Here is a 72,089-nt window from a genome sequence, read left to right as displayed (position 1 = left end):
TTCCATTAATACTGTTATATTATCATATAAAAACATTTTTATTCTATATTATTACAATTACATTTTCATTATTCATATTATTATAAATTACATTTTTATTTTTATTATATAAAAAATATTCCTTTTACATTTTTTTAAAAAAATAAATAAATCATAAAATAACCAATTATATAAAAAGAAAATGTTCGTTTAAAATTGAATTTAACTTAATATCAAAAAATATATCAATTATCAAAATAAATTGATTTTAAAGTTAAGAAACAAACATAAATTGCAATGATAAAATAAAACGTTAAATAAACTAAAAATAATTTCGCCGAAAGGTGTAAAATAAAATAAAATTTTAAATCAACTTTATCAACTTATTTAACAACTACATTATCCTCAAATTTTTTCCTTATAATTTAGCTGGTATCATTTCTAACACCGGACATTTATATCTTTCAAATTTTCTTTCTTCCAACTGATTACTATCCAAATACTTTCTGGTATCATTATTTTCTTCGTATCCTCTCACACTCCAAATTTGATTCCTTATAACTTTTCCAGCCCCGAATCCTCTAGAGTTATCTTATTGCCTATTTCCCTTTTCCGAAATATTATCAACTTCTAGCTCAATAATTTTCTCAATTTCTTGACTATGTATCATATCCATGTGATATTTATTACCCAAAATATCAGGCTCTTCCTGACACATTTTACCATCCCCAATTAAATTTCACTGAATTTCCTTAACATTCTTTACCATATTTTCAACCTTAATATTCTCTGAAACCATATTTCTCCCCAATTCACTTTTCATGTTTTTATAACACCTCCTCTACGAGCTTTTTACGTATTCCAATATTTTCATTAACTTTTTTCATTTTAAACATATTCCAAAAATTATTTACCAATCCAAATTTTGATATCCTAGCCCATCCCATAATCGCACCAATTTCTTCTTTTAGTATCCAAATATCCAAAAAATGCCCTGCCTCTTTTATTAATACTAGTAAATTTACCCTACCCAAAACCATAATTTCGCTCCATTTAATTGTTTACTATCAATTTATCATTTATTCTTTCCTTATTCGGCATAAAATTCCTCATACCCTATGACCGATATAGTAGCTCCTGTATCAAATAACATTGTAATTTATTTATTTCCCACATTAATTTTCACACGTGGACACTCATCATAATTAATATTATTCTTCCCCACTAAAATTGGTATATTACAAATTTGTATGTTCGACGGCGCGGCTATCTGGGCGAATCCCTCTACAACTCGGTGATAGTAATTCACCATTCCTAAAAAAGCCTGCACTTCTATATTATTATTAGACCTCAACATATTCGTAATTCCTGTCATATTCTTGTCCAATGGTCTCATCTCCTTTCCCGTAATTCTATGCCTCAATTCCGTCACTCCTAACACACTTTTTTCGGCATTTACTCACAACCCCTTTTCGTTAATTCTTCTGAACACCTCTTCCAATCTTTGTTCATGTTGTTCTGGAGTTCTACCCATCACCAATACATCCATATAATAGAATACCCCTTTCATTCCCTGAAAGATCGTCACCAGTTCACTGAAAGATGGGAGCTGATACACTCAGTCAATGGCAATCTACAAAATGCAAACAACCCCATAATAATTTCCTTACCTCTGGTTTTACACGCAACTGTAGGTATGCATATGAGAAATCAACCTTTGAAAAATATATACTCCCTTTTAAATTGACCAATATTTCATCAATTATTGGCAACGGATATTGACCTCCACAACCCGTGGGTTTAAAGTGACCCGAAAATCTGTGCACAAACGGAGTCTACTATTGGCTTTCTTCACAAACATCAGCGAAGTCGCCCATTCACTATATTCCACGGCACATACGGTGTCCTTTTGTACCCATTGATTAAATTCAATTTCTACTTCTTTTCTCCATTCAAACGGTACTCGCTGCAAATCACAAACTTTTGGTACACATCCCTCCTTTATTTAATATCCACTTCATGATCTTTTAGACAACCAAATCTTCATTGAAGATTTCTTGATACACATCCACTAATTTCCGAACTCCCTCTTGCAGATTATTTCACAGTCTACTTCATTATTTTAAAATTCCATTTCTTCGCACTAATTCTCCTTTTCCATTTCTCTTCCCACTATATTCTCATTAAAACATTACAACTCTATTTCACCTTTTTCAGTTTCATTATATATCATAGCTCGATTCATTGTATCTTGGATATCCTCCCATTTCTTATCTTCATCCTTATCTCAATAATCATAACCAACAGCCCTTAATTCGCCCCTGAAACTCATTCCCTATGATTAGCCCTTATTTCTTCCCTAGAATTATTCGTTCCTATTTCCCTCCTAGAATTATTTGCCTATATTTTCCCCCTAGAATTATACGCTCATATTTCCCCCCTAAAATTATTCGCCCCTATTCCTCCCTTAAAATTATTCGCTCCTATTACTCTCATGGAATTATATCTTCCAATTCCTTCACTCCAATTTTACCAACTATCTCTACTCTCATTATTACTTCCCATCTCTCATCCCTAAACAATAACCCCCTAACTCGAGCGTTTCCCCTAATTTCCCCGCTTTGCTCCTCGCCTCTTGCCAACTCCCGATGGAAGATATTCTCAATTCTATTCCCACATTATCATATGCCCCACTCTCATATATATCCTCACTAGTTATTGGCACAAGCACTCCCCCTCCCCCACCCCCACATGAAAATACTCCCCAAAATCTATACCATGGACCAATTCGTGTCTCCAGTCGAACTCCAGTACCGCTTCTACTCTCCCTAATATCTCTACTCCTCATTCCCTCATTGCCTCTATTTCAACTCTCCCATTACTGCAACTTGTGATCCATCGAACTGCCGTATTCTCAAACCCTCATTTGCTATCATTTCATCGGAGCTGGTACTCCTATATTTAGCGTAACTCATCATCGAAATAGCCGCCCCCGTATGAAATATCATAGATATACCATACTCCCATTAATCTATCATAACTCTCCGATAAGGTCGTGCACTTCCTCCTCTTGTATCATATTTACACCTCCAATTAAATTTATTTTGACCCGTGAATATCATTTGCCCCTAATAATCGACTCGCCTTGACCAGTGTTGCTTTTTTTTAGCATCATATAGTCACAAATTACCACAATCTCTTACATGCCACTGTTATTTGACATCAAAACACTCCGCGGTTTGCTCTCCAATGCTCTGCTTTCCAATGCCCTGCTATTTAGGTGCCACTACCCCATCAATTCACTTTCAATAGTACGCACATTTGTCATACTTTGTCCCATTCATCTTTGGGGGAAACCCTCTATCCGTACTACATTCCTCCTGATTATGACCAAATCTTTCACAGCTTGCACATCGTAATTTCTCTTGTTGGCCCGGACAATAAGGGGTATGACCAAATTTTCCACATGCGAAACATTTTGCCTTCCGACAATCCCTGACCATATGTCCTTGTCTTCCACAATTATAACAATTCACCCCCCCCCCTCACTCTAGAATCACAGCTTGGTCTTACTTCCTCTCTTCTTCCCTGAGAAATCTCTATTGGTCCCCTATACGGCCCCAACCTTTGATCGGTATTCAGGCCTATTAATTTGTCTACATCATTATTTATCTATATATTGATTAATTCCTGAACCGGCCACGTTACCTTTTCCATAACACTTCTCCATTATGCTCCTCTATTGTCAAAGTCTCTGCCCCTTTATCCTTACGCTGAAACATTTCTTAACTCTTCTTCCCCAAATCAAACTATACATCTATACTAGTAGAAAGCCCGTCAAAAATGACGGGGAATGAGATTTTTATTCATTTTTTACGATAGATGTCATGCCAGGTCACAATATTAGGAAGCATCCAAGATCTTATTATTTATGTATATAATTCAATAACAACAGGTTAGATATTTTAGCTCTTAAATTTCTGGCTATCCCTGCTTCGTCGGCTAGCAATGAAAGGGCGTTTTCAGCTGCTGGTAGGGCCTTTGAGGAGAGAAGGACTCGTTTAAAGCCAGATAAACTGGACGCCTCTTTATTTATATATCATAATTATTCACTTTGTGATAATTTTGATAATGATATTGATGAGGTCAATATAATATAATATGTTCATTATATTTTTTATATATTTATTAACTTTTATATCATATCTATATTCGCATAAATGATGCTTATTGTATTATATAATCGTTATAATTTTTAAATTCGCTTGTATATTAATCGTTTTATAATATTTTTTACAAATTTAATAAAATGCAACTTAATATATATCTTGAATAGATTATGGCCGTCAAATAAACTTTTATTTAAGGTGGCTGAACTGAATAAATACACATAAATTTTTTTTGGTTATTATAATATTAAAACTTAAATTGCAAAATTTTATTCGGGTCGGGCTCGGGTCGGGTCGGGTTGGACTAAAAAATGTGTGCTCGGGCTCGGGTCGGGCTCGGACAAAAAAAATTTAAATTCGGGCTCGGGTCGGGCTCGGGTTGCAAAAAAATTACTTTGCAGTTCTCTAGTGGTAGTGGTGATAGAAATATCATTTGGAGAAATGGGTGAAAATAAAATAAACATAGATATGAAACATAAGATTAAAAAAAAATCAGATGAGTTCATTTCAAGCGTAGTTCTTTATTATTTTGTGTACCAGTAACTCTAGAACTGGTAAGGCGTTTGTTTAATCGTCATTATTTTCTTTACTTATCTTTAATAATAGATTCATCATGTTTTGTAGCAATGTGAGGGATTAGGGTTAGCCTAGACAAATAAAGAAATTAGGCAAAAATTTAAATAAAATATAGTTGATTAAAATAATGTTAAACCGGTAGATGGGTCAATATTATATGCATATTTCTAGTAGTTGGAGGGCTATCATCAAAAAATTTTTTTTGGGGACTTATCAAGCCTATTATGATATTCTAAAAGTTAAAAAATAACATGATGAATGTAATGTTATTAAGATTAAGGTTAATTAATTGTAAGGTAATAAAAAAATAAGATTAAAAAGGGGGGGGGGAAAGAAGGTATAAATTAATATATAAATAAAAATTAAAATAAAGGAATTGATAAGGTTTTGAGAAATAGTGGTTAATAGATAATAGAGATAGAAAGAAAAGAATGAGATAATAAAATTTAGTGATAAATAAAAATGTTTATATTTGTTAAAAAATATGCGGAGGTGGCATAGGTATCGTGGTAGTGGTGATAGAAATATCATTTGGAGAACTGGGTGAAAATAAAATAAATATAGATATAAAACATAAGATAAAAAAAACAAAATAAACCTCCAGATGAGTTCATTTCAAGCGTAGTTATTTATTATTTTGTCTACCAGTAACTCTAGAACGAGTAAGGCGTTTATTTAATCGTCATTATTTTCTTTGCTTATCTTTAATAATAGATTCATCATGTTTTGTAGCAATGTGAGGAATTAGGGTTAGCCTAGACAAATAAAGAAATCAGGCAAAAATATAAATAAACTATTGTTGAAATTAAACAAACATAATGGCTGATATATCAATATTTGAACAATTATAAAGAGGAAATAAGATGGAAATAGTTTTCTATAGTAAAAAAAAAATTCAATTTTATAAGGTAGGATTAAAATAAAATACCATTCGGAGAGACCAATTGGCAAACTTAAAAAAAAATAGGATCCTTGTGAATAGGTATAGAATAATTTAAATAATATATAAATACCGTAATATGTATTTTTTTTGGAATAAATATAAAATCCTAAAAATAGAAAACTCCGTTTAGTATTTTTTACTGAAAGAATAAAAAAGAGTATTGTTAAAAAAGATAGGGTCCTTAAGAATAAATATATAATTTAATTGAATAAAAATAAATATTTTAATATATATTGATTTTTTGGAATAGATAAAAAATCCTATATAAAATTATTTATAATAAAATTATAATGCATTATGTATATTTTTTTGAGCATTACACAAAATATTCAGCAGGGATAATAGAGCAATGATGGATCCGACAAAATGGTAAGCTTTTAAAAAAGTAGGATCTTTAATGTATTAATTTAGTTAAATATTAAAAATGTACTTTGTATATTTTTCAGTTAGTTAGACAAAATATTCATAAGAGATAAAAGGGCATATTGTGCAGCCTGAATTATTAATAATAGATCCATAAAATTACTAAATAATATAATATATCAAATATCATTTTTTATAAAGTGAGTAATTTTTATTTATTAATCTTAATAAAAGTAAAATATAATTTTAAAACTATTGATAAAATTAAATCATAAATTAAAAAAATATTAAAGCACAATACAAGCAGTGGAATATTATATGTCGTAGATTTACAGTATATCTAATTATCAAATGACAATCAAGTAATTTTTACCAATATAGCGAATAATCTATTTTACAGATAACTATAAAATATTGATAAGGACATCAGAAAATATCTTTTAAAGACATTGTGGGAATATGAAGATTAAATTTAAATATCATTTTTCTTAAAATAAATAGATGGCGTTAAATAATTGAATGCAAATTGTTGTTATAATTAATATCAAGAGCATTGATTAGTAAAATTTGTTAAATTATTAACTGTAATATATTCTCTAACTGTCAAATATGTCTGTAAAAGTGGAATTTTACCTAGTATTTTATAACTAATTCTATATAATAGAGTAAAATCAACTATATGTCTACTTTTTATAAATAAATTACTTATAATTGTTTGGAATAAATTATTACCATGCTTTTATATTAAGGTATATACAATACAAGTAATTTATTATATTTTTATTTTATATAAACTAATAAAAATATATTTTATATAAATAAACTAATAAAAATATATTTTATATAAACTAATAAAAAAATATTTCATATAAACTAATAAAAATATATTTCCATCCTGATTTGATTGTAATGTATCAAATTTATTTATATTGAGGCCCGAAATCTTCCTCACATTGGAATTTTCAAATACAGATTTTTGTAATGGGAAACCCATTCGAAAATTCTGTTCTTTAACAATACAAGTTTCGGCTTTATGGCCCTTGTAACCACACCGGTTACATACAATTTCAACAGCAGTTTTATCCAAACCTAATTGGTTTTTTATCACACTAAATACTCATATTTATCAATTTAGATATATCACTATATATACCTTTGATTGATTCTTTTATTTCCTTTAATTCCTGGAGGACCACCACTGATCTCTCCACACATTCTTGAATATTAAGAGAGAATTATCTGACACCACAGTTGCTTTCTTCAAATTAATGTATATCTTTGTCACTACAAAGGTATATTTCTTTAGTAAAAATTTTGCTATAATAAATAACCCATATATTAGGACCCATAATAATATTGTCACTAACGAATTATTTATATCAAATTTATCAATATTTTTATACAACATTTGATAACTAATATCCTTATAATCGGAAAATTAAATATTGGGCTAGGCTCACTATCAAAATTAAGTAAAAGCTCATTTCATTATATAAAAATTTATCTTACTTTAAATTTGCCGTATTACAAAAAAGATATTTATAAATTAAAAAAAATTTTTTGTTTTTTACTTTATACAACCAAATTAATCTAAAAATTTTATCTCACAAAATTTTAAATTACTTTACAAATTAATTCCAAAAGTTGTGTACACATTAAATTAAATATAAGACAAATTTTTTTTTTACCTTTATAACCTAATTAGAATAATATTATAGGACTCTTTCTTATAGGTTAGTCTTTTAAATATTTAACTTAACCAGAAATCAGATCCTGGTCTTCACGGTCAACAATATAAAAGATATATATATTCATAAAAATTCTCCCAAAAATTTTCATATTTTATTTAATATTAAAAAATAAACAAAAAACATATATTAATTTTTACAAAAATATCTGATATCTTTTTCATAAAACAAATTCAAATTATCATAAAATTACATTATAAAAAAACGGTAATAATATTTCCAGTCAAAAGTCAATATGTAAAAAAATTCAAAATTTTATATTTTAAATCATTATTTTTTTATATTACTTTTTTAACCAATCAACAATAATTGTTGATTGGCATTTTTTTTAAATTTAATAATTAAATAAGTAGTAATTATAAATTATACAATCATTAATAATAAATTGTACAAAACTAGGACAATTATATAAAATACTGGTAGATAGCCCGTCAAAAATGACGGGGAATGAGAATTTTCTTCTTACTTTTATGCTTGTTGTTACCTGTTATTTGAAAATAATATCCAATTTTTATTCTTTTTGCCCCCTTCCCCCTTCAGGTCCAGGTTCAATCAAGTAAAACTAAGTGTAAATACTATGGTTTGAGTAAAAATAAATTTAAAGTTTTTACTTGATAATACTAATATTATTTGTTAAATATTACTGATCAGTGATCACTTGTACCTAATATTAAATATTAAAAAAAATTCCCAGGCAAAGTAAAAAGCCATAATAATTTTGAAAAATTCTTCCAAGCCCAATGAAAGATCATAATATGGTAATTGAGAACTGAAATAAAATATTTAAATAATCATAATGAATTTAAAAATACAATGAAAATCTGATTTTCATGGGCCTTGGTTTTTTGATCAGGCCGAGCCCAGGCCTGCAAAATAACTTGTTTTAGGCCAATGTCTGATACATAGTTAATAATAAAAAAATTATCAAGCGTCCAAGCTCATAATAATTTTGAAAAATTTTCCCCAAGCCCAATATAATTTATAAAAATATTTTAAAAATTTTCTCAACCTGGCCAACCCATAGTAATTTTAAAATTATTTCTCAAACCTGGAGATAGGTAAATCTCTAAAAACCATATCTATTTTTTATTCTATCTTAATCCAGTTCACACCAAGCCCAACCAGTTTAGACTAAGAGTTAATACTTTTTTTTTTGAATAAAAATATATTTAAATTAGCTTTTACCTGAGGGCCATATAAATATTCTGTGTTAAATATTACAACTATGCCTAATATTAAAAAAATTCCCAAGCCAGGTGCAAGGACTTAAGAAAATTTTCTCAAATCCGCAAAAGACCAAAATAAAATATATAAAAAGTCACAATGCATTTAAAAATACAATCAGAATATGAAAGTTGCATTGGCCTTGGTTTTTGATCAGGCCTGGCCATGTATTTAAAAGAAATTTTCAGGCCAATTAAAAAATTTCAGAAATCTAAGACTATATTAATTTTGAAAAATCGTTTTATATAATTGGCAAAATTTTTCAAAATTATCATCAAATGAAGGGGGAATATATGATTTACCTATCATTCTATTGGTTACCTCCTGGTATTTATATGAAATTCATGAATACATATTAAAATACCATGCTGAAAATATGATCATCCTAATTTAATTTAAATTTTAAACAAACCACCGCCTTTTCAAATGATTTATTACTTATTTATAAATTATAAAATTAAATTTAAGACATCAATAGAAAAAATAAAAAGATATTCTAAGTTAACAAATAATAGTAGGTTAACTTCATTCATAGTCAAATTATATATAAGTTAAACAAAAAGGTTATACATTTAATCAAAAATGTTATAATAAGTTATGAATAACATACATTCTACAATTATGAAGTTAAGAGAAAATATACAACACTATGGAATATTCATGTAGAAAGGCCAAATTTTCAGAAAAGATAAGAGAGATGCAAATATTTACTTATGCATAAAAATTATTTAATTAAAAGATATATAGTTGTATAAAATATTGCTATTAACTAAACCAAGCAATTGATTTAAAAGATCTAATGCTTACCATCTAATGAGCCAAGGCAGTTTGGAAATCCATGTTTCCCAAAATATTCTTGTGCAATCTAGATTTTTTAACACTAAAATAATTAAAATTTTTTATTAATATTAAAAATTTACTTTGATATAAACTACTATTTCTAAAAGTGCCATCATCACATCTATATTTTTAAATTTGTAATTGCTATCAGCTAATAATTGGAAAAATGAGTTGCATTTGAAGAAATTCGCCATATTACAAATCACATCGGGATTACTATTGGCTTAAAATTGCTATGATGATTATCATTGGACAAATATTTTTTAAAAGAACACTATTGGTTAAATTTGATTGACGTTTTTTGAGGATTATTATATAAAATATATGTATAATTATTTTAAAATAATTATAATAATAGTAACAGGCAAATTTATGATAAGGTAAGAAATTTCCCCCTTCCCATCCCTTAATTACGCTTAGTGTTGTTAAAAAGTCAAGTTCACCTGACTATGACTCAGAGTCTGAATCATTAGTCGAATTAGTCGACTCACTGAAGTTGTGAACTCGAGTCGAGAACTCAAGTCGTGAACTCAAGTTGTGAACTCAAGTCGACTCGAATCGTGAACTCCAATCAACTCGAGCCATGAACTCAAGTCGACTTGAGTCGAGAACATGAGTTTTCCACTTGAGTCGTGAACTTAAGTCGACTAGAGGACAAATATTTCAAATAGGTATTGTATAATATTATTTTTGTTACAATTAATTTGTGGTTTTCATGCAAAAATTTTAAGCAAAATTTGAAATGATAAGAATTTAAAATCTTCTTTTTTAATTAATTTTATTGTGAATTATTAATCTTTTAGTTGAAATCTTTTATGGGTTTATTTTTATCATTTTTGTAAAATTATCTATTTTTTTTTAGTTTATTAAAAGAACTAGTTTAAATAACTTATAAATATTTATATTAAATTTTTATGTTATTTTACATGATCGTCTTATAATATTTTAATGTGACAATTGTCATGATATTTTTTAACATTTTTGAAATTTTTGGTACAAAAGGGTAAAAATATAATTATATTATAAATATGTTAAATTATAAATTCAATGATGATGTTCCTTTGTAAAAATGACAAATATCATAATCTGTATTTTAAAACATATTAGTTTATTTTTGACGATAATGGGTAAAAATATAAATTGTAAATATGTTAAATAAAAATTTCGGTGAAGATTTCCCCTAAATAAGTGGCAATTGTCATATTCGTTATTTCTAAAGTTTTCAAATTTTTTGACGCAAATAAGTAAAAATATAGGCTGTAAATATGTTTAATTAAAAATTCAGTGAAGATGTACCATTGTGACAATTGTCATAATCGTTATTTTTAAAGTTTTTTGAATTTTTTTAAAGCAAATGGTTAAAAATATATATTGTAAATATGTTAAATTAAAATTTCAGTGAAGATGTACCATAGAAAGTGACAATTGTCATAATCGTTATTTTTGAATTTTTTTAAAGTAAATCGGTAAAAATATATATTGTAAAAATGTCAAATTAAAATTTCAGTGAAGATATACCATAGAAAAGTGACAATTGTCACAATCGTTATTGAACTATTTTGAATTTTTTTAAAGTAAATCGTTAAAAATATATATTGTAAATATGTAAAATTAAAATTTCAGTGTAGATATACCATAGAAAAGTGATAATTGTCATAATCGTTATTTTTGAACTTTTTTGATTTTTTTTAAAGTAAATAGGTAAAAATATATATTGTAAAAATGTTAAATTAAAATTTCAGTGAAGATATACCATAGAAAATGACAATTGTCATAATCGTTATTTTTAAACTTTTTTGAATTTTTTTAAAGTAAATCGGTAAAAATATATATTGTAAAAATGTTAAATTAAAATTTCAGTGAAGATGTACCATAGAAAGTGACAATTGTCATAATCGTTATTTTTGAATTTTTTTAAAGTAAATCGGTAAAAATATATATTGTAAAAATGTTAAATTAAAATTTCAGTGAAGATATACCATAGAAAAGTGACAATTGTCACAATCGTTATTGAACTATTTTGAATTTTTTTAAAGTAAATCGTTAAAAATATATATTGTAAATATGTAAAATTAAAATTTCAGTGTAGATATACCATAGAAAAGTGATAATTGTCATAATCGTTATTTTTGAACTTTTTTGATTTTTTTTAAAGTAAATAGGTAAAAATATATATTGTAAAAATGTTAAATTAAAATTTCAGTGAAGATATACCATAGAAAATGACAATTGTCATAATCGTTATTTTTAAACTTTTTTGAATTTTTTTAAAGTAAATCGGTAAAAATATATATTGTAAAAATGTTAAATTAAAATTTCAGTGAAGATATACCATAGAAAAGTGACAATTGTCATAATCGTTATTTTTGAACTTTTTTGAATTTTTTAAAAGAAAACTGGTATATATATTGTAAACATGTTAAATTAAAATTTAGTGAAGAAACCACAGAAAAGTGACAGTTGTCATAATCGTTATTTTTGAACTTTTTTGTTAAAACGAGGTGACTTTTAGCCTACGCCCGTTTATCTTATTAGGCGAGGAGGAGAGCACACTTTTTAATTACATAACCATTTAAATTTGAAAGTAAGGAGATTGATTTGTAAATCTACACATATAAATAAATTTCTTGATTTGAAAACTATTTAAATAAAAAAAAAGATTAAGTTTTGTTAATTGGTTAGTTGTGTAACCCCCAGACCCGTGGTTTGGGTCTAAAAATTGACTAAACCAGCTCTGATCACGAACCTCTATAAAAGACCCGGAGTTCACACACTTAATCACCACGCCTAAAAAATGCGAACATGTATTTTCTTTAAAAAATATTACAAAACGATACTGAATTTGTTATTATTTATATAAAGTATTTAAGAATAAATGGGGGGGGGGGGGGGTGGGATTAACTAAACCTTTCTTCGCAAAATCGATTTTCATAATTCTTCCTTAAAAAAATTTTTTCTCGCAATTGATCAGACGTACCTTGTTTTCTTTAAAAGTCAAAACAAATCTTTTCCTCTTTTAATAATTTTTTTCAAAAAGGCAAAAACATAGCCATTCATGGCACATTTCCCCTATAATGTCGATATTATTTTTAATTTCATATAATAAAATATCAAATCACGGAAAAAACCCCCTAAAAAACCTCCTGTTAGGACCTAATAATATCGGTATATTTTTTTTTGGATTTAATAAAGTATGGGCAAATTAGTATTTTAGAAAAAATTATTATAGAAATATAATTTAATAATAAATTTTTTTAGGCCCCAATTCATTACTTAAAGATTACTCATATACCCTCCATAAAAAATGCAGATGTTCAAATTGGTACTGGGACATAATATACCCCAGTAAAATAACCCATGTATTACTAATTTTCGTAAAAATTATTTGCTATAGTAATAAATACAATATCCATCCTTAATTACTATATTAAGTAGACTAAATTTGACAAAATTTGCAATAAGATCTGTTTATTTAATTGAAAAATCATTATATTTATACAAATTTAATAATTTAGATAATAATTATATCGGTTGACATCAAATAAAGGGGAAAATCGCCCTCATAAAATCTAATCTGGAAGGCTTTGCACCCTATCACGGTATTCCTCGCAAAGTTTCTTTAACCGAATCTGGGTATTATAACTCTGCGATTTTGTTTTGGTTTCCAACTACCTATACGCCATCGTTCAAGTTTGGTTTCATCGGCAGCAACCTCGCATTTCATTTTATTAATCAATACCCAAATTGATGGGCGTTTATTCCCAAATATGAAAAATGATGATCCCAACCTTCGCATTGATTATTTGTGGGTTCTTCATCAGATAGGGTGCTCTCATTCACGTTCCAAGTTTCTGGAGGAAATCGATGCCCAATTCGACGTGTCTGGGATTGAGAATTGCTTCTTGTGACCTCCATTGACGTAATTTTTATCGAAATATTCAAGAATATCTTTACCATTGGTCGGAGTAACTGATCTCAGGAATGCCATTGCATTGCCCATATCACATAAAGGAACAAATGCTAAGCCGTCCCTCATGCCAGAAAAGAAGCTTAGGGCTTCATCGGTTCTGTATTGGCTTTCCAGACCTAGCTTTTGTAGTTTTCTATGGGTACTTTGACACAAATGGTAAATCATCCTCTGATTATAATATGATCCCCTAATTGAAAAAACAAATATAAATAATTTAACATGATAATATTATTTCGAATATTTTTTCGTAAGATTTTGTGTTTGGGGGGGGGGGGGGGGGTACTGATATATAATTGCAGAAAATTTTTTGGGGACATAAAATTTCCACCCATATTAATATAATATGCCATGAGCACTCACTAATAAATTTATTTATCAAAATTAATTATTGCTAGGTTATACTAAAAAAATTAAATGAAAATTGAGAAGAAAAAAATTGAGAAAAGATCCGAAAAATAAAGATTAAAATAGAAATGACCAATCCCTCCCCCGTCTCTCTCTCCCATTGCTATTTAAAATTTATAACAATAGCAAGATTTTTTGGTTCTTTAAATTATTTCAATTTAAAATGTATTATTTATACACTTATTCTTAAATTTCAATGATTATAGCGCCTCGATGGCACCAACCAGTAAGTTTTTTTAAATTTTTTTTTAAAAAAAAATTCTCATTTTAATAAATGGTTGTCTCTCAACGCTACACCCTTACTAAAAATTTCATAATTTAGTAAGCATAAAAAAATATTCGATTTAAATTATGATCAAAATATTTATGATAATATAAAAATTTTTTTTTATTATTTACTCATATTATTTGTTACTATCATGCAAAATGAATCCAATTTTTTTGTGTTCAAAAGCGTTCCTATTTTTTTTAAAATACAATTTTAAAAAAATTTAAAATAACAATATTTATTTATTTTTAAATGTTTTTTTTTATATGTATTACATGATTTTTAAATAAAAGAATTAAGATAATATATAATTTTTACGTTGATAAATCTCATTTTGAACCTTTGCGCAAATAAACAAGAATATCTTTTAGTTCAATCCCCACTAAAAGTTCTCATACAAAGTGGCGTAGCTAGGATTTTATCATGGGGGGAGGACTTCGCCCCCCAAACCTCCCATTTTTTTGAACACCTAATTGCTTATATTTTTGGATTTGTTAAAATTGTTTTATATTTTCATATAACAAAATTTTAGGGTATTTTATTATATATTTTACATTCCTTTATTTAATCATGTATATATTTTTATTAATTAAAATATTTTCAAAGATATTTTATATAATACAGATTTTAATATTAAAAATTATAATGTATAAAGACTCTATTTTAAAAAAAGTAATTTTTTACAATTATATAAAATATGTGTAATTCTTATGCAAATAATGGTATTTAAAAAAATATGATTATATTATTTTATAAATAATACTTTTTTTACAAAAAAAAATTGATTATATATTAAACTAATAAAATTTTATTGCTATTTTTTGATTTGAATTTAAAAAGAGAGATCTACTTTTCTCTTAGATTTTGATTATTCATCTAGAATTAAATTTTTATCTAAAATAATCTCCTTATAAATATTCAATAGGGCTAATCTATTTAAACGTTTTCCACCGATTGTGTTTCTTAAATAGGTTTTTAACCTTTTTAAAGTTGAAAAAGACCTTTCATTAGTGCAGATACTATTTGGCAAGGTAGCTAAAATAATTAATCATGTTTTGATATTAGACAGGGAATCTAAAATGCAATTACATATGGAAAGGACCTGCAGAGCATTTTTTGGTCTCAAAGAATACCCTATTCTGTCAAGATTTTTATACCAAAATTCGACATCACAAAGTAACTTATCATATGAACCTATTAAATCATCAGCATAAAACTCTGAGATTTTTTAATATCCTCTCGTGTTTCAAGTGTAATCAACAGTTTAGACTCGACCGGCAAAAGAAAATAAAAGCTTTTTAAAAAATAATTATGACTAATAAATCTTTCTTTTAATTGAAATAAAAATGTATCAATAAGGGGAATAAAAATGTTTATTTTATAAAAATCCTCAATCGTAGATGCATCAATATTTGATCGATTGGATTGTCTAGAGACTACTCTAGGTCTAAAAATTTCAATTCCAAACATATTAGCAATCTTCTTTACTTTTTCATATATTTCATAAAAATTTTCATCCACATTCTCTCTGATCTCTGATTATTTGTTAATATTTCAACAATATCCTTTGCTCTATTCATAATCTCCCTTAAATCCAAATCAATTTTTTGTAGCTTGCTAAAATCATATGTATAATTAAATAAAAAATAAACACATTGAATTGAAATTAAAAACTGTGGCTTAATAATAGCCAGCAAAAGATTTTCGGCATCTGCTGAATCTTTTTCCTTGCTTGATATATAAAATTCTTGTGCTGCAAAGACAACATATATTTCAATAAAGAGTTTCACCGACTCTTTCGATGAATCTCGTCGGACAAATCTTTTTAGTTTTTTTTTTGATTTTTTGAGTCAATATCATGATACGTTTGAATAAATAACTCCCTTTTTTTGGGTGGTGTGAAATAGCTGCAAACCAAAAATAAATATAAAAATAATCAAATGGGTATATCTATTATTATTTATAATAAATTTAAAACATAAAGCGTTTATTAAGAATTTATTAATTTTATTTTTTCATTTTTCATGAAGGGGGGGGGGGGGTTAGTCCCCCACCACCATGCTTACGCCACTGCTCATACAACTAACATTAAAAACGATCCTAATTTTTCTTCGTATATATTATTTCTCAGCCTATTTTTTAAAATTTACTAAATGGTCTCTCACAATTAACTTGAGTAAATGATAATGAAATGTATTCATATGTGAAAAATAAATTAGTGTATGCAATTGTGTGCATATTGTATCTTTTAAGAATTTCATACAGGCATATTAATCAATTGTTACATTTATTATCACAATTCACATTCTGAGTTATTATCTTATTCTACTTTTTCATTAGACTCCTCACCTGCTCATACGATATCATCGTCCGTTTCATTTAATTCTGCTATTAAATCTTTGAATTCCAAATGAACACAATTCGTTACGTTATTTAACATTCAATATATTTGTTGTGTCACTTTTTCCAAGGCCTTTTCAGAAATACCTTTACTATTATTTTTATCAAAATGCCTAGGATAATATTGAACATTCAAAATAAACTCTCTTTTTGCAGAAAACCGTTCTGATGTTTATAATTTGATCAATTATAGGACGAAATACTTCGACCCTATAATTTTAAATCAAATCCAACAAGTTTTTTTTTATCTCATTAATTTTTCCGACGATAACATCCACAACAGTTATCGATAATCTGGTATTAAAAAAAAGTTATGAAGAATATATTTTTTAATGTTTACCTAATAAATTTTAAATAACAAATAAAAGTTGTTTATTAGCCTGCCCATTGTTAAAATTTTTTAAAGGTCCGTTAGCACTCTTTAAATTATTTAGCTAGCCAGCCCAATTTGATAGAAGGGCCGTGGGCTAAAAACCAGATCATTTGGGCAAAAAAATTCAAAAATATTTTAAATAACGATTAACTGAAATTTTAATTTAACATGTTTACAATATATATTTTTACCGATTTACTTTAAAAAAATTCAAAATAGTTCAAAAATAACGATTGTGACAATTGTCACTTTTCTATGGTATATCTTCACTGAAATTTTAATTTAACATTTTCACAATATATATTTTTACCGATTTACTTTAAAAAATTCAAAAATAACGATTATGACAATTGTCACTTTCTATGGTACATCTTCACTGTAATTTTATTTTAACATCTTTACAATATATATTTTTACCTATTTACTTTAAAAAAATTCATAAAGTTCAAAAATAACGATTATGACAATTGTCACTTTTCTATGGTACATCTTCACTGAAATTTTAATTTTTTACAATATATATTTTTACCCATTTGCTTCAAAAAAGTTCAAAAATAACGATTATGACAAAAATTTTAATTTAACATGTTTACAATATATATTTTTACCCATTTGCTTCAAAAAAATTCAAAAACGTTAAAAAATAACGTTTATGACAATTGTCACTAGAGATCCTAATTCTATTTAAAATAATCGGGTTCGGGCTGGGTTAAATTATTTAAAAAAATTTCGGGTCGGGTCTGACCTTGGATATTTTTTTAAATATATCTAAATTTATCAATTTTATATTGAATTTTTATGTCAAATAAAAATATTTGATTTTATTTAATGAAACTAAATTACATATAACATATGTCTTTTATTTTGAGTAATTATAAAGATAACGATTAATTCCTATATTTATTTAAATAAATTCGGGCCGGGCTGGGTCGGTAAATTTTTTTAAAAAAAATTTCGGGCCGGGCTTGAAAAATTAGGCTCGATGCAGATCACTTATTGTCACTCTTCTATGGTACATCTTCACTGAATTTATTTTAACATCTTTACAATATATATTTTTACCTATTTACTTTTCAAAAAAGTTAAAAAATAAAGATTATGACAATTGTCACATATCTATTACGTCAAAAAATTTCAAAAAACTTTAGAAATAACGATTATGACAATTGTCACTTATCTATGATACATCTTCATCGAATTTTTAATTAAACGTATTTACAATCTAAATTTTTACCTATATGCGTCAAAAAATTTCAAAAAACTTTAGAAATAACGATTATGACAATTGTCACTTATCTATGATACATCTTCATCGAATATTTAATTAAACGTAATTACAATCTATATTTTTACCTATGTGCGTCAAAAATATTTCAAAAAACTGAAGAAATAACGATTTTGACAATTGTCACTTATCTATCACTGAAATTTTAATTTAACATATTTACAATCTATATTTTTACCTATTTGCGTCAAAAAAATTCAAAAAACTTTAGTAATAACGATTATGACAATTGTCACTTATCTAGGGTTCATCTTCGCTAAAATTTTTTAACATGTTTACACTATATATTTTTACCTATTTCCGTCAAAAAAATTCAAAAAACTTTAAAAATAACGATTATGACAATTGTCACATATCTGTAGTGATCCTAAAATGTTTAAACTAAAAATGTTTAAGACAAATTTATCCTCAAAGGTTAAGACAAATCTTTATTTCAAAGTTCAAGACAAATTTTTATTTCCAATTATTTTATTTTTTTCTTTTATTAATTTCAATACAAATATATATTATGCTTTTCTAAATTCAAAAAATTAAAATATATCGTTTATAATTTTTCTAAATTCACCAAATCGCGGAAAAAAAATGAAAAACTATATCTTGAAAATCGCGAGCGAAAATAAAAATATATCATCTCAAAAATCAATAATATGCTTTTTTTTTCTTTCTTTTAACATACAAACATACAAAAAAAATCAATTATATTTCTTCGACTACAACATGTACCCCCTTCTAAGGATAAACTCCAAGGTAGATGCTAAAAAAATAATTGCAATACAACAAAAACTAAATTTTCTAAAATTTATCTATTATATACCAAAAAAATATTTTACAACACTTAGACAAAAAAAATCATGGCGCCGCGTTAATGATTAAATCCTGGAGTCATTCATTTCAACCTCAGCTCCATTAACATTAGATTTAACATTTTTTTAACCACAAATTTCGAATTTTCTCCTCCATTTTGAATTTCTTTCCTTCCCAAATCTTGCATTGTCCCACATGTCATTCTTTCAATCTCTGCTGCCCGGCGGAATTTGAATAGCACACGTCGTCAGCGAATTCTTCCGCTTCCCTCGCTAATAACCTGCTTCGTCGAACACTCTCCGAGGCTGGCCCCCAGCCCAACGATTGACCCCTTGGTTGAACGTATACGTATTACTCGCTCCACTCGCACACTCCCGGGCCTTGTGTCCTCTTCCCCCACAATTGAAGCAATTTAAGTTGAGCCCCCTCATTCCTACTTGCCTTTATTGGATAGCTGCCGGACCTGTCGCAAAATTCGCTTGTAAAGGGGCTCTACCCTGCGAGGACGTAGGACCATTCAAGGTTGTCGGCGGAGCTCCTTCTCCAGTTTGTTGCTCGATCCATGCATTGTGCCATTTATCGGCGAGTGGATTGGACATATCCAACGAATTAATTTGCAGCATTGTCCTATTTGTTTTGATGTAGTAAGTTTCCATAGATTCCAGAATATACTTTTTTTTCGAATTTTTTTTTTCCCTTGATTTTACAACAAAAAAATTTACAACACAATTTACATACAATGGATACTACACACTAATTTCTTTCTTTTTTCCTTTTCACCTCAAATAAATACTATTATTATTATTTATTCCCCTTTTTACTTAAATACCAATATAACACATACCATACTTGAGAATAACACAATTTTCTTTTTTTACCATCAGAACATTATACATATAACACATACTCAACTTGAACATAACACAATTTTCCCTTTTTTTCACAATCGAACATTTTACATATAACTTTACCAAATAGTTTACATACTACCCTACCAGTTGTTTTCTTTCTTTCCCCTTTAACCTCAATTCCCCTCGTAAAAAAAAAATTTCTTTTTACACACCGCCTAACTTGTATTTAACTTTTACAATTTTTTTAACCTCAATTCCCTTCATAGTAAAATAATTCCTCTTTTACACACCACCTAAATTGTATTTAAACTTTTACAATTTCTTATTTTACCAATTTTTTCTAATTAATTATCTCTTTTTAACTTTTTAACCATCACAAATTTCTATTTAAATTTTTACAATTCCTTATTTTACCAACTTCTCTAATTAATTATCTCTTTTTGCTACCCTCAATTTTTATTTTTTTTACAAATTTTCTCCTGAATTGAATTCTTTATTCAATCAATAATTTCAAAAACATAACGTGTTTAATACATCACATAGCTAATTCTTTAGCGATCGTCCTATGGCCACTTAAGTCCAAACATTTAATTTTTCTTCTGATTTTATTTCTTTTCTACAAACTCTCTCTATATATATACGTTTACATTCACGGTCCACAAATTATTGGCTGCCCTACAAGAGTCCTAATTCTCCAAAAAAAAATTTTTTAAAACTTTTATTCAATTTTTTCTACTTGATATATAAATTTCACACAAAAACAAAAATTTTATATATATATACAGCTATTCCTTTATACCCTTACTCTTAACTGATTTCTATGTCTCGTGACCTCACTATGGTCTTCCAACCTAACTTTGAGTACTTTATTTCACACATTCTCTATAACTATTCCTTTTTCCCATTTTTTTATTTATTCCATACATCCGAACCCATACTAATTGATCAACCACAAATTTCAAAACAACATTATCTCCCATTTCTACATCCGTATCTACCGGTCTCAAACTATCCAAAAAGAAAATAATTTTTCTTCCCATCATTTTCTCTGCTGGTGATTTGCCATCCTTTCCAATTGCACTATTGTAATATAACTGCGTTATCCACAATTCTCCTTTACTTTCTTTATTCTTTTTTAACCAATTTTTCACTATCGCTACCATCCGTTCAGCCTGCCCATTTGAACTAGGATGGTACGGTGGTGATATTATATGTCTCACATTCATCTTTACACAAAGATTTTTAAACAACACACTTATAAAGGCCGGTCCTCCATCGGACACCATAATACTTGGAATACCAAATCTCGAAAACAATTTTTTGCAATGTCTTATTACTATTCCCGCTGTTAATCCATGTACTTCTTCAAACTCAATCCATTTTGAAAATGCATCCACGCTCAAAATAAACTTTTTTCCTTCCCATTCAAAAAAATCCAAATGCAATCTTATCCAGGGTCCTTTAACTTTTGGCCAATTAATACCCTTTTCCTTCCGGGGCATATCGGACCAGGCATTGCAAATCTCACAACTTTTACCCAAATCATTAATTTCTTCATTCATCCCGGGCCACCATACATATATATTCTCTTCCCCATTGCTTCATTTTTCTATTCCTTGATGCCCCCCATGTAACATATTCAAAACCCCTTCCCTTAATCGTCGTGGGACTATAACTCTATTTCCCCTCCGGGGTGGCCTAATGGGTAAGATGTACGCTTGGAAACATGAGTATGAAGAAGGGCGCAGGTTCAATCCTGTAAGAACCATAAAAACTTACAAGTTTTTCTTCGATGACAGATGTGTAAAGACATATGGTATGATGAATTTCGGAGCTTAGAGATGACACCCCGGTCACCGACAGGCCCGGACAGCCGGGTGCTAAGGATGCCTATCCAATAAACAAAATGAAGAAAACAAATGGAAATATGAATATGAAAGATAGGGCGTTCCCTCCAAGCGACGCGCAGGGTGTAGACCTCCATCCTGTGAAAAGTAAAGTAAAGGTCAAAGCAACAAGATTAGCAAGTTTAAATATTGGGACGCTTAAAGGTAAGACGAGAGAATTGGAATCAATGTTGAAGAAGAGAAAAGTTGATATAGCGTGCATACAAGAGACGAAATGGAAAGGACAGAAGACTTTGATGATTGGAGATGGGTATAAATTGTACTATAATGGACTTGTTAGCAATAGGAACGGTGTCGGTATCATTCTCAGTCAAGATCTAACCTCCTCAGTTGTAGAAATCAACAGGATCTCTGATAGACTAATGAAGATAAAACTCTACATTGGTCAATCAATACTACACATCCTTTCATTATATGCTCCTCAAACGGGTTGCAAGGAATAAGAGAAAGATGATTTTAGAGCTATCCTCGATGAAGCTGTAATGGAAATCCCTAAAGATGACCTAGTCATAATTGATGATGACTTAAATGCGCATGTGGGGAAAGCAAGAGATAGCTACAAAAGGCATCATGGTGGTTTTGGATATGGAGAAAGAAATGATGAAGGAGAGCATATACTGAAATTTGCGCAAGCCTTCGACCTTGCCCTAACCAACATCTACTATAGGAAAAAGGATAGTCATTTAATAACATATGAAAGTGGTACAAGGAAAACACAGATAGATTACATACTAATCTCTCGCAGAAGATTAAAAGATGTAATAGACTGCAAAGTCATCCAAGGAGAAGATATCGCCGCACAACACAAGCTACTAGTCATGGATTTACACATCTCAAATAAATCCACTCAAAACAAGATAAAACTGGAACCATGCATCAAATTTAAAAACAATGACAGATGCCTTTGCAATCAATGCAAACATTGAAACAATAGATTCCTCACAAGTCAGTGAAAAAATGTGGACAGACCTTTCATCCAGATTAATAGACACTGCCAAATCAACACTAGGTTTGGCAAGAGGAGGCAACAAATCATACAAAGAACTATGGTGATGGAGAGGTACGAACCACTATACAAAAGAAAAAAGCCCTTTATAAAATATGGTACAAATCCAAAAACGCAGATGACAAGACAAGATACAAAAAATCCAAGAGATTAGCTACAAAGGCGGTGGCTAGAGCCAAATCTATGGCATACGATGACATGTACGAAGATCTACATACCAAAGAAGGGCAAAATAAAATATACAGATTAGCCAAACAGCGAGAAAAGAACTCTAGGGATATAAACGGAGCTCCGAAAGTAATCAAAAATAAAGATGGGAAATTGATAATAAAGGAAAAAGAAATAATGAGTAGATGGAGAGAATATTTTCAGGAGCTTCTCAACTTTAATCCGCACATACTGCATCTAGACGAACACTCTCCTTGTCAAAACCTTGTTCAACCTATAACACAACAAGAAATAATCACATGCCTCAAGCATATGAAAAACAACAAAGCTAGGGGTCCAGACGATATTCCAATAGAAAGCCTTAAAGCACTAGGAGATGATGGAATACATCTCCTCACAAATCTATACAATAAGATACTTGGAAATGAAGAGGTTCCCCAAAAATGGAGGCAGAGTTATATAGTTCCTATCTTCAAAAATAAAGGGGATCCACATAATTGTCAAAATTACAGGGGCTCACACTGTCTAAAACTATACGAAAAAATAATAGAAAAAAGATTAAGAGATATAATCGAAATAGGAGAGACTCAGTTTGGCTTTATGCCTGGAAGATCAACAACCGATGCTATCCACGCAATTAGGCAAATGAGTGAAAAATACAGGGAAAAGAACAAAAAGCTACACATGGTCTTTCTCGATCTAGAAAAGGCCTTTGATAGAATCCCAAGAAAACTTATTGGGCGCTACGCCACAAAAATGTTCCCGAAAAATATATAAGAATAATACAAGATATGTATATGGGCCATATAACAATGATCCGTAGCACAACAGGTACTTCAGCAGGCTTCACAATAGCCGAAGGAGTTCATCAAGGGTCGGCTCTCAGCCCACTTCTCTTCATTACAGTAATAGATGTATTAGCACAGTCTATACCTCAAACAGTCCCGTGGAATATGATATTTGCAGATGATATTGTGATACTTGCCGAATCTAAGGATGAAATGAAAGAAAGACTAGTGAGTTGGATAAATATCCTAGAAACGCACGGATTAAAAGTAAATAGAGAAAAGACGGAGTATATGGTGATAGGAGGAGATGAAACAGAGAGTATTGATATAAATGAATGGCAGATATCGGCAATTGAAAGCTGCAAATATTTGGGCTCCACTATACAAACAAACGGCAATAGAAAAAGAGATAAAGAGTAAGATTAATCAAGGGTGGCTAAAGTGAAGATCTTTATCTGGAGTGCTATTTGATAAAAGAATCCCACACAAATTAAAGGGAAAAATTTACAGTTCCATAATACAACCAACTATTCTATATAGTTCGGAAACATGGCCAACCAAAGAATCAGACGAGAGAAGTCTACAAGCCATGGAGATGAGAATGCTGAGGATGATTGCTGGGGTAACAAGAAAGGATAAAGTGCGCAGTACAAGAATATTAAGTAGTTTAAAGGTAGTGCCCATTAAGACTAAGTTAATGGTAAACAGACTTAGGTGGTATGGGCACACAATGAGAAGGCCTATGAACTACATAGGAAATAAAGTTAAGAGTTTGGAAGTGATGGGCAAACGTAAAAGAGGAAGACCAAAACTTCAATGGGGCGATAAAGTTAGAGCCAATATAAAGAAGTATAAATTAGATAAAAGAGATTGTATTAATAACATAAAGTGGAGAGAGATGTTGAAGGAGCTTACCACCAGAAAAGGTGAAAGCTAAAGAGAAAAAAAAATACAATCAACAATTATTACCAATTCCGTTTCTATATTTTTATATTTATTTTCTTTATCATTCCACGCTCTTTTACCTGTTAAACATAATTTTATCAAACCTAATTCTCTATCCTTCCGAGTATATTCCTGTATTTCTTTCCAAGTAGTAGGGCTACCTTTGAAACCCCATGTTAAAATCCGAATTAATGCTTTTTCATCCGTCTTATCCTCCATTAAACAATCACTTTCTTCTCCCCTACCTAATCTCGATAATACATCTGGTAAATGATTTTCTTTACCCTGTCGATATTTCAATTCCAAATCAAAGCTACCTACTAGCAATAGCCACCTATGAAGTTTCGGCGACATCATCAGTTCCTTATTATTTTTCTTGAACAAATGTAACAATGGCTTATGGTCAGTATACATTACAAATTTCCTTCCAATCAAATATTCCCTACATTTCGTCAAACCAAAAATAACCGCCAACGCTTCTTGCTCTATTACCGAATATCTTGTTTCTACTTCCCTAAATACTCTCGAGAAAAATATCACCGGTCTTTCCATACCTTCTATCAAATGTAATAAAGCTCCTCCTACTCCTTTATTAGAAGCATCAACAGCCATAATCACTTCCCATTAGCTATTAAAACACACTAACACAGGCTCCTTACTAATTTCCAATTTCAATTTTTCAAACGCCAATTCTTGTTCATTTTTCCATTCAAAAGACACATTTTTTCTCAATAACTCATATAAGAGAGCTGCTATCCTTGCAAAATCTTCAATAAATCTATGGTAATAATTCACCATTCCCATAAACGATTGAATTTCTGCCTTATTCACCGGCTTTCTTAAATTCGCAATACTCATCAAATTTTTATCCAATGGTTTTACCTCTATTCCATTTATTTTATGACCCAAATATACAACTTTTGTAACACCCATAACACTTTTTTCTCTACTTGCCCTCAATCCTTTAACTTTGATTCGCTCAAAAACCTCTTCCAACCTCCGATTATGTTGCTCCACCGTTATTCCCGTAATCAAAACATTTACCATATAATAAAAAACACCTTCTAACCCTTGAAAAACCGCAGCCATTGTCCTTTCGAAAATTGGTGCCGAAATACTTAATCCAAATGGCAATCTACAAAACGTAAACAATCCTTTAAACGTCGTTATAGTTAACAATTTCCTCGTAGATTCTTTCATAGGTAACTGCAAATACGCACACGAAAAATCAATTTTTGAAAAATACTTCCGCCCCTTTCAAATTCGCTAAAATTTCTTTAATTCTCGGTAGATACTTTATTTCCACCACCCACGGATTCAAAGTTACTCTGAAATCCCCACAAATTCTTAACTTGCTATTAGCTTTCCTTATAGGAACTAATGGAGTTGCCCATTCGCTATATCCAATCGGACAAATATACCATATCTTAACCACTTATTTAATTCTTTTTCCATTTCTGCCCTCCATTCAAAAGGTACTCTACGTACAGCCCAATACTGTGGACTATATCCTTCCTTCAAACGTAAATCTACTTCATAATCTATTAAACAACCTAATTCTTCATTAAAAATCTCTTTATATTTATTTACCAAATCCCTAACGGACTCCTTTAAAATTCCTAAATCATGACTTTCATCAATTTCTTTTGTTATTACATTCTTATCAATTTTTTTTCTCACCAATTTCACCGGAAATTTTTGCGATAAAGGTATTTTCTCCCTTTCATCCTTACATATTTCCTCATCATTCACATAACTTTTTTTAATTTTAATTCCTTTATTTTCTTCTTCCAAAACCGATTCCTTACCCCATATTTCCACAAAATTAACAATTTCTGTACTCACCAAATTATCATCATTTTCCAAATTAATAACCTTCCCAAATTCCTGATTATTTATTATATATTTCACTTGAAACATCAGGCTTCTCCTGACATATTTCATCCTTAAAAATTTCCACATTTTCCCGAAGTTTTTCGAAATTACTTACAAAATTTTTAATTTTATCCCGTTTCACTAATTTATCTTCCAACATTTCTTTTTCTATATTATCACTAAGTTCTAGATCATAAATTATCCTATTTTCAAATTTATCCTTTTGTTCTTTGATACTACTCACTAAATTTTTAATTTTATTCCGCTTCATTACATTATTCCCCAACACTTCTTTTTTAATACTATCATTAATTTCCTGATTAAACTTTACATTTTCAACTTTAATTTTCTCAATAATCACATTTTCTTTTATTTTATTTTCCATTTTGATACCCCTTTCTTTCATAGCTATCTCTGTTATTCTAATTCTTTCATCATTTTTATTTTTCTCTTGAAACATATTTCAAAAATTATTTTCTAACCCAAACTTTGATATCCAAGACCATCCCATAATAGTACCAATTTTTTCTTTTAATATCCACAAATCCAAATATATTATTTCTTCATTTACAAAAACCGGTAAATTTACCCTTCCCAACACCATAACTTCAGATCCATTTAACTGTCTTATTCTCATTTTATCTTTAATTATGAATTTATCCGGCCATACCTCATGAAATTCATCATACCCCATAACCGAAATCGTTGCCCCTGTGTCCAATAACATCCATATTTCTTTATTTTCTATATTAATTTTAACCCATGGGCATTGATCATAATTCCTAAGGTAAATTACTTATTTGATTTTCTTGATTTAAATCCTCCAATATATTTTTACAAAACCCATCATTTTTATTCTCATTTATTTTCTTTTCCACTTTTACTTCATTACCATTTATTAAATTTACTTCATGATCCACTGTATTCTTTGACGACACTCCTGATATATTTACTTTACTATCATACAGTCATTCTACTGTACAATCCTTCGCATAATGCCCAATATTTCGACACTTATAACAAGTTATATCCTCTCTATTAATTCTTTTAACTATATTTTTCTGCTCATTTTCTACGTATTCCACCGCTGGAAACGCTTTGCAAACACCTTGTTCATTTTTATAACATTTATCCTTAGTATGTCCTAAATTCCCACAATTTTCACAAGATATCTCTTTTTTTGGGTTCCCATTCACCAATTTGTACGCTGGAACGTAACATTCTTCCGCATTATGACCCTTATTTCCACATCCTTTACATATTTTCGGTACCCTGGATTTACCTTGGCATTACATTCTCTGCTTAAATTCCCAAATTTTCCACAATTATAACATTCTTTTTGACTTTTATAATTTTGTTCTATTCTTTTATTTACATTTTTTTTCTTCCAATTCCTTTATTTTTATTTATGCTATTTCTATTTCTAGTATTTCTTCCTTCTTTCTTTTTAATTCCATTTTCTCTTTTTCCTCTTTTTTCTTTAATTCTATTTCTTCTATTTTCTTTTTTTCCGCTTCCCATTCTTCTCTCATATCTTTTTTCAATTTCTATTTCTCTCCTTTTCTGTTCTATTCTTTTAATTTCTGTCATTTCCATTTTCAATTTCTATTTTTTCTTGTTCTATTCTTTTAATTTCATCATTTTCATTTTCCTTTTTTTTTTATTTCAATTTCCCTATTTTCCTGTTCCATTTGCTTTACACACCTTATTCTATTCGATTCTTTACTTCCATTTCTTTTATACCATAAATATCCTCCAATTCATAACATTATAATTCCAACTATACTCACATATATCTCTCCCTGTGCCAACTCTTTTAATTCAAAATAATTTTTAGTGGTAATTATTTTTTTATTCCACATTTTAAAAAATTTTTTAACTATTTTTTTTTCTTTTAATTTCAATTTTTTAATATTATATATAGTAAGCTTATTAGTAATTAAAAATTTTTTAACTATTCTAAAAGAACCATAAACTATAGCAATTATTAATATTATAAAAAAACAATTCATATAAATTTATCTAGAAAAATATTTTTACCTTTTTTTTCGAATTTTTTTTTATATATACTTTTTAAATAATTTTCTGCCTTTAATCTATAGTAGTCAATCGCCAGGTATCTTTAAATATGAACGGCACCAACTGTAGTGATCCTAAAATGTTTAAGACACTAAAAATGTTTAAGACAAATTTATCTTCAAAGGTTAAGACAAATAAGTTCAAGACAAATTTTTATTTCCAATTATTTTATTTTTTTCTTTTATTAATTTCAATACAAATATATATTATGCTTTTCCAAATTCAAAAAACTAAAATATATCGTTTATAATTTTTCTAAATTCACCAAATCGCGGAAAAAAAATGAAAAACTATATCTTGAAAATCGCGAGCGAAAATAAAAATATATCATCCCAAAAATCAATAATATGCTTTTTTTCTCTTTCCTTTAACATACAAACATACAAAAAAAAATCAATATATATGTCTTCGACTACAACAATATCTATGGTACAACTTCACTGAATTTTTACTTAAACGTATTTACAATCTCTATTTTTACCTATATGCGTCAAAAAATTTCAAAAAACTTTAGAAATAACGATTATGACAATTGTCACTTATCTAGGGTACATCTTCACTGAAATTTTAATTTAACATATTTACAATTTATGTTTTTACCCATTAGCGTCAAAAATAAACTAATATGTTTAAAAATACAGATTATGATAATTGTCATTTTTAGAAAGGAACATCATCATTGAATTTATAATTTAACATCTTTATAATATAAATTATATTTTTATCCTTTTCTGTCAAAGATTTCATAAATGTTAAAAAATAACATGAGAATTATCACAAAGACGATCATGTAAAATAACTTATAAAAGTTTAATATAAATATTTAAAAATAAATTATTTAAACTAGTTCTTATATACTAAAAAAATAGATAATTTTACAAAAATGATAAAAATAAACCTATATAAATAAAAGATTTCAACTAAAAAATTGTTTATTTAAACAAAATTTACAAAAGAATTAATAAAAAAAGTTTATTAACAAAAAAGAAAAAATCATTTAAAATTCAAATCTAATCAAATTTTGCTTAAAATTTGGGCGTGAAAATCATTAATTAATTGTAGCAAAAATGATATTACTTAACTTACATTGCAGCTTATCATTTTTTTATTAAAAGACATCAAATAAATATTCATTTTCATAATATATTATAAAATAAAAAATATTAAATTATATCATTTCTTTAAAATATAATAAATATTTATATTTTACTAAAAATAAATAAATAATAATTAATGCTTGTAATTTCTATTCACGACTTACTCAAGTTGGAAGTCTAAATTAAAAAAAGTAATTGTATTGTTAATTAATAATAAAAACTAATTTTAAATCACGATTTGAGTTTACGACTCGAGTCGACTTGAGTTCACGACTCGAGTTCATAACTCAATAGACTCAGTTTTCGACTAAGTCCGTTTAACAACACTAGTTATGCTCCTGTATAAATTATAAGTATTTTCTAACGAAATATAAATGGTTTTGAAATGGAAATTGGGGAGATATTTCATTTTATATTTTATCATAAGTTGATAAAAATAATATTCGGGTCCGTTCTGAATTTATTATTAAAAAAATTACGACCTAGCCCCTACACCCGGTCCAGTAGATTTCTGATATAAAAATAATGAATGATATATATCAATATTTTAAAAAATAACTAGTTATCAAAAAATGCATTTAGTAATTAATTGGTTACATTAAAAAAATCGTTCTTTTGATATTCCACATTTTTGAAAATGAAAGTACGAATTAGAAGTATAATTATAAAAAACGATAATTTTTTATTTATTAAATGATTTATACAAGGCACCCTATATTTAATATAAAAATTTATATTTTCAAAAATACCTTATAGATCTTCAATTAACATTTTAAAGAGAAAAAACCCTTTAATCCGAATTCAATGTGGTCATTATCTTTTAACCTAAGATATTATGTTTAGAACGTATGTTGCTCTGATATAATCTCATTTTTTTACAAAAAAATATTAAGTAGAATAAATATTATATATTCCCAATTTATTTCTTCCTATTTTATTTATAATCGATCTCGCTTTCATCTTTATAATAATAATAATAATCAATCCATCAATAGCTTTATTTATTATAATAACAATAATCAATCCATCAATCGCTTTCATTTATTATAATAATAATATTTTATACGTAGGACATTTAACAAATCTTTAAAACTTAACTCATTTAGAGCGAGCGTTTGATTCTTATTCTTTAGACCTGATATTGGCGGAATCGAATTCCAGCGTGTATAGAGTAATTAGCCTATTAAATAATAGAGTTCTTCTATGAACTTTTATAAAACTACCATTGATTTATATCATTTTATATATATATATTTTTCAGATAAACTTAAAAAAATAAACAAGAATTAATGACGCAATTATTCGAAATTTCAAAGGGAAGATATCATAAATCTGGTCTTTCAAAATTAAAAAATGCGCGGTATAAATGATTTAAGTTTTAAAATTTTATAAAACCCTAGTCTATGTAGCATAGTCCTGACGTTGCTGCTTACGACATTGCCATGATAGTTATAAAAGTAAAGATAATGAAAAATTTATTTCTTCCTACTCTTCTTATGTTGCCAAACCATGATCGGAGAGGCGGAAGCGAAGTATCTGGAGAGGTGAGACCTCATGAAAGCGACACAGAAAAACGTGAAGGTCACTAATAACACGCAGATGAATCCAATTATACTCATCATCGTTTCTGTATTTATATATTATATATTTATTTTCGTTGAATAGCTTCATTAAAAAGTTATTTAAATCTGGGAGAAAATTATATAAGTTGTGGTATTGTTTCTTTCCATTTCATCTTCATAATAAAAGATATAATGGAAAAAATCGATACTCAAACTTAATCATCTTCCAAAAAAAAATCAATCAATACAGGAAAAATGAATTATAAAGAAGAATTGAAGTGGGCGAAATAAATCAATAATATATTGGTTAATCAAATAAAAATCATTTGCATAAGTAGTTAAATTTAATTATTTTTTTAAAAAAAATATTACTTAAAAAATAGATTTGAAAATGAAGATTAATCTCCTATAATTTATTTCATTAAATTTGTTAAAATTTCCTTTTAATTTATTGCCCTAGCATTTTGCCTCGCAAAGTTTCATTTCAATACTTAAAGTGTAGCATTTCAAACTCGTTTTAAATATTATAGTAGGTTAAAAATGATGCTTTACAAATTTGAAATGAAATATTAAGAGATAAGACATATCAGGTCAAATCTGCGAAACTTTGATCGCTAAGGAATTTTATAGCGACACTTTATAGAGAATTTTTAAAAGCAAAGTATTTGCGCGAAGTCTTTATCGCGAGCGCTTTACCGCAATACAACAAATATATTGAGAATGCATTTATTTTAGGGAAAACAACATATTCAATATTAATTTACCTATCAACGTTTCTTAAATCATAAACGAGAAATGTTTTAAGGATCTTTTATTATTTATTATCTATTAAGTAAGCATGTAAAATTTATCTGATGATTCATAGTTGTAAGTACGAAAACATTTTGGTTTGTTTTTACCTCTATAAATGTACGCCCCCTTCCCCGCCCCCAAATAAATTTTAAAAATATGCTTAAATGTACATTTTAAAAATATTTAGAAATTCTTCGAATTTTTACTGATTTTTTCAGCTTATTTTTGAAAATCATAAAAGATTTTGCTAAGTAATTTTTTTAAATTTTCTAAGTTCATTTTTTTAAATTTTATGTAAATATAAAAGGGAATCTCATTTAATAATAATTTATAGGAACCCAATAAAACTTGAAATGTAAATTATATATAATGTCTAATATGATATATTTAAAAAAAAATTCCATAGAAATTGATATCACATTTTTTATATGCTTAACAATTATTATTTTTACATAATGCACATGGATATAGCTTTCTGATATAATAATAACTATAATTCATTTGAAGATTTTGACATTCCCTCTGGTATTTGATCTCCAATAGTTTTTTGATATCACATATTTCATTAATATAAACTCCTTCTCTATGGGATTCAAACTCTCTGGTTGTTTAAGATTATAACTTTCTAGCACTAAGATTAATTATCTCTACAATCCTCCTTACTTTGATTCTCAACGTTAGATGGCTCAAATAAAATTAATGCTGCTTGATAATCTTTATTCTCCATTAGTAGCTATATAAATAATTATAAGATTTATACTTTACAAATAATTATCAATATTGTAAGAAATTTTAAAATAAAATTGATTTTATACTTGTATGAGTCTCCGGTGTCTTAATGCAGGACCATGAATGATTAAATTTGAGCACAAATGAATATGAAAACAAAAATTCTATAGTCTTCTCTTTTCTCTAAGAAAGAAAGAAATAATTTTTTGTTTTTCCCCATTTTTTAAAAATAAATACCAGTTCACCTTAAATAACAGCATTTTTAGAAGAAATAGCGCTAAACGTTTCTACTCAATTTGAAACATTTACTGATTTTTTTCTAATAAAATGGAATTAAAAGGAATCAGGATTTTTTAAAATAAATATAAATAGAAAATCATTCAAACCAAACTAGTACCCGGAGAAGAAAGCCCGGGTTTTGGGGAAAAACATATGAACCCGAACCGAACCTGAACCCCGATTATAAAATTTTCAAAACCCCAAACCGAGCCCGGGAATTTTATTTGAACTCGGATTTAACCGGGTTCAGTGTAGTTTAAATTAATCAGAGACCTGCAGAGGTACCATTTGCACGACCCGGCCCTTTAAAAAAAATTTTTTACGGCCCGGCCCGGATTTAAAAATTTCAGGCCCGGCTCGGAATTTTTTAAAATTATATACGACCTGGTATATACAAAAATTCACCTATGAGGTATTTTACCATATTTTTCAGCGAGTATTATCGCTTATTATTTAAAAAATACATGTAAAAAGCTAATATTTTGAGAATATTATATTGAATTTATAAAAATTATAAAACTGTTATTTATAAAAATGGATATTTTGAGCATATACTATATTTTATATTGCATTTATAAAAATAAAACTAATATTCATAAAAATGGTAATAATATTTGTCATATACTATATTTTATATTACATTTAAAAAAAATAAAACTAATATTTAATTTATAAAAATGGAAAATATTTTGAGAATATAATATATTGTATTTAATTTACTATTTAATTTATAAAATAAAAATAAATCGCTATTTAAAAAAATGCATTAAATAGTATTTTGAAAATATAATCTAATTGCACAATATTAATATAATTTATTTTATAATATAAATTTTTAACAAAAGAAGATAATTGTATTATATAATATTGTAAAAAAAAATAATGAAAAATGTTGATTAAAAACTTTCATGACTCAAGGTAAATATAATAATTGCAATAAATATTTGACAGTTTGCAAAGTAAAAAACCAGCATGATTGACGAAACCCTATACTCAAGAAAGATATTAAAAATTCACAAATTATCATGAAGAAAGAGAAGCATATCTACCTTTTAAGGTTGAAGATTACTTCTTCTTTCTTCAGGAATTCTCCCAGTAGTGGAAAAATTCCGCTCACTAAAGCAGGAATTGCCAATTTTGCTAAAATTGGAAATTCGCTTTGATGAGCCGCCCACCACTCTAACAAATTATCCACCTTAAATGTTTTATCTATTATTTATGTAATTATAATATTCATCATCGGGTATTGACATATTACCAGAATTACCATCGCCCCATTTATCATAAAACGATTCAGTTTGTTTAACAACAGTCGTAATTTGACTGGTCGATGGTATTTCATTTACTTCCTGAGCCTCTTGTAATTTAATATAATCTTTTATATAGTTTTCCGTCATTTTGCGATCTGTCCCTGACTACATACGTAATTGCTTGAATTTGGGACAGAGAAAAAGAGAAATAAAATGATACTTGTGTTAAACAAATTTTTCAATTAAAAAATGCTTTATATTAAGTAAAATCAATTACAAACTTTAAGAAGTGATAATCCTTTATTTGATTGTTTTGGTAAAATATATTCTAAAAATTTAGATATGAATTATAAAAAAATATATAAATAATACTTGAATATTGGGGCTTATTTAAGATATTCCTTTATTTGATTGTTTTGGTAAAATATGTTGTAAAAATTTAGATATGAATTATAAAAAAATATATTAATACTTTGAATAAATTTGCAGGAAATTAATAATTAGATCGATCTGTGGGTTGTTAGGTAGTGTTAACCATCACCCAATATTATATTAATCATAACTATAATATAATATAATCTTATAACCATTAACTCATAATGTAAAAATTTTTATAAAAAATATTAAGGCCCGGCCCGGGTTTAACAAACTTAAGCCCGGCCCGGATATATTTTAAAAAAAATTTTTTAGGCCCGGCCCGGATATGTTTAAAAAAAATTTAGGGCCGGGGCTGCAGGTCTCTGAAATTAATATAAAATATTTGTATAATTGTAAATATATTAAAAATTTACTTGACAATTTATAATATTTTCAAACCAATTAAGTGAAGTGTTAATAAATTTTTAACAACTTAATTCATTTACTCCATTTTTAAATTTTTTTAAATTTATTCTCAAAGATTCCTATTGGAATGTTAATAAATTTTAAACAATTAAATTCATTTACGCCATTTATTTTTAATTTTTAACTTATTCTAAAAGATTATTAATTAGAGGAAAATGAAAGTGAACAAGTCAAATTAAAAATTATTATATTGGATATTGTTAATTTAAAGAAAACGTCTAAATAAAAATTTTTAAATCTATACATGACTATGCTTTGTATATTTAACTATATTTTGCCTATAAATAAAATAATTAATTTTTTATGCCGAATTTATGTATTTTTTAATTTATTATAATAATAGAATATTTTTTTTTATCAATTCAAAAATTCTTAAACCCGAGCTGAACCCAGAACCAAACCCAGATTCAAAAATATTTGCCTAAACCGAACCCACATATTTTTTTAACCTTAAACCGAACCCGGGCAAAAATTCCGGGTTCGAATCCCGTAGAAAATGTTCCAGATCAAGAAAATAAAGATGTTCCAATATCGGGATGCCTGGCAACGGGTCAAGTATTTAGTACGAAATTCTCATATTTGCCGTATTCTGTGAATTATACGCTTCACGAGATTAGGTCAAGGTCGCCATTGAAATCAAATCACTTAATTGGATATGTGTTTTTCTACAATAAAGAAGTTTCCATAGTATTAATCAAGGCTTCATTCTTAATTGAATTTTTGGTCTCCATTTCGATTGAAATTTTGGAATGATAATGTATTTCTTAATTATCTTTTTTTGTAAGTTGTATGCGACATTTAAATATATCTTATCTTGGTCAAGGCATCTGTACTAATTTGTTTTTGAGGCATTTTTATCTAGGTAGAACAAATCATTTTTAAAAGCTAAGATATCCTAATTTTTGTCAATTTATAGGACTCCGGAATAAAGGGGAAAGATGGTAAAACTATTTATTATATATAACATAAGGAAATGGCATCAACTAGACGTATAAAAATTTTAAAAAAAATTTTGTCATTACCTTTTTTTAATAGTTATAATTTATTTATCTAAAATATCAATTTTTAAATCATACAATCATACTAAATTAATTATTTATTAATTTTTATTATATTTTAAAAATATGTAAGCTTTAATAAGACCAAAAACAAAACAAAATATTATATTATAACCCCACCCCAGATAGATCGGCTTTGGTAGAGCAATTTTAAACAATTACTTTATAAATCTTTTACATGATGCCCATGTTTAAAATGTTAAAAAAGGTTGTCATAATTCCCCTCCCCCTCTATGCGAAGATATGTTTTAAAAAAGCTTTTAAAAATTTGATCCTCCTCATGATTTGTAGTGATGGAGATGATTAAAAAACAGTCGAAAGATATTTTATTTTGAGATTTATGTAGAAATATTATGCTCTAATTTTATCCCCACCCCCTCCCTCAGATTTACCGTAAAAACATCGAGATGAGTACAATGTAAATACATACTTTTATTACCTTTCATTTGATACCCATGTGGAAATATTGTTATATATATTTTACTTTTCCCGTCCCCCTAACCAGACTCAGAATTGAAACAAAGTGACTGTAACTATGAATTAAATATATCTTTTTAAATAGCTTTCATTTAATACTCTACTAGAGATTTATTAGAGTAGGATTTTACACCGCCTCTCTACCCCAATCATGAGCTAGATCAAAAAACCTAGAGTTATAAAATAGCATTCAAAAAATATCTTTATTCGCTTTCATTTGATGTCCTTGTCGGATATCTTGTAAAATAAATTTAAATCTCTCCAAGCCTTGACCCAAGGCATAGATAGCGTGATGGGTAATTTCAATAGTACTCAAAATCATTTTATTAGCTCCCATATGATACCCTTGCCTAGATATTTTTTAGAAAAATGTTTACCGCCACTCCTTCATGACAAAAACCCAAACGACATATTAATGATTAATTTCAAAACTCAAAAAAACATGATTATGCATTTAAAGATAAAAAAAAATAGGAAAAATTTCTGAGCGATATATTATATTTTCTTAGAAATTCAATTCTGAGAAAATTAAAATTTTTACTTAGCAAAATAATCTTTTGGTAATTCAGTAAAAATTACTTCAGGTAGTTTTAATTCTGTGTAATTAAGGGGGAAAAAATAATATATGTTGAAGCACTAACCTCCATGTATTGTAATTAAAGATTAAATATATTCTTAAGATTCAGAATTAGTTCTTGCCAAAGTTTGGCCAACTTTGTATTTAAGTCTGCATCTTAATATTAGATTCAAATTCCTATTTTTTTTTTTGAAAATATAACTAATATTATATATATCCAAGTAAACAAAAAAGAAAAAAAAATATCTATAAATCGTAAAATCATAAGTCTAATGAGTAATGTTACAGTTTCTATTTAGCTTATAACTCTGTTTTAGGTTAGTGGCTGGCAAAACTGATTAATGAATTTATAAATATTAAGTACTCATCAGACATCGCCGGGGTGGTGCAGTGGTGTGTGATGAAGGCTTGTAAACCGAAGGTCCCAGGTTCAATCCTGGGAAGGAGCTAAAAATTTTCGGGTTTTTCTTCGATGGTGTATGGCTTTAGACATATGATATGATAAATTTCTGAGCTGAGAAATGCCACCCCGGTCACCGACAGGCTTGGACAGCCGGGTGCTAGGATACTTGTCCAATAAACCAAAAAAGAAGGTCAGCTAAACTAGTGGGTCAGATGATAACGATTTCTTGGCCAGCGCTAGGATGATGGGGACCTCGGGGGCCGTTCAAGCTCAATGTCTGTCTACCAAGTTACAATGGACTTGAAAACGATACTCCGGTGGGATATCCATCGATATTGATACCAGTGGGAGAGATCAGGATTGGGATATCTGTCGATTTGATAATTCAGTTTGAGGAATACTCAGGTGGGATATCTGGTCGATATTGATTTGATTCCCCGGTGGGGGAGATCAAGATACTTTGGCCTCGTGATGTGATCGATACAAATGAAATCGATCAGAAATACAAATATTGGGAGATCAGGATTGGGATATCTGTCGATTTGATAACTCCGTGTTGGGAATACTCAGGGAGGATATCTGGTCGATACTGATTTCATACACCGGTGGGAGTTCAAGATACTTTGGCCTCAAAAATGATACACCGGTGATCGATACAAATGAAATCGATCAGAAATACAAAGATAAAAATAGATAGCAAGATTAATATTATAATAGATAAGTGAAGGAGCTTACCACCAGAAAAGGTGAAAGCTAAAAAGAAAAAAAAAGTACTCATCAGACAATAAATATTGGCGCAATTCATATATCAAATTCGCCAGTAAAAGGTCAACTAATGATTTCAATTATTAATATAAAAGCCTGAGTAACTGTGCGTGATTCTTATAAACTAAGATTTAGAGTAATAAACAATATATAAATTTATTAATGCTAAAAGAAAAATAAAAACTTTATCGTACCTATTTTTTAAAACATATTATTCAATTAATATGATCATAAAAATAAATGTTTCAAAAAAAATAGTCACTATTAGCAATTATCGCGATATTAAATTCGCTATAATATCATCGCGAAGTAGTTTTCGCTATATGGTCTTCGCGATAATGACCTTGCTATAAATTTCCGCGATAAAAGTTTTTAAGTAATGTATTCGCTTTAAAGGTTTCGTAAAAAAAATCGAGATATTGTCATCGTAGAATTTCACGATAAAAATCTCGCTATAAAATTCAGTCGCGATTAAAGTATAGCATTGATATGGTATCGAGATAAAATGCTTTATAAAAAATAATTATAATTATCGTTTATTTTAAACCAAATTATCAAAGAAAAGAAATATTAAAAAAATGAGAAAGAGATGGATAGGAAGGAAAATAAAATAAAATAATACTCGATTTGAAGATAAGTTTTGGCGGTTTGGGAGTAGTAGATATTAAGCTATAATTATCCAAAAAGAAGGTATCTTTGTCACGGTTTTTACTCTGACCTTGGTTTCCGAAATCGTTGAATTCCTGATTGTAATTGCCATTCCTTGTTTCACCTGCGTAAATCCTATCGAGGTTGGATATCATGGGAATATTGGAGTATTTTCCCATCGGTGCAGATTGGGCTTTCAAGGAATCGAGGGTTAACTTGGTGAAGCCGCTTAATAAAACCCTGATTATTCCCTCGATGGAAAAATTTTCATATGAGGAAACGCTGTTTAAGAACCGAAAGAGAGCGTGCCTCTTCGCTAAAAGTTGAACGTTTTTGCCCATCGATATCCACAACTTGCCATTCGAGTTTAAATTATAATATATTTCCATATTTCATACTTGTTCCTTTATAAATGTCTATTCTCTAAATGATGCAAAGTTTAACTAACTAAAAATAAAAAATTTGCTTATCGAACAACTCTAGAAAAATTGTGATTTCTTAATCGGCCGAACTCGCTTTTCAGTTCAAATAAAATATAAATAATAATAACTAGCAATTTTCTCGAAATCCCCAATATATTGATTGTCTTAATTCAGTCTTTAAAAAATCTTTAATAAAAAATATATAGGTTATATTCGTCGGTTTCAAATTTACTCTAAAGGAAGGTATATTAGGAATGATTTCATCAAAAATTATCCTCAAAATTTAAATATTCCTAATGGAAAAGTTTGATTCGTAGAAAGAAGATATTATGTAGAGAAATTTCGTGGGTATATGATGTAGAGACAAAATGTAATCAGGGATAAAAACAGAATCTGACCTCATAACCCATTATTATTTTTCGAAATAAACCGAATTCTTAAAAATTGTCACCTGGACCTCTAAAATGGTATGTGAACCGGTTTGAATCTTATGCTATATTAATTGTTTTAAACGTTATTATCAATGCATTTTTAGATTTTTTTGCATCTTGCTCTTTGGGAAGTGACAGTTACAGACTTGTTATAGTACGCTAGTTTTTTTATAGCCTAAGCGATAGAGCGCTATTTTTTAAAATTATTTTTATGCTATCAAAATATGGTGATTTTCAACATTACTTTTACTAAGAGACCTGCATAAAAAATTTCAATCTAACCCGACCCGTATTAAGAAAATGATCTTCTTGACCCTAACCAACCCGACAGGAAAATAAAAATATAAAAAATATTCTAATTTATTTAGTTTGCTGTAAGGTATAATCTAAAAGTGAATAAAATGGTAAAATAAAATTCAATCAAACCATTATTTATTAATACATTGATTAAATTCAAAATTATAACAAAAAAATCAAACCAGACCCAAACCGACTTACCTAAAAAAATTATCAACAATAATCCGACCTACCTAAGTTAGCCAAAGTCGGGTTGGTTAGATTGAGTTTCCTATTGAGTCGGGGTTTGCAGACCTCTAACCTTTATCATAGTAATTTTAACCAAATATTTTTAGCTGGATATTTCATATATGAAAGATTAAACAACGCTCCATCGTAATATGAATTCTCCAGATATAATTATAGAAATTTTATTTAATTTAAATATTTAAAAATATCAAATATTTTATTTCAATTTAAGAAAATATATAAGTGCATCGTCGCTAATGGCTATATTCTTAATTTAAAATCTAAACTATTTAGAGTATCATTTTTTATCTCAAGTTAATTTCTAATCGCGAATAATATAATAATGAATATAATTTTTCATAAATTATCCTATAAAAAAATAACTCTTCTTTCATCAAAAAATTAATTAAATTAGGCGCGTAACCAATGGGGGGAGGGAATCCCCCCCATCGCAAATTTGACTGTTTTCATAAATAACATTTTAAGCTAATAAAAATTTTACAAATATTTGAATATCAATTTTCCAACATAAAACTTATTTTTTATAAATAAATTTTTTTTAAATTTCCTTTCCTTGTGAGTACATTAACAAAAATATTAATAAAAAATGGAGAAATTTTTAGTCAAAGACAAAGATATTGAAATCAAACGGTATATAATTTATTATTAAATATATTTATTTTATGAAATTCAAAATTATTAGTTAGTGAGTTAGAATTTATTTTTAATAATATTTTAATTATTAATAAATATCTAATTTTATATTTTTCATTTTTCTTTAGAACAGAAGATATACAAAATTTAAATATGTCTGAGCATGTTGGCTCAATTTCCCGATATTTTGAAGTTATTTTATATTCTTGCATGTTTGCCTATTACAACATGCACGAATAAAAGGACATTTTCAAACTTGAGAAGGCTGAAGACATTTTTACGAAGTACTATTTCAGAATCTCGGCTAAATGGATTAGCTATGTTAAATATTCATAGAGATTTAGTTCCAACGACGAACGAAATTCTAGATGAATTGGCAACATCCACACGAAAACTAAAAATTACATTATAGTTATAGTGTTTAATAAACTTTTTGATAATATTGTATTTGATAGAAGTTATAAAAACTTACTTTTTAAATTATTTTCTAGTCAATATTTTATACACTTTGCACAATAAAAAAAAATTTATTCTACTTATATTGTAAGAGAATTTAAGCTGAGGCTAGCTTTTAAAGCAAATTTTAAAATAAAATGACATTAAACTTTATTTCAACTTTATATTTAAAAAAACTTTATTAAATATAGCATATCTAACTTAAAATAATAAAAAATAGGCTTGTAATATCGATATGCACGAATTAGTAAATAAAAGTTAAAAATAGATATATAATTATTATTAAATTATGAAAAATTTAATAGAAAAGCTAAAACATAAGACACGGCCAAAGGCCGGGCAAAAGCTGACCGAAGGCCAGCTAGGGGCGAAGCCCCCCCCCCCAAACCCCCCCCATAAGAAAATCCTGGATACGCCACTGAATTAAATATAAACAAAATACCATCAATAACATGACAAGTTCATTTTATCAATTAGCATAGATTTATAAAAATAAAACAGGATATAGTTTTAAATGGGTTAAATGTAAAAAATTGTTGTGGTTTATATATTTGTTTAGATATTTTGAATTACAAACATAATATTTAAATATTTCTCGTCACCTTTTTTATAAATTAGCATAAAAGTAACAAAAGCTACTTTTTTGAAAGGAAGCTTTAAGGTAGCACACTACCTTTTTCGAAATATATAAATCGGTTCAGTCTCTATTGATCAGCGGTACAGTTTGGTCTTTATATTGTGGTTTATGGTTCGGTTTTTGAAAATTGGCTCCAGACGAAACTAAACTAAACTGTGACTTTCACTACACAGGAGGGAATCTTGAAACTATTTTAACTGTACGGCACTATTCATATTTATTGTATGAAGAGTTACCGACCAGAGGCAGAACCTAACCCCTCCTTTAAAATTTATAGAAACTAGAACTGGAACCAATTTTTACGTTTTCAGGAACTGGTTCTACCTATATATTATATATATTGTTAAATGTTGAGTGATTTCATGTTTAAATTTTTTGATTACTTAAAGTTTGGAGCCGGAACCTGAACCCAAGGAACCGCGAAAAATTTAGGAACCGGAACTTATTTTCAAAATCTTAGGAACCATAACACTTTTAAAAAATATTCAGAACCGGAAATGAAAATAATTTCAAATATTGCGAATAATTTCAAATATTTTGTTGATCGAATACTGAATAAGCTATTATTCGAAGATTGAGAAGAAATAAAGAAAGAATGAAATAAATAAAGAAAGAAAGAAAGAAAGAAAAAAGAAAGATTAAAAAAATAATTTAATCCTTACGTTATTGCCATAAATGAGGAATAGGACGTATTCGGAGCAAGGATATTTGAGGGACAAAGCTTGCCGCTTTCCAGATACCAGTTTTATAAAATTCTGATTGCATTTCGCGTTTCTTGATGAAAAATAATTAATAATCATAAAAAGAAGACAAAAAAAATTTGAGAAAATTCTATAAATTAAAATCAATTATATTTTTATGAAATGACGCTAAATTTATGATTATCTACATATACCACATTTGGAAAAACAAGATAATTTTTTTGGCATCAATTATATATTCTCAAATAACGAAAGCTGTTTTGAACTATACCAGGTCAAATCCAAATTTTTTTCCAGTACCCGGCCTAATATATTATTAAATAACAATTTTTATACGTGGACAAAGGCAAAGGCAGGATGGGACGGGTAGTAGAGGCATGCATGGGCTAAGAATTTATAGTCATGCCCTGCCCAGATTCGCGAAAAAACTTTTTTAATTTAAGCCCATGCCTACTGTTAATAAAAATATATAAACCCGGCCCTCCATGAAAACTTAAAGAATATTGCCTAGAAAGAGTAATATAAAAAAAAATCTAAGCCCTGGAAAAATTTACTATATTAATGCCAAACAAAACCAATGTATTATAATATGAAAACTTTTAGAAATTCAAATAAGGACAAACGGTATGCTAAAAAAAAATAGTAATGTGTCTAATAATCTTTCTGCTCCTAAAGAAATGCATTTTTCAGGCCATTGTGGTAAGAGCATAATAGGCTCTCACCAATACTGGTTAAAAAGGTCCTTATATCCATTCTTTAAATAAACTTGTTATATTAGATATAAATTTTTCAAATAATTTACTAACTTTGCAGTGAAAACGTTTCAAATGATTTGTTGGGAAATTTTAAAATAGTAAGCTTAATATAAGGCCAAGGAAAATTTGAAATGATATTATAAAATAAATTAATAGCGTATTTATTTCTGCTGTAAATGTGATAATTAAATTGAATTATGTATATAAGAGGTAGGAATGATTTTATATTAATAATCATAAAACAGTAATATTTTCGAAAAATATTTTAACAGGCATCTGCATTATTTGACTAGGAGAGACTGGCTTTCTGTCCTCCACTGTGTACGCGCCTGATAAATGACTATAATATTAATACTCACGCAAACCATTTAATTTAGAAAAAAAAATATTTCAATATTGTTAATACATTAATTTTAAATATAATCAATGAATTTTAAATAATTAATAACTCCCTTCAGAAATTTGTATGTTTTTGTAAATATCATCATAGCTAATAAAAATTACCCCCCTCCCTCTCCTTTAATAGAAACACTCCCCCACCACCTTTCTTTCAAAATAACTTAAACAATGCTATTCAAAATGAATCGCATAATAACGAATGCTGTTGTGTTTACAACATAATTAATTTTAATTGCCCCTTCTTGTTATCGAAATTAACTAGCCTCACAAAATTCGAATGTGATAAACAAGTAATGATTTTCATTTTTGTTGAACAAAGGCTGTTATTTTATATAATCACATTTGTAACCACAAAGATATTTGTGAGTAGCTAAAAGAATTGCGCTAAGACACCGTATTGGTTGATAAAAAATAAAACATAACGATCTCGCTAGATTTACGATGTTATCATTAGCTAAAAAATATTAGCATATATAATCGATAAAAACCCATGAAAAGATGGGATTGTTTGTGGATAAGCACTTTTTACTTTGACTTTTTGAAAGACCAAGTTTGTTATTATATAGTAACGGGCTATATTTATAGCTACCTTCTAAAATAAAGAATTGATCTAAATTAATCTTAACCCTGTATTGCATACTGTGTATCTCAAGCCACATACCACAAATTATATAATAAATATTTTATAAATAAATTTTAAATCAATTGCATGGTGTGTATTTGAAGCCATATTCTATATCTTCGATTGGAATTTTAATTTGGGCCACGTGATCTATTATTTATTTTTAATTTCGCATTTTATTAAACCCTATTTTTAAAAATGGCTATTTTTTTATAAAATTTTTCTTCTCAATTTTCTACACATCGTAAAAGGATAAATAATATATTTGACAAATTTCAAAACATTAAAATTAGATAAATAAAAGGTAAAAATTAATGTTTATGAAATTATTTTATATATATTTATTATTTTTGATAATTATATTTTGTAATAATCATACGTTGCTTTAAAGATACATTATGCAAATAAGGTATTTTATTTGAGTTTTATATTTTTAGAATTATGAATTGTGGTACCATACCTAATGATAGTGAAGATTCAAATTTAAGTGAATCGTCTGATGAGGAGTTTCTGTCAACCCAAAATAATGATTTAGGTATATTTAAAATGTATGCTCTTATATAATCTATAAATATCTAGATTTCAATGAGAGTGATGAATCGGAAGAGGATGAAAATATAAATAATGAAAAAGGAATCGTGAGAAAAATGATTTGGAAAAATTGCTTAACTAATTTACCATTAGTTATTCCAAAGTGGAAAGGAGAAAACCCAACGGTTGATAAAGTAAAAAAACCAATGGATTATTATAATACATATCTCAATGATTTATTACCTCTAATTGTTTACGAATCAAATTTATATGCAATTCAATGTAATTCCAACAAACCTTTGAATTTATCGATAGATGAATTAGAAAAATTTATAGGAATTATTTTTTACATGTCAATTATTAAACTTCCCAGAGCACGTCTCTACTGGGCCACCAATACAAGACAGGCCAAGGTGGCTGATGTCATGACCCTAAATCGCTGGGAACAAATCAAATTATTCATTCATATAAATGATAATGACAAATTTATTCCACTTGGAAGTGAGGGCCATGACCCACTTCATAAAATTAGACCCTTGATAACTATAACCAATAATATACTAAAATCTTTATCGATAGGGGAAAATATTTGCGTAGATGAGCAAATAATTCCATACAAAGGGATGAGCAGATTAAAGCAATATAACCCCCAAAAGCCCAAAAAATGGGGCTATAAAGTCTTTCTACTATGCGGAGATGATGGCCTTCTCCATAATTTTGAAGTATACTCTGGGAAAATACTACCAGCGGAAGGATTGCCTGATGTTGGAGCAAGTGGCAATGCTGTGCTACGTTTAATTTCTTATATACCACAGCAAATTAATTATAAATTATTTTTTGATAACTGGTTTTGTTCACCAAATTTGCAAGTCGTACTCGCTCAAAGAGGGATATTTTGCGCGGCCACGGTCAGAGGTAATCGACTACCAAATATCAACTTCCCAACAGATAAGGAGTTGAAAAAAAAAGGACGAGGATTTTTTGTTTCAAAAAAAACAATAATAAACGGGGTTGAATTAAATTCAGTGAAGTGGCACGACAATCGTGCTGTGACCTTATTGAGCACTTTTGTAGGTGCACATCCTCTTATCGATTGCGAAAGATATGATAGAAAAAAAAAGGATAAAATAATGATAAAATGTCCAAACATTGTTAAAGTTTATAATAAATCAATGGGAGGTGTAGATCTTATGGATTCTTTACTTTCATTATATAGAATTCATACCAAATCAAGAAAATGGTACCATCGAATTTTATTTCATGTATTCGACATGTTACTTATAAATTCTTGGTTGCTATACAAACGGGATTATAATAGTATATCAATAGCAGGCAAGGATCGATTAAGTTTGTACAATTTCAAAATTTCGGTGGCGGAAGTCCTTTGCAAATATGGCAAATGCACTTCAAACAATATTCCAAAACGAAAATCAGTTCAAACTGGTTATCGGGAAAAATGTAAAAAAGGACCAGCTCAATATTTACCACTTCAAGAGGTTAGGAAAGACCTCACGGCTCATTGGCCAAAATATAATGATAAGAAGGGTAGATGTAAAATGCCAGGATGCTTATTTATAACAAAAGTATCTTGCAAAAAATGTGGTGTATATTTATGTTTTACGCCCACAAATAATTGTTTTATAGATTTTCATGAAAATTAAAATGTTTAAACCTTTAATATTTGTTATATTTAAATAAAATTTTATATATTTATAGTTTAAAGTACAATAAAAATTATTGTGGAAATAATTGAAATTTGTATCCTTAATTGCATAATGTGTATTTAAATCCACATACCGTTCATCTTCTAAGAAATTTAGAATTTTTTTTAAAAAAGTGAGCCATGAGATTATCAATAGTATCTAGAGAAATAAAAAATCTAGTTTGCCAAAAAAAAATTATTCTAACATAGTACATGCAATACAGGGTTAACCCTATGTTAGCCAGCGCACCAATTTAAAGTATTTTTTAAAAAAAGATTTAATGAAATCACGTGTCCCGTACTTAAAATAATCTTATGACCTCAAATGTAACAAAGACGAGATTATTCGTTTGAATATGAATAAATAATTATTCGAATCATAATTCAAATATAATTAGATATTTTTTTTAAAAAAAAATTAATCATTTCTTATTTCAATTGATCCGATAGGTAAAGGTTAGCCATAACTACTTGTGGAAGGTAAATTATTTTTTAAATAATGACTATAAGTCCTTGTCATTGATAAATGTTTTTTTTATATTCTAAATATTATGCCGATTTATAATTTTTTAATGAATAACGCCAAATAAATAATTCTAGCATCTATTAAAATAATAAAGATGAGATACATTATACCGAATCTCACAGAGTACTCATGCAGGGGCGGCCGGGAAATCATCAATAAAATATACGTCTAGGCCGTGGCACGAAAAATATTAATGTGCACTTTTCTTCCTTTTTTGTAAGATTAATTATCACAATTATAGAATAAAATAAGAAAAGTTTTAAAAAAATCATGAGTAATATTTACCAGAGAGGCAAGGATATTTTTAATTTTAACCGATACCACACCATTCTCAAAAATAATAATTAATTTTAATATTTTTTTAAAAAAAAATTGCAATATCACGCTAAATAAAAAAAAAGTCATAAAATTTTGTAAACGATAAAAAAGAAAGGCTGCTATGCTTCATTTACTATTTCTTTCAATTGAAATTAACAAATTAATTATTAAATGATAAATAAAAAATGATAATGTTGATGAATATTTATATCTTTGCTTTTTTAAAAATTAATTTACTACATTATAATTTATGGTATCGGTCTCTAAAACTTACTATTTATATTCATATCATATTCTATAATAAATAGAATAGATAAATAATATCATTAAATTATCAATTTTATTGTTGAATATTTAAATTAATATATAACAATAAAATAAAGAAAAAATAAATATTTTAGGTTAAAGATTTCTTCCCTATAAGTTTTTTAAAAATTACGGGCCACGGATCGAGCCAAGCCTAAATCTAAAAAAATTTGCCGCCAGCCCGCTGGTGGGTTTGGTCTGAATAAAATCAATTATGTAGGTCCCTAATAGTGAGGATAGGTTCTCGCCATCAAAGAATAATCCGACTGTTTAAGCTTAACATTTTTATTCCATATTATTTAAAATGCTTTGTATTTGTCTCCACTATCTTTATATCTTTTTATATTTTAAAAGTGTCTGCTGCAAAATTCAAATATGCAAAAAAAAAACCTCCAATTGAAAGTTCTGCAAAAACTAGTGAATATATATGATGCACTTTTAACCAGTCGCAAAGCCAGCAAAAAATTTGAAAAAATATAAAAGGTTTCATGAATTGTGAATTGCAAAGTATTTCATTTCAAATAGGTTACTATTTGAAATTTTAACAAAAAATTTCTTTCTTTCTGTACATTAATATTTTATCCCACAAAAATTTAAAATATATTTTAACACATTTTTTCCCCTTAAACACCGATGGAAATAAGAAAATTTTATAAACCATCTATTAAATTTATCTCAAATAATAAACTATGATTAGTCAAAATTTAGAGTGTATGAAATGTTCAGATATCCATAGACAGAATTTGCTGAATAGAATTATTTATGAGACTTGTTGCTACAAGAAGAAAGGAACTGAAAAAATCATGCACTGAGATGGAGCATTTCCTGTTACATTATTTTTGTATCTAGAAGATCCCATTTTGAGTGCCCTTGGATAAATATCAGAAAGGCCCCAGCCGGAATTTCATATGAAGCTGTGCATTATTAGATTTGAAATGTTCGGGGCCAAATAAGCTGGCTCCCCGAAAGTTGGGGTAGGGGGGGGGGGGTTCGATCCATCGGGATTTTCTAGAGTGAGGACTTGGGAACCCGGCTTTAGTGGCGGTACTTTCACCATAGTCTCTAAGGAACGTGTAAATAACCACAAAGGTCGTACCCCGGCATCAGCGGGAGTTAATATAAACAAATAAAAAGAAAGGTGGACTGCATCCGTAACCAATTAAATTCTTAGTTGATAGGTAATTCTTTATACGGCAATCAAGTCCCATTTGTTTTTATAGTGACGTCAACAGCCGCTCCACAGTATAAGTGCGAATTCATTCTAAATTAACATGAAAACGAAGGAATGGATTATTCTGCACCGCAGGATTAGGGCGGATTTCAATCCTATTTGCGTTGAGAATAAAGGAACGAATTGCCCTCACCGTAAGATTAGTAAGGCTTTCATATATTTATTTTATAGGGACGGCACGGAGCCGATATAAGGTCATAGTCTGTAACATACGTTATCAGTTAATTTTTAAGTAAAATCAAAACAAAATACATTTTTCATAATTTTTTTTTAAAGTAAAATGGTAAAATTAGATAAAAATTAATAACATCACTATCTCGTTTTCATCCTAGCTAATTATATACAGTAATGGTATTATGTTAATATAACAGTCTTATTAATTGCAAGTAACCTAGATGGGGATGTTCCTTTGTTAATAACATAATTTATCTAAAATTAGTACAATAAAAAAAAGGGACTTTAAAATTGAAGGCTAACAGCTTTCAACTAGGGATATAGATGCCTAGCAAAACGGGTGAGTTATAAAAAGACTTAGTAAATTAAAATAAATGCTAGCTATTTTCTTTTACAACTAAATGTATTATACTAAAAAACGAGTTGTCCTTTCTCATCACTCCTTAACCAGGTTGCCAGGTCAAAATTTTAAAATAGCGGGATAAATTTGGTATTTTGCTGGAGAAATATGAAATTTGCAGGAGAAATTAGAAAATTACTAAAAAAAATTGTGAGCTGAGGACCCGTAAAGTGCCAGCCTTCGGCCGGGTTTGTGAAATGACTTAGTTATATCACTATTATTTTAAAAATTACTTTATATTCAGTAACAAATATTTTTCAAAATAGGTAATAATTTATACTCAGTTTTAATTTCAACTTCTCTGTAGGAGAGTTACTTTATTTATATCAGAGACCTGCAGGCCCGGCCCTAAACCCAGCCTTTGTTAATTTTTTTAAAATATATTGGGGTCGTGCTTAAAAATTTTTTTTTAAATATATCAGGGCCAGGCTTGAAATTTTTTTTTTTAAATACCCAGGCCAGGCCTATAAATTTTTTTAAAATACCCAGGCCAGGCTTATAAATTTTTTTAAATATACCCAGGCCGGGCCTAAAATTATTAAACCCAAGCTGGGCCGTAAAATTTTTTTTACCAGGCTGTGCAAATGATACTTCTGCAGGTCTCTGATTTATATATAATATATAAAAGAAAATAAGTTGATCAAACAAGACAAAATTTTTTAAAAATAATACCTTTATTTATTAAAATAACATTTTTATTTATAATAACATCTTCTTTATTATATTTTAGTCAAAACAATTAATTTTTTCAATACCTCAAAAATTTTAAAAAAAATATGAATATTAACATTTTCTGAATCCTCTTGAAGAGTTACACATAATTCTATATTTTTTAATTTGAGCAAATTTAATAGGGGAGTCTAGGATTCTTAGTTTTGTCATTAAAAAATAGATTTTTGTTTTTTTACTAATTTATTAAATTATAAAAAACATCTTCTAAATCCTATTAAATAGTTATACAATTTCATATTTTTTTTTTAATTTGAACCTAATTTAATATATGGGATTCTTAGATTAGTCAAAAAATAGTTTTTTTTTCAATTTTTTAAAAAAAATTTTAAAATTAATTTTAACATTTTCTGAATCTAAACAAGTATCTATTATAATTTTTTTACAATAGCTCATAATTAACAAGAATTCTTAGGGATTCTTAATTTGGTGATAAAATGTATTTCTTTATAAATTTACCAGTTTTCTTAAATTAAAAAAAAAATAAAATATATTCTAAATCATATTGAAGAGCTAACTATAATATGTGTTTCTTTAATAGGGGATTCTTAGTTTACAGGAATTCTCATTTTAGTTAGGCCCCCAGAAAACAAGCTGTTTATATTTATGTCAGTTATAATTGCTCAATGGTGCACTATAAATATTTTTTTTATAAGGCTACATTTTTATGTAAAAATTTTGGGCTGATTGTGCTGGACATAAAAAAACTGCCCATATCAGACCTTGTAAAATAAATCAGATAAAAATTTCTAATATAAAAGGAGTGAATACAAATGGAAGAGATAAGGGCCAAAAATAAATGAAGTGATATTAAGATTATGGTAGAATTAAGCTAATACTGGGAGTGTCATCATATCAGATAATAATTAATAATGGAGAAAATGATAAGATCATTTTTAAAACAACATCATTTATATTTCAACCTTCAATATTAAATCAAAGTAATATTGTTACAATACAAAATTTAATCTGTTATAAATAAATAATAATTTAAAATATTTAACTTGGGAATTTCATTTGAGACATTGTTAGGTGGTATTAATATAATATTAAAATTGATTCCTTTGGATTTTTCATTTGTACAATTTTTGAAAATATTTAGATAACTTGAATATTTTTTGATGTGAATTATTGTTTCCATAATTTTGTTTTCTATTTTAAAAAATTATAATAAAAAAAATTCAAATAGTCAAACTTTGTATATTATCAATCACTCTAGCACGATCACATATGTAATATAATTCAGATCTAAGAATGCATTGTTCTATGGTTGTATTTGCCAAAATTAAATGAGAATAGCAAAAGAATCTTCCTTTAGAACCTTCAGAGTCATATATAATCGATAGAAATAACATAATCAATATGACTAAAAGATATTTCATGTCATTTTTGGTAAGTTCAAGAATCCTTACCACAAAATTTTATCTTAATTCTTATTTTATTTGGCACATTGGAAAATATTGTTCAATTTTTAAAAGTTCCGTATAATATATCATATTGATCAACATGAATTCGATACGAAACAGCGAAAATCAGAATAGCGAAAAATAAAAAAATGTTCCTATTATATATAACTCCACTAAAATGTCATAAATAATATTATATCTATTATTAATATAAGTATATTATTAAATATGTTATTTTTTTCCAAATAAATTAAGTTATTATCATGGTATTTATATATTGTCCCTTTATAAATACTAATATTTTGTATATGACATTAGTAATGTATGGCCATTATAACTCTATCTTCTTTAAATATTATCTATAAAATACTAATATTTGGTTTATTTAGTGTATTTTTAATTAAATATAATGTTTAATAATAATTTTATATGACATTAATAATGTATGGCCATTACATAAACTTTATCTTTAAATATTATCAATAAAATTCTAATATTTTGTATATTTATTGTATTTTTAATTAAATATAATGTTTTATTAATTTTTTAAATTATATTATAAAAATAACTTATAGACCAATAAATATGTTATTAATTTTTTCACAATTGTTATTGCCTTGCCTAATATAATATGAATCATTTTTAAATCCTAAATATGGTATTTATATATTTTCAATTTATAAATACTGATTTTTTGTAATTTTAATTTAAAAGCATGGCAAGCAAAAAATCTTTCTTTCTTATAAAAATTTATTCATGTAAATAAAGGGTTTTTTTTAATTATTTATATTTTAAATAATAACTTTTACATTCAATTTTAAGTATACACTGCATAGACAGATTGATCATTTATATTTGCACTGAATAATATATATTATAATAACACAATCATAATACAATATGCATTCATAAAATATTAACAGTATATCTATTGGAAAATGACAATCATCTAAAATAGATTTATTGATTATGTTTATTTAAAGGGTTGAAAAAAAGGAATATTATATTCATATAATAATAATCTTCAATAGCTGCTTTTTTGCTGATTTATTATCATTTGCAAGCTGAATTATTTGCCACTAAGAAATTTAAATAATATTAGTAAATAAAGGGTTTTTTTTAATTATTTATATTTTAAATAATAACTTTTACATTCAATTTTAAGTGTACACTGCATAGACAGATTGATCATTTATATTTGCACTGAATAATATATATTATAATAACACAATCATAATACAATATGCATTCATAAAATATTAACAGTATATCTATTGGAAAATGACAATCATCTAAAATAGATTTATTGATTGTTTATTTAAAGGGTTGAAAAAAGGGAATATTATATTCATATAATAATAATCTTCAATAGCTGCTTTTCCTGCTGATTTATTATCATTTGCAAGCTGAATTATTTGCCACTAAGAAATTTAATTTAATATAATAAAAAAAATAAATCTATACCTTCAGCAGAAGTAAGCATGACCTCTGTATCTTCTTTTTGCATTTTAGGTTGGCTGAATTAAATTTGGGCCTAAAATCATCTAAATTTCAAAATCAATTGCTAAAAAATTTATACTTTCATGAGTATCTCTTATGAGAAAGTTGCTTGTAAACTGAATTGAATTTGTTCCTAAATTATTAAATTTATTTACTGTATCACATTAAATTATTAATATTTCATTAAAACTAATTATATACTTTTCTCATATCAAAAATTTTCGCCATATTGGGAATATTTTTGGGAAAATTTTTAAAAATGTTCCCTGATTTTCGCTGTTTCGGTCTTGGCGATATCGTGCCCAGGCCGATCAACATATGGCAATTTCAAACTGCTAAAATTTTGGTAAACCTATTAATATTGAAAACCTTAACAGTTTGTTTCAGTCAATCACAGTCAAAAAAAAGGAAATTAGAAATCAAATTTAAAAGAATTTTGATTATATAGTAATACGACTACAAATTTATAAACAATATGACTACTAATTTATATTTCAATTTATTTCAAACATCAAATTTGTATTAATTAATTTTTGAATGTTCCATTCTATTTTTATATATAATATCTATAAATAATATTTTATTAATTTATTACATTTCCTTCAAACATTTTAAAGTCTTCAATAAACCTATTTGTAGGTTTACGGTTTCTTGATGAACAACGTAATGTGGTATTTGTATTGGTATTTGCTTTATTCACTGGCACCCATTTCTGTAACTTCCAAAGAACTGATTTGGGATAACTAAATGATTTCTTAACTGATCTGCATGCTTCCGTAATGTTTTCCCAGAAGTTTCAACCTGTAAGAAGGTGAAAATATATTTTTATTATCTGTTTTATTACTCTTTTTCATAACACATATATATCTTTTTACAAAAGTAATATTTGAATAAACTTAAAGTAAAACTAAAATGAAAATATAATCTTTAAATAAAACTAAAATATACGTTACGACTAAAATAAAGGTTACAATTTATAAAACTAAAATAAAGGTTACAATTTATAAAACTAAAATAAAGGTTACAATTTATAAAACTAAAATTATATTATTCAACATTCTCCCTAAAGAAGCCTTCACATAAGTTTAATTGTGCAGTCATAGTTAGTTTGTTGTCCAAATGTTTTAACGTTTTAACCATCAAGTTGTTTCATAAGTCATAGTAATCGCTAGCTTGTCCCAATCATTGGTTTGTTTAAATCGATTTTGCACGTTGATTTGTTTAAATCGTAAGCTTGATATCCTTATCTTAAGTTATCCTTATCAACCATGAATTTGTCTATCTTGCTTGTAGTACTCAGTCGTTATTATTATCAATTTTCAAAATTGTTATTATCATCAGTAAGTTGCGAATAATGAGAAATAATAGTTCATTAAGTTAGATATAAGAATAAATGAAGAATGATAAATCAATAATATTGTTTTATAATATTTTCAGCGTTTTCATATTTTGCGTTTTAGTATAAATTTATTTTATTTAATATTTAATTTACTTTTATATTTTAATTTATGTAATCTTTTAAATAACCAGGTTTTTGTTTAATTCGCATTGGTCTAGAAATCGGTGTTTTATTATTTTTATCAGTAATTTTTATATTTTTGTCCACACTTCCCTCCTTAAAAGAATCCTTAGAGTCATAGTTAATAAGTGTATTAAAACAGTTTCTTAATCTTAATTGATCTAAGTGTCTTCTCATAATACCTTTATCTGTCTTAATTTGGAACATCATGTCACTTTCTTTGTGTGTGACCATACCTTTATACCATTTGTCATCATCTTGTACTTTGTACCAAACAAAATCTCCTACGTTAAAGGTTTTATTTTGTGGTAAAGTAATGTTTATTTTGTCTTCCTTCTCCTCCAAAGGTTTTAATAAGTCCCATTTAATTCTAATATCTCGATTGAACATCATTCTCTGAGATGGTGTAACTCCTGTTCTGTAGTATCATTACGCGTATTTCTGTAATTAAATAAAAATTTGTCAACTGCGATGTCTAAGTCAATTTTGATATTCCTTTTCATATGTGTTTTGAACGTTCTCACCATGTGTTCTACCTGACCATTGGATTGCTGATGATCAGGGTTGCCAGGTCAAAATTTTCAAATTGCTGGGAAATTTGGTATTTTGCAGGAGAAATATGAAAATTGCTGTAGAAATAAAAAATTTGCTAAAAAAGGCCTTCAAAATTCCAGCCGGGCCGGGATTTTGAATTGACTTAATTATCCGCCTATTATTTTTTATAATTAGTTTATATAAATACAAATTCGGTAACTATTTTTCAAAATAAAATAACATCTTGATTTATTAAAATATATTAATTTATAAAAAATAACCAACGATCCTTTTTAAATATAAAAGATGTAAACAAGATTAAATTTTATAAAAAAACAAACGATTTTAATTTTACAATGTAAAAAATATCAAAACACCCGCAATTAGAAGTCTACCTTGTGTGTATATAACATTATAGGGATAGGCGCTTAATTATCACGTATCACGTTTAAATACATAATAAGGCAATATTGTACTCATTTCAATGATAATCATTTTATTTATTATTGTTCAATCACATTATTATAATCAGTGCAGGAGAGTGTATCTACATCCATTGTAATACAAAAATATCCAAAAATTATAAATAATACAGATGCAACTATGGTTACAGAAATTGTAATCTTTTATTTTGTAGTACAACTGAAGAAAGAAGAATGACGTCCTTGGAGAAAAAGTAAAAACATTATTTTATATCTTTTTATTTCTCTTTTTTAATCAACTATTTATATATTTTTTACAAACTAAAATTAGAATATAATATTAAAAATATTAAGTTATAAAATAAAAGTATCACTAAAATAAAAATATATTGAATAAGTTAAATGAATGAGCGTTATATAATAAACATATACTATTTAATAACCAAAATATATAATTTTAAAAAGGTGAAGTTATAAAATAAAAGTATCACTAAAATAAAAATATAATTTGAATAAGTTAAATGAATGAGCGTTATATAATAAACATATACTATTTAATAACCAAAATATATAATATTAATTTATTAATTCCTATAATATAACAACAACATTCACAGAGCTACTTATCATTACAATTTAGGCAGAATCTTTTCCCATAATACTTAACGACTCCAATATAAATGTAAACTTTACTTGTAGAACAAAAATGAGCAAGGATATCATCAATGTTTTAGAACCTGAATTCAGGAGGACAATTCTTGACGATTTGAAAGATGGCATACATATGCAATATTCTAACAGATGCATCTAATAATTGAAATATAAAAATATTTCTTTTGATCCTTCGCTATTTTAACAAAATTAAGGTTCCAAGAAAACTATTAAATTTTTTCCCGTTGAATAGTAAAAAATCCAAAGACATAGCTAACCATATAATGGTAAATATAGCAGATTCGGGATTATCAATAAATTACATGTCATCTTTCTGATCTGATAATGCCTCAGTGAATTTAGAAAAAACCAGAGTGTATTTACAGAATTGAGTCAGCACAATGTTGGTTGCGATATGTTCCTAATACCCGCCATCTATAGAATTTTAAAATTTTATAAACTTTTAAATATTTCTTAAATAAAGATCATAAAAGCTGTCCTAACATTTTGAAAATTTTTTTCAGTAATGAAAGGCAGAGGTATATTTAGGAATGATTTCACATGTAGGAAATCTACTACATACTGTTAATGTGCAGTTACAATCAGAAGAATCTTAACAAAGATTCACAAAATTGTGCTGCAGATGTGTTAATCTTTACAGTTAAAAATTGACAATAAATTTTATGGCGCCATTGCTAAAACTATATTAAAATGTTCAAATATTTTAAAAATACCGATAGACATTGATGTATTGTTTGAGGATATTGTAATGCTATCTATTTTTTATTTACAATGTAAAAAATATATTTATTTTAAGCGAATGTATAAATAAAAAAATATGGAAAATTAATTATAAGATTAATTATATTTTATTTGAGATTTAAATAATGGAACTAAACGTTTACCGTCGTTATTGAGATATTTATAAAATTCCTGGCATTACATATATAAATTTGTTTAACCATTAGCCCGGCCTCTAATGTTGTTAAAGCAATGTTTTCCAGGCAGTCCTCATCAGGCTAAAAATGTGCTCGGATGAGGCATTAGAATGAGGTAAGGAGAAGACATACTCGCAATTTTTTTCCTAGCATGGGGATTTATTGTTATTACGAAATTCTACCCGTTTCTCCTCTGCTTTTAGTCAATCTAACTTTAAGTATTCTGGCGAATCATAAAAAATAGAGAGAATTACAATCTCTTCAAACAAGACATCAATATCTTTCGGTATTTTTAATATATTTATTAAATTATAAAAACATCAATTGATGGTTTCTGTTCCAAGGTCATAATATTTATATATTTGTAAATAGAGTTATTGAAATCAAATTTTGTGTAAATATTCTAAAATTGTCTTAATAAAAATATCTGCTTCATTTAAAAATGTATTAATTAGAGTATTATTTAAACATTTAATATTTTTAGCAATAGCGCCATAAAATTTATTATCAATTTTTAACTATAGAGATGAACAGAGCTGTAGCATGATTTTGTGAATCTTTATTAATAAAGAATATTCTGATTGCAACTGAATATTAACTGCATGAAGTAGATTTCCTACATGTGAAACTAATCCCAATTCTACCATTTCACACTTGAAAAAATTTTTCAAAATTTTATGACAGCTTTTAAAATCTTTATTTAAAAAGTATTTTTTTAAGGATTTGTAAAATTTTAAAATTCTATCGATAACAGGTATTATTGATAACCACCTGATAGGTACATATCGCAACAACTCACACGATTCCAAGTCAGACCACTCCACCAACTCTTTTAATTCATTAAATCTTTTAGTTGATGAATTAAATTCGTTAAAACATCTCATCATAATTATTTCAACATCCACAGATAGTACATTCATTGCCTTCTTGCAAGAATCATGTAGTATATGGCATATAAAGTCAATTGGTATTAATTCATTATTGTGCTCCCTCAATTCGGTAAATACACTTTGGGTTGTGCCAAAATTTACAGAGGCATTATCAGCGCAGAAAGACCCTGAATCATCTATATTTACATTATGTGGTTAGCTACATCGTTGGATTTTCAATATCCGAGGAAAAAAAATTTAACAGTTTTATTGTAATGTTCTTATTCTTGTTGAAATAGCGAAAGATCAAGGGAAATGTTTTAATATTTCCCTTACTAAATGCATCTGTTAGAATTGCATATAGATGCCCATCTTTCAAATCGTCTAGAATTGACCTCTATCAGGTACTAAAACACTTGTGATAGCCATGCTAATTTTTGTTCTACCACAAGTAAGGTTTGCACTTATATTGGAGTCGTTAAATATCACGGGAAAAAGATTCGACCCACATTGTGATGATATAGCTCTGTGAATGTTGAACTACATGATAGGTGTATACGATTTCCGCAATAGTAGTTGCATCTGTATTCTTTATTATTTTTGGAGAATATTTTTGTATTGCAATCGATGTTGATATACTCCCCTGTACTGACTTATATGAATGAAATGATGTTGATTTATTATTGGATAAAAATAAAACAGGATAGAAAGAAATTTACAAACTAGACATGTTTTTCGAATAAATATTTAAAATTTATTTTAAAAATATAAAAATAATCAATTACTGTCTCTCAAAATTATTATTTATATATTAAAAACGTTAAAATACTTTTTAAAAAAATTGCGGGAGAAATTAAAAAATTGTGGTAGATTTTTGCGGGAGATTTCCAATTGCGATAGTTTTGCGGGAGAGAGATGTCTGCGTGTAAACTAAAAAATTTCGAGAGTCTCCAGTTGATGGGGGGCATGACAACCCTGCTGGTGATAGACAGATGTAAGAACATGTTTGATACCATAATTATTGCAAAATTTTTCAAAACCGTTGTAAAGTTAGGGCCGTTATCAGTAACTATAGTTTCAGGTAATAGCGAAATAGTTTTAAATTTCTTTTATAGTAATATCGGTCGTAATATTTTTAACAGGAACAATAATTGGAAATTTTCTGTAGGCATCGACTATTATCAACCAATTTCTTGTGAAGAACGGATCCGCATAATCTATGTGTACCCTTTCAAACGGTTTGGTTGCCGAAACCCATGGTTTTTGTATCTTTTTAGGATTGTCATGATATACGTTAAAATTGTCACAACTTTTCACTTCCATTTATGTCATTATTTATACCAGACCACCATATGTAATCTTTGGCTAAGGATTTGATTTTTCCTGCTCCCAAGTAACCTTCATGTAATGACTGTAATACACTTTTTCTCATAGAAGACGGAATTATGATTCTGTTGCTTGACAATCCTTAATTATACTTAATTCCGATTCAATGTCTTTATAGATATTGTTCATTATAGGCCTGTTGTTCTTAATATCATTTATGACTTGTTTTAATTCAATATCTTTCAAAGTTTCATCACGAATTTGATTAAAATTAATAGGTAAATTCCCATAGTCATTTATTATAGGGATATTTTTAACAGCTTCATCATGACATTCTTGTGGTAATCTCGAGAGACAATCAGGAACAACATTATATTTTCCGGCTTTATACTTTATATTAAAATCATATCCTCCTAAAGTTATATTCCACTTCTGGAGTCTTAAGGACATGGTGCTATTATCCTTAAGACCCTTGGTAAAGATGTGAACTAGAGGTTTATGGTCAGTAATAATTTTAAATTTTGTGCCGATTAAGTATTCCTGGAACCTCTTTATAGCGAACATAATAGCGAGAGCCTCGCGCTCAATATTGGTATAATTCATTTCGGATTTTAATAAAGTTCTCGACGCGAAAGCTATAGGTTTTTCTTTCCCATCTTTTTCAGTATGAAATAATACAGCTCCTAAACCACATTTAGATGCGTCAGTGGCTATCCCTATAGGTAATTCAGGGTTAAAATATGTCAAAGCAGGAGGAAGACTAATCAATTTCTTAAGATCATTAAAACTTTTAGAGTGTTCTAAGTTCCAAGCCTATTTTCCTTTGTTGACGATTTTATATAGAGGATCGGCTATTTCTGCAAAATTGTTCAAAAATTATAGTAGCCAGCCATTCCCAGAAATGTTGATAATTCAGCAGCTGATTTTGGTTCTGGCATATCAATTTTGTCGTGATTAGCATGAATCCCCTTGGCGTCAATATCATGACCCAGGTACCTCACTTTATTTTTGAAGAACACACTTTTGTTAAAGTTAGGTACTAGCCCAAACGATGATATTCTATCAAACACTTTTTTTATGTTATTAAGGTGGGCTTCATAGTTTTTCCCAGTTATTAGTATATCATCAATATAAAATATGACGTCATCCATGTCACAGAAGATTTGATCCATGATCTGTTGAAAGATTGCAGGTGAGGTCTTAAGCCCAAAAGGAAGTCTAGTAAATCGGTAATATACCTTGTGCGTAGATATAGTTAAAATATTTCTGCAACTTCTATCAATCGGGACCTGTAAGAAAGCATTTTTAAAGTCAATTTTCGTAAATTTATTTCCTTCTGAAAGTTTAGCTATTAGATCATTGATTCGTGGTAGAGTGTATCTGAAATCTTCTAGAGCTGGGTTTACAGTGTCCTTAAAATCAGCACAAAGCCTAATGCTCCCATCATCCTTGTAGACGGCGGTGATAGGACTTGCCCATCGGACATCATTTACCGGCTCAATAATTTTAACATGTATCCATTTTTTAAGTTCATTGCTCACATTGTGGTAAATTAATTGGTTTTACACGACCACGACCCTGGTTTTTGGTCGAAAAAATGAACCAAAACCAAAGCAACCAAATTGGTCGACCTGGTCGACCAAATTCATCGACCCGAGCACCGACCCGAGCATCGACGAACACAGACCCGAGCACGGACCCGAACACAGCTCGACCCGATTTATTTTATATAAATAAAAACATGATATTATTTAATATTCTTATTTATTTAATATTGAAATGAAATTTTAATTATTTTTTATTATATTATGAAAATGGTTTGATGTTTTTTAATTAAAAAATGTAATTATAATATCATTTTAACAATAAATTTGTGATTTTCACGCCCAAAATTTTAAGCAATTGATAATTTGATAAGAATTTAAAATTTTGTAAATAAATCTTTTTTGAGAAATTCTTTTGTGAATTTTAATATAAATAAACAATCTTTTAGATGAATGAAATATTTTATAGTTTTTTTTAATCATTTTTCTGAAATTATTTTTTAAGTATATTAAAAGAAGTTGTAATTTTTAAATAATTTATTAAGCATGCTTAAATAAAATTTCAGGGAAGATGTACCCTAGATAAGTGACAATTGTCATAATCGTTTTTTTTAAAGTTTTTTGAATTTTTTTTTTCGCAAATTGGAAATAATTAATATTGATAACAAATTTAAATAAAACTTCAGTCAATATGTACCCTGGATAAGTGACAATTGTCATAATCGCTAATTTTAAAGTTTTTTGAATTTTTTTTTGTCGCAAATTGGAGATAATTAATATTGAAAACAAATTTAAATAAAACTTAAATCAATATGTACCCTGGATAAGTGGCAATTGTCATAATCGTTAATTTTAAAGTTTTTTGAGAGTACCGACTAGATAATAGACACGAGCACCAACTTTTATTATATTATTTTATTGTGACTGAATGTGAATATTTTGCTGAATTGTATTTTACATAGAGGACGAATATTTTAATATTAGATAGAAATATTCTTATTTAATATTAGATTTAGATTCCTTTTTCAAAAATTGCTAATTTAATCGACCCGAGCATGGACCGGATCACTTATCCAAACAAACATATTATTAGTTTATTGTAAATATTTTGCGCAATCATATTTTTATATATAGAGGACGAATATTTCAATATTAACATAAAATAATCATATTTATTTAATATTATATACCTTTTTTTAAAAAAATATTCTCTTCTTATAATCTATAAATTAAAAATTAGAGACCGTCTAATTCAATTCCTTATTAATTATTGTTATCGAATTAGAAATAATTATCTTCTAAGACCGGGAAAAATTTATTATAGGAATTTATCGATTTTTAAAAATTTATAATTCATATCATCAAATGAGGGTATTATATCTTTTTTAATAATTTTTGGGATCTCTAAAATTATAAAAATTGGCTAAGGCTTAAACCGATTAGATGAGTTGGCTCAATAGTTCAGTTAAACGATATCTTTTGAGTTTTGATATTCATTTTTATTTATAGATAGGGGTCATTAAATTACAAATATACAAAATATAGACTAATTAATCACTTAACAAACCACGACATTTTTTTTAATAAAACAATTATTTCTTTTTTTTAGGGATGTACCGATATTTCCCGAGCACCAACCAGAGTTATATTAGTGAACTGAATGTTAATATTTTGCTCAATTATATTTTTGTGCATAGAAGACGAATATTTCAATATTGACATATAAATATTCATATTTATTATTTAATATTTTATTCCTTTTTTAAAAATGGTTCCTTTCATTGATCCGAGCATGGACCAGAGCACCTACTCCAAACAATATTATATTATTGTGAGTGAATATTTTGCCCAATCATATTTTTATGCATAGAGTATTAACAGAAGAATAATCATACATCTACTGTTGTTAATTTGCTTGGTTGAAACAGCTTATTTAAAATAAATTAAAATGTTTTCAGACTTAAAGGTAAAGGAGGTTGTTAGTATGGGCTCAGGCCAAAAAGTAATTGAATTTGCAGTGCTCCCTCAGGTAGAGTATAGCTACTTAACCATCTTCAAAACTTTTGTGGGGTTTATACTTTATTGGATACCTATTTTCAATAATATTAAGCGTTTCTTAAATTGCAATGGGCTCACTGGGGAAGTCATGGTCCTCTTGTTCAGGACATTTTTGCCTTCCAAAAAAATGGTAAATTCTATGATCTAAAATGTTTTTTAAATTATACAATAGGATGCATGCATATATAATTAAATAAAAAATAAGTTATCTAATACCCTTCCCCTAATATTCTTATTATCACAATTTTCTTGACAAAAAAACTCCAATATTATACAGTTCTATTTGAATTAACATTAAAATATATATTTGCAATTAGTGTTGCGTAATCGGCTAATTTTAGCCGACTAAAAACGGCTTAGCCGAGATTTTAGGTGGAAAAATCGGCTAAGCCTAATTAGGTAAAGCCTAAAAATCGGCTAAGCCTAATTAGGCTAAGCCTAAAAATCGGCTAAACCTAATTAGGCTAAGCCTAAAAATCGGCTAAGCCTAAAAATTGGCTGCCTAAAAATGGGCTAACCTAAAAATTGGCTAAAATAAATTAGTCAAAATTCTGCATCGATGAGCATTAATTATTATTTATTTATTTTAGTAAAATAATTTATTTTATTTATATTTAATGTAAATATTTTATTATTATCAACAAATAAACATGATATGATTTAATATTTTTTATTTATAATATTTTGAAATGAAAATAAATTTATTTATTTGATGTTATTTAATAAAAAAAATAATATGCTGCTATATTGTAAAAATGTAATATTCTTTATAATATAATTTATTAGTGATTTTCACAATCTTCTTTATAAATACATCTTTTATTGAGGAATTATATTGTAAATTTTATTAGATAAATAAACAATCTTTTAGGTGAAATCTTTTATCATTTTTTTAAAATTATCTATTTATTATTAAATGAGGTGGATTTTATGAAACTTTTTTGATGTTATTTTATATGATCTTTTCAAGGATAATATTTTAATGTGACAATTGTCATAATCGTTCTTTTATAAGTTTTTGGAATTTTTTTGAAGAAAGTATGTTAAAATAAGTATTAATAACATGTGTAAATAAAAATTTAGTGAAGATGTATCATAGAAAAGTGATAATTGTCATAATCGTTATTTTTAAAGTTTTTTGAATTTTTTTGACGACAATATGTTAAAATAAGTATTAATAACATGTTTAAATAAAAATTTAGTGAAGATGTACCATAGAAAATTGACAATTGTCATAATCGTTATTTTTAAAGTTTTTCGAATTTTTTTGACGAAAATATGTTAAAATAAGTATTAATAACATGTGTAAATATAAATTTAGTGAAGATGTACCAATGAAAAGTGACAATTGTCATAATGGTTAATTTTAAAGTTTTTTGAATTTTTTTGACGAAAATTTGTTAAAATAAGTATTAATAACATGTGTAAATATAAATTTAGTGAAGATGTACCATAGAAAAGTGACAATTGTCATAATCGTTATTTTTAAAGTTTTTTGAATTTTTTTGACGAAAATATGTTAAAATAAGTATTAATAACATGTGTAAATATAAATTTACGAAAATATGTTAAAATAAGTATTAATAACATGTGTAAATATAAATTTAATGAAGATGTATCAATGAAATATGACATTTGTCATAATCGTTATTTTTAAAGTTTTTTGAATTTTTTTGAAGAAAATATGTTAAAATAAGTATTAGTAACATGTGTAAATATAAATTTAGTGAAGATGTACCAATAAAAAATGACATTTGTCATAATCGTTATTTTTAAAGTTTTTTGAATTTTTTTGACGAAAATATGTTAAAATAAGTATTAATAACATGTATAAATATAAATTTAGTGAAGATGTACCAATGAAAAGTGACAATTGTCATAATCGTTATTTTTAAAGTTTTTTGAATTTTATTGACAAAGATATTTTAAAATAAGTATTGATAACATGTTTAAATAAAAATTTAGTGAAGATGTACTCTAGATAAGCGACAATTGTCATAATCGTTAATTTTAAAGTTTTTTGATTTTTTTTGACGAAAATAGTTAACTTGCATCGATATTGATTTTAAAATAGAAAAAAAAGTTTACCCAAATTTTAAACAAGATTGTCTGGTGAAAATTGGTAAAAAAATAATAATTTCTAACTTAGGATTATATATTAAGATATAAATTTTGCATATTAATTTCTGACCCGATGAACGGATGTAATAAAATGCCAATTTGCTCCTGTTTTTGGGGAAGAATCATTTATTACCATATGTTTTTCTATGGCATATACTCAGGCAATTTTAATTTTACAACCTATATTTTTACCCATTTACATCAAAGAAATTTTAAAACTAACGATTATGACAATTGTCACTTTTCTATAGTACATCTTCACTAAATTTCTATTTAAACATGTTATTATTACTCATTTTAACATATTTTCGTCAACAAAAATCAAAAAACTTAAAAAATAATGATTATGACAATTGTCGCTTATCTAGAGTACATCTTCACTAAATTTTTATTTAAACATGTTATATATACTTATTTTAAAATATTTTCGTCAAAAAAATTCAAAAAACTTTAAGATAAACGATTATGACAATTGTCACTTCTCATTGGTACATCTTCACTAAATTTATATTTACACATGTTATTAATACTTATTTAACATATTTTCGTCAAAAAAATTCAAAAACTTTAAAAATAACGATTATGACAATTGTCACTTCTCATTGGTACATCTTCACTAAATTTATATTTACACATGTTATTAATACTTATTTTAACATATTTTCGTCAAAAAAATTCAAAAAACTTTAAAAATAACCATTATGACAATGTCAATTTTCTATGGTACATCTTCACTAAATTTTATTTAAACATGTTACCAATACTTATTTTAACATATTTTCTTCAAAAAAATTCAAAAAACTTATAAAATAACGATTATGACAATTGTCACTTTTCTATGGTACATCTTCACTAAATTTTTATTTAAACATGTTTTTAATACTTATTTTAACATATTTTCTTCAAAAAAATTTAAAAAACTTATAAAATAACGATTATGACAATTGTCACTTTTCTATGGTACATCTTCACTAAATTTTTATTTAAACATGTTTTTAATACTTATTTTAACATATTTTCTTCAAATAAATTCAAAAAACTTATAAAATAACTATTATGACAATTGTCACTTTTCTATGGTACATCTTCACTAAATTTTTATTTAAACATGTTTTTAATACTTATTTTAACATATTTTCTTCAAAAACATTCAAAAAACTTATAAAATAACGATTATGACAATTGTCACTTTTCTATGGTACATCTTCACCAAATTTTTATTTAAACAACTTATTAATACTTAGTTTAACATATTTTCTTCAAAAAAATTTAAAACTTATAAAATAACGATTATGACATTTTCTATGGTACATCTTCACTAAATTTTTATTTAAACATGTTATTAATACTTATTTTAACATATTGTCGTCAAAAAAATTCAAAAAACTTTAAAAATAACGATTATGACAATTGTCACTTTTCATTGGTACATCTTCACTAAATTTATATTTACACATGTTATTAATACTTATTTTAACCTATTTTTTTCAAAAAAATTCAAAAAACATTTTTTTCCTAATTATAATAATTATCATATAGAATTAATTTAAGGCCATAATAGTAGCCAATGAGTACTTATTATTTCATATTTTTTTTAAGCATAATTTAATTGATTCAGCTAGCCTTGATTCTAATAGCCCCTAGTTATTCATATGATTAACCCTATCCAGCGCGAAAAAACATGTTGATAATTTTTTCTTTTTATTATAGTAAAAAGATTTATTTTTATCTATAAATATAATTCAAAAATATTTTTAAAAAAATAAATGATTCATATAGATACAACCACCCCTCCTTACCCCCAGCCATATCTTGAGGTATAGAAATTTTTAAATAAGATAAGATGAAGGGGAACATTGCATTGATTAGACCTCCATCTTATTAAATCTATTGTAATCGTCAAAATCTTTAATTTTTAAACAAATAATAAGCCAGGTATATCATCATCGTTGCTTAGCGCATGTAATAAATCTAATAGTTCAAGAATGCTTATGTTATTTATCTGACAAATTAGAGGTTATTCATAGGCTTATAAACAAGCTGCATACCTCTCCAAAATTAATGAAGGAGTACACCAAGATTAGTGATGGTACAAAAATTCCATGATGTATCCACACGCTGGAACAGCACTTATCTAATGGTAGCTGCTGTAAATAAGGTATTATTTTTACAAAGTATTAAATTTTATATCATTGTATACTTTATTTATTTAATACAGAACATCGATGCATTTGTGAAGTTAGGTGAACTATCTCAAGGCAGGAATAAGTTCATCGTAAATAAAAAATTACGTGAATTATTAAAAGACCTTGAAGAATTTTGTCCCCATTTTATAAAATTACTTGTGAAATAAATTCAATTTTATTTTTAAATTTTATTCATGAAAATTTAATAAAACCTTCAAAAAATAAAAATGAAATAATAAATAAAGCAGCATCTAATATGCTGACTAAATGTAATGACTATTTGGGTCTAATTTCGCTAATTATACCGGTCTTTTTTAGACCCAAGGATAAAAAATCCTTGATCCCCAAAAAATATTGATTTCTCAATCGATTATTTTGAAGATTTTAAAAATGTATTTAAAACTAATTCAACCTCTGAGACAAATTATAAATTTGTCGATGATGAGAGAAATACTAGCAATCATACATCTGTATCTATTTTGCAGGAATTAAAAAAGTATATAATTAAATGATATATCTAATCTAATTATTTTATGACATCAAAATCTTAGCGGGAGCCCTTTTGAAAGCGAGATAGATGGATATCTTGGAGAGCCAGTTTGTCCGGAAGACGTTAATATTTTAGATTGGTTGAGAGGAAATCAGTTAAGATTTCCGTGCTTTTCTGAAATGGCGAGAGATTTTTTAGCTCAACAAATCTGTCCCCAGCGAGCGAGTTTTCTCTAAAGCTGGCGATACGGTTACTAAAAATAGAAATCGGATGTCATCGAAAACGCTAAGACAATGCCTTGCCCTATCGTCTTGGGATGGCAAAATATTTAATTTATCAGACGAATTATATAAATAAATATAATTATATTTATTTAAATATGTATTTTTTAATATTTTCATAATATTGTCGCTGTTATATTTTAATAAATTTTATATTCAAGTTTATGGTGTGCATGAGATCTATTTTTATGGGGACTAGATGTGGAATAACTAAGCTGAAGCTAATCGAATCATATAAAACCTAGATTGTTTCAATATAAAAATCTAATACGAGAGTAAAAAATAAACTAAGCATCAAAATATTTAAAAGTAATTATTTTCTTTACATATCTTTATGGTTAATATTTAAGGAAAATGACGTCGCTTATTATTTAATAATTAATAACATTAATCTTAATAATCAAATATTTTATACAAATAATTTTAAAAGATTTTTTTTAGAAAAATGATAAATTTTTAATTTATCAGATGTCAGCCTGCATCGATGGGAAATGCCATTTTAAAATATCGGTACATCCCTTAAAAAAGAATAATTGTTTTATTTAAAAAATGTCATGGTTTGTTAAGTGATTAATTAGTCTATATTTTGTTTATTTGTAATTTAATTGCTCCTATCTATAAATAAAAATGAATATCAAAACTCAAAAGATATCGTTTAACTGAACTATTGAGCCAACTCATCTAATCGGTTTAAGTCTTAGCCAATATTTATAATTTTAGAGATCCCAAAAATTATTAAAAAAGATATAATACCCTCATTTGATATGAAATATAAATATCTAAAAATCGATAAATTCCTATAATAAATTTTTCCCGGTTTTAGAAGATAATTATTTTTAATTCGATATCAATAATTAATAAGGAATTGAATTACTCGGTCTCTAATTTTTAATTTATAGATTATAAGAAGAGAATATTTTTTTAAAAAAAGGTATATATAAATAAATATGATTATCATGTTAATATTGAAATATTCATCCTCTATATATAAAAATATCATTTCGCAAAATATTTACAATAAACTAATAATAGGTTTGTTTGGAGTAAGTGATCAGGTCCATGCTCAGGTCAATGAAATGAACAATTTTTGAAAAAGGAATCTAAATCTAATATTAAATAAGAATATTTCTATGCTAATATTGAAATATTCGTCCTCTATGTAAAATACAATTGCAAAATATTCACATTCAGTCACAATAAAATAATATAATAAAAGTTGGTGCTCGTGTCTATTATCTAGTCGGTACTCTCAAAAAACTTTAAAATTAACGATTATGACAATTGTCACTTATCCAGGGTACATATTGACTGAAGTTTTATTGAAATTTGTTTTCAATATTAATTATTTCCAATTTGCGACAAAAAAAAATTCAAAAAACTTTAAAATTAACGATTATGACAATTTTCACTTATCCAGGGTACATATTGACTGAAGTTTTATTTAAATTTGTTTTCAATATTAATTATTTCCAATTTGCGAAAAAAAAATTCAAAAAATTTAAAAAAAACGATTATGACAATTGCCACTTATCTGTACATCTTCCCTGAAATTTTATTTAAGCATGCTTAATAAATTATTTAGAAATTACAACTTCTTTTAATATACTTAAAAAATAATTTCAGAAAAATGATTAAAATAAACTATAAAATATTTCATTCATCTAAAAGATTGTTTATTTATATTAAAATTCACAAAAGAATTTCTCAAAAAAAATTTATTTACAAAATTTATTCTTATCAAATTATCAATTGCTTAAAATTTTGGGCGTGAAAATCACAAATTTATTGTTAAAATGATATTATAATTACATTTTTTTATTAAAAAACATCAAACCATTTTCATAATATAATAAAAAATAATTAAAATTTCATTTCAATATTAAATAAATAAAAATATTAAATAATATCATGTTTTTATTTAAATAAAATAAATCGGGTCGGTGCTCGGGTCGATGGATTTGGTCGACCAGGTCCAACAATTTGGTTGCTTTATTTTTGGTTCATTTTTTCGAATAAAAACCCAACCAAAATCATGCTAATTCGACCCAACCAAGCAATTTTACCACACCTCACAAGATCAATTTTTGAATAAGGAATACGTCTTGGCGGTATAATTTTAGGTTGGGCATCTCTTTTTAAATGTAACTTGACACTTGCTTTGTTGATTGGCCCATTAGTCAATTTGGATTCACAATCTTTAATCAATTTTTTTATTTCATCTTCATAATTTTTTTTTTTTATTATTATTTTTTTTTGTCAACATTTGCTATAAATTTATTTAAAATATTTTTGAAAGCATTTATCCATGTACGTCCCAACAAGGCATTTTTCCTTGATTCAACGACTACCGCTTATAAATATTTTGAGATACCTTCATAAGTCACTTTTGCTTGTGTAATGCCGATGATCTTGATTAAATTTCCGTTATAAGCGGTAAGTTGTAACTCTGATTTCTTAACAGCTTTCTCTGACTGTTGCTACCACTATATTTATTTGAATTATTGTTGTATTGTATTTGCTTTCTCTGACTGTTGTTGCTACCTCTATAATTATTTGAATTTTTGTTATAAGATTGGTAATTGTTACGATTTCCGTTACCGTATTGGATCTGTTTTCTTTGATTATTATCATGCCACGTATTATTTCTACCATAATTAGATTGATTATTATTGTTGTAGCGATAGTTGTTGTAGTTATAGTTATTATAATTATCTTGGTATCTAGAATTATTATTACCGTAATTCCTATCATAGTATCTAAAATTATTATTGTCGTAATTCCTATTTTTATTCCTATTATAATTATTATCTCTATTATCATAATTATTTCTTGGATGCAAAGCCCCTTCAGAAACCTCTGCCTACCCCCCTAAATTATCAGGTCTAAAATAATTATTATAATTTCTTTAAGGTTTTTATCTTTATCAGACTTTTTATCGTTATTCATATAACTTATATTATCAATATCTGGTTTATCATTAATTACTATCTAATCTAGTTCCTAACTCCACCATTTCATTTAAGGGGAAATTAATATTTTTACAAAATTTATATTTTATTTTGTCATTTAAGGTAGACGTACGTAATTTTTCTTTTAATCTATTGTCGTCTGAAAAGTTACATTTTTTATGCAGCTTTGATACTTTTATGTACCATTGCATGAAACTCTCACTCGCATTCTGCTGTAATAAATTGAATTTATTTATTAAAATATTTTTATCTTGTACAGGTAAAAGGCAAGCTAATTTCTTAATCACTATCTTAAGATCTAATATATCGG

The 72,089-nt window shown here is 27.2% G+C and overlaps 1 protein-coding gene and 1 long non-coding RNA gene across 5 annotated transcripts; both read right to left on the bottom strand.

The window, feature by feature from the left end:
• Positions 1 to 19,389: 19,389 nt before the first annotated feature.
• On the bottom strand, positions 19,390 to 52,499 carry LOC135925970 (uncharacterized). Of its 4 annotated transcripts, XM_065461583.1 has the most exons (7): positions 52,161 to 52,499; positions 52,073 to 52,117; positions 51,970 to 52,027; positions 43,234 to 43,345; positions 39,421 to 39,799; positions 31,553 to 31,690; positions 19,390 to 20,043 (listed from the first exon to the last, which is right to left on the bottom strand). In XM_065461583.1, the coding sequence occupies exons 1-7, from the start codon at positions 52,345 to 52,347 to the stop codon at positions 19,865 to 19,867; spliced, it is 1,098 nt and encodes a 365-aa protein (XP_065317655.1). In that variant the 5' UTR covers positions 52,348 to 52,499; the 3' UTR covers positions 19,390 to 19,864. The 4 variants fall into 4 exon arrangements, with proteins under 4 accessions (XP_065317655.1, XP_065317654.1, XP_065317656.1 ...); XM_065461582.1 differs by having other exon boundaries at positions 19,392 to 20,043; positions 51,970 to 52,117; XM_065461584.1 differs by lacking the exon at positions 19,390 to 20,043 and adding an exon at positions 30,205 to 30,240 and having other exon boundaries at positions 51,970 to 52,117; positions 52,161 to 52,494.
• A 1,041-nt stretch (positions 52,500 to 53,540) lies between these two features.
• LOC135927358 (uncharacterized) lies at positions 53,541 to 54,094 on the bottom strand. Its single transcript, XR_010572059.1, has 3 exons — positions 53,951 to 54,094; positions 53,836 to 53,905; positions 53,541 to 53,792 (listed from the first exon to the last, which is right to left on the bottom strand). It is a non-coding gene; the product is annotated as an uncharacterized LOC135927358 (long non-coding RNA).
• Positions 54,095 to 72,089: the final 17,995 nt, after the last annotated feature.

This window comes from Gordionus sp. m RMFG-2023, chromosome 3, assembly GCF_954871325.1.
Source record: "Gordionus sp. m RMFG-2023 chromosome 3, tfGorSpeb1-WG-v2, whole genome shotgun sequence".
Classification (NCBI taxonomy): Eukaryota; Metazoa; Nematomorpha; class Gordioida; order Chordodea; family Parachordodidae; genus Gordionus; species Gordionus sp. m RMFG-2023.
The sequence above is the reverse complement of the archived record's forward strand: the minus strand, read 5'-3'. Positions and strand labels throughout refer to the sequence as shown.

Excerpts from the sequence above, each read along its gene's own strand:
- LOC135925970 (XM_065461582.1), bottom strand. The coding sequence starts at position 52,347 with ATGAAATATCTTTTAGTCATATTGATTATGTTATTTCTATCGATTATA. Across the intron at positions 43,346-51,969 it reads GTCTCAAATGAAATTCCCAA|AAACGCGAAATGCAATCAGA; the intron begins GTTAAATATTTT and ends TTTTTCATCAAG. Across the intron at positions 20,044-31,552 it reads GGTTTGGCAACATAAGAAGA|GGAAAAAAAAAATTCGAAAA; the intron begins GTAGGAAGAAAT and ends TGTAAAATCAAG.